Source organism: Leptopilina heterotoma, unplaced genomic scaffold (assembly GCF_015476425.1).
Source record: "Leptopilina heterotoma isolate Lh14 unplaced genomic scaffold, ASM1547642v1 Lhet_597, whole genome shotgun sequence".
NCBI classification, from domain to species: domain Eukaryota; kingdom Metazoa; phylum Arthropoda; class Insecta; order Hymenoptera; family Figitidae; genus Leptopilina; species Leptopilina heterotoma.
Genome location: NW_025111135.1, coordinates 83,195 through 155,283, shown reverse-complemented (window position 1 = coordinate 155,283; position 72,089 = coordinate 83,195). Strand labels below are relative to the sequence as shown.

The 72,089-nt window shown below is 29.8% G+C and overlaps 1 protein-coding gene across 1 annotated transcript; it reads right to left on the bottom strand.

Moving 5' to 3' along the window:
- Positions 1-36,594: 36,594 nt before the first annotated feature.
- LOC122509074 lies at positions 36,595-61,283 on the bottom strand. Its single transcript, XM_043622834.1, has 6 exons — positions 61,136-61,283; positions 57,464-60,952; positions 56,969-57,358; positions 37,877-37,966; positions 37,060-37,326; positions 36,595-36,827 (listed from the first exon to the last, which is right to left on the bottom strand). Exons 1-6 carry the CDS (start codon positions 61,281-61,283, stop codon positions 36,595-36,597), a joined length of 4,617 nt encoding a protein of 1,538 aa, XP_043478769.1.
- Between the last annotated feature and the right edge of the window lie 10,806 nt (positions 61,284-72,089).

Below are 72,089 nucleotides of genomic sequence, written 5' to 3'. Positions count from 1 at the left end.
GAAGTAAAAATTAAACTTTATAATTAAAAAAATTAAAAAGCAATTGAATCGTGAATTTTGAAAAGAACTTAACTAGGATTTTTTCAAATTTCACTTTTTTCATTTTTTGCATTAAAAAAATTTAATTCATTTTAAAATTAAATAAATAAATTGTTTTTCGTAGTAAGACGATATGTCTTACTACGTAGTATGTCTTACTACGAGAAACAATTTATTTATTTAATTTTAAAATGAATTAAATTTTTTTAATTAATATATTTTTTAGATAAAAAAAATTTATTTTATTTTGATTTTTATTGTTATTTAGTCATTTACCCAGAAGAAACTTAACGATATGACGGTTAAATGGATTGCAAGAAAATATTTAACCATCAATTTTTTCAACGATTCCATGACACAAGAATATTTTAAATATTTAAATAATAATGGCATACTTCCGAAACGTAACCAACTGCGTACAATGATAGAACTCAAATTTACGAATCTCCAAACTAAAGTAAAAGGACTGTTACAATAAAACTCCTCAAAAATATCATTTAGGCTGTTTTCGGCATTCGCCCGAGTTAACTCCGGGTTAACGGTGATTGGTTAGATCTAAAAGAATGTCAATGATAATTGGATAATTGTTAACTCTGAGTTAACCCGGGGCGAGTGCCGAAAACAGCCTATGTGTTGATGTATGGACTTCAATTGCCCAAAAGTCATTTTATGAAATACAAGGTTAAATATATTTAAATTTTAATTGTTTGATTAAAATATAGTATGTAAAAATTAAACTATCTAATTATTTTTGTATAGAATGAAATAAATGATATAATTATAATAATAATATAAATAAATATTTAATAAATTTTATTATAAGAAAATAAAATTTAATGTAACAGGGTTTCTACAAATTTCTCCTTCTAAAATTCCATAATTTTTCCATGGTTTCCAGGTGATAAATGATTAAATTTCCATCACACATTAAAACAAAATTTTTGTTAGTTAAGTCAGGAAAATTAAGAAAATTGAGACTTTTTCGAATTATTTTCAAAAATTCAAAATTTTCATAATGCAAGAAATAACTAATAATAATAATATAATAATAATAATAATTTATTGCTACATTTAGAAATTTACATTTCGTTGTAGGAGGGTTCCGCTTTTCACAAAAATAAATTAACAAATCAAAAGAAACAACAACAAACAAACAAAAAAATCTCTTACATTTATATAGACACTACTCATTTAACATAAAAGAACGCAAAAGTAAACAATTAATTATGTAGAAGCAAATATTTTTAATACTTGATTCATCCGACACGTTACAGAGTTCAGTCATTCTATCCAAACCTTTGAAATCTGACATTATTCTGGATAGATAGAACTTCCTGTTTCCAGTATAAATTGGACAGTCAAAAAGAAAATGGTTTAATGACTCTATTTCATTTAGATTGCACAAAGTGCATATTGAATTTTGATCCCATTTATATATGTTTCCCTTATATGTGAATCTAAAAGAGTACTTTGATGCCAATCTTAATTGAGAAAAAATTTTAGTTAAAAAAAATTTACGTTGTCCAAACAAGTACCAGGAAGCTCCATCCTCCAATGTTCTGGTTATTTTCTGCAGCCTCGACTCGGATCTATCATATTTCACCACATCGGAAAACTTTAAATATGTCTCAAAACGTTTTAATGCCAAATTTTTATTTTCCGACCACGTCTCGGGCGAAAGGGTTGACCATAATTCAGACATGTTTATCTTTTCGAGGAATACATTAAATTGTGCTACCCAGTTGTATTCGGGGGCAAAAACAGAGTCCTTCATCAATTTTATCTGTCGCATAAGACAAACTATAAGAAATAACTATAAACAAATCTTTTGAAAATTGTTATTGAATAGTTAAAATGTTGTAAAATTTAATTGAAAATATTTAATTTATTTCAAGCATTTTGTTACCATTTTTTAAAATAAACTTTTGAAGAATTTTAATTGTAAATTTTGAAAATAATTGAATTATCAAAAATCTTAATGAAAAATCTTTAAAGGTAAATTAAAAAATAAAAATAAGCTTCTAATTTTTTAAGACTCAATATTTTTAATTATATATTTTCAAAAATAATAACATTTTAGAACTATTTTTAACATTTTGGAGAAAACAATAATGTTCAAAATATTTAATTAAAATTCATCAAAAAATTCATTCATTTTTTTAAATTATACAAAAATTCTTTCAAGAAAAACAATTATTTTTAAAAAATTACATTAATAAAATATTTTAAAAAACTAATTATTGGAATTGTTTTTTATTAATTTTTTAAGATTCAAAATTTACTTTTTGGACTTACTAAAATTTTTGAGAAATCATGGCCCTGTTTATAATTAAAATTTTTTAAAATTTGATCATTTTTATTATACTTTTCAAAAATTCAATTATTTTAAAAAGATTTTACCAAATTTTAATTGTTTGGAAATTTTTCAAAATTAAAAAAATATTATTGTTTAAAAATTATTTTAAAATATTTTTAGAAAAATTAATTGTACACGGAGAGAAATCTGCTGCTAATATTACTCGAAAGAGCACATTACTTAAATTGCTTAACGTTTCTCTTATATTTTTAGCATGGATTCATATAATTATTGTAAAAATACTTTCAATGCAATAAGCATAAGAGACAGTAGCTAATTTTGCACGAAATCTTTATTATAAATACAAAGAGAACGTGCTATAAAAGTATTAGATTCTTCTTATAAGAATCGCTCGAACTCCGACTGATTTTCAGGCGGACTTTATACAACACAATCTTACCTGCGTATACGCACATATAACTCACACACATATATATTTCTCTGGACAGTTTTGTCGTCTGGTAAAACATTATATATTATATGTAGTATTTAATACTTGTTGCTGTTATAAAAAGATAATATTTATTTAATAGTAAGTATATTATTTAAAAATTATTGCATTTTTATTCGTATTTGAATATATAAGCAACATGTGAAAATTGTTAGGTTATGTTATTGCAAACGTCACCGCTTTGTACGCGTTCCGTTCCTCGAAACCATCCAGAGAAATATATGTGTGTGTGAGTTATATGTACGTACACGCAAGTAAGATTGTGTTGTATAAAGTCCGCCTGAAAATCAGTCGGAGTTCGAGCGATTCTTATAAGAAGAATCTAATACTTTTATAGCACGTTCTCTTTATATTTATAATAAAGATTTCGTGCAAAATTAGCAGCTGCTTTTTGTTTTTATTGCATCGAACTCTCCATTACATTAAATACATGATTTCGTATATAAATTATTATAACCTCAAGCTAAAATTCTATTCAGCAGTGATTAATAAAATTTGTAAAGATTCTGCAAGCAATAATAGCAACAGATTTCTCTCCATGTAAGAATTTCTTTATTATAATTACATTCTCATCAAAAATGAGAAAGTCTTGGATTTGTGCGATTTTGAGAAATTTCTAATTTTGATAAATCTTCACGTGTCATGACTCCCTGATTCCAAAAAATGGCTTTTAGAGAAGTGTCTGTCTGTCGATCTGTCTGTCTGTCTGTCTGTCTGTGAAAAATTTTGGCTCGACGATAACTCGAATAAATTTTAATAAATCGACTTGAAATTTAGGGTGCTTTTTTAGTCCATAAAAATGAAGCCTTACTTCGATGAACAGCTTATTTCGTCAAAAAACAACAAAAAAAACCGCTGCCAAGTTGTACATTTTTATAATTTTAATGTTCATTTCATGAACACTTTGCTTCCTCATAGAAATAATAACAAAAATCGCCGTAAACAAATGGCTGCCTTTATGCCCTTGTTGCTTAATATACTATTACTTACTGATGTATTGAAAGCATAAAAAGGTTTATATTCGGCAAATCAGGGTTTGAAGTCCGAGACTAAGATCCTCATGGAAGGCGCCTCGGATTTTGTTAAACGATTTTTCGGCTTCTTCCGTTTATTTCCATTTTCCCGCCTTTTTGCCTAGTAGTAAGTGGAGCGGATAACATAGAAAAATCGGGTACATATTCGCGTATCCAATCACAAATGCCGAGGAATTTTTGTAATTATTTTTTGTTAGTTGAACGAGCGGTTAGGATAATAGCCTGAACATGGTGTTCTTGGGGCTCGTTATTTGAGCCTGAAACTTGATTGCGAGTAAACGATAATATCCCCATCGCAAATCCAACACGGAAAATATTTCTGCTTTTCCAAGTTCTTTTACAGAGTCGGTGATCCTGGGAAAGGTATGATTCACGTCTTGTGTGATGGAGTTCAAGCGACGAAAATCTACGCAGAATCGTAATTCGTCCTAAAATTTTCATACTCGTTCCGGGCGCTGCCAAGTTTACCTTTGTCGAAACTTAGGAGCGGTGCGACCGTGCAGGCTGGCAGCTCGGGAGTAAGTGACGATGAAATAATAGAATTATGTTATATCTTCAGACGTACCAATTGTTTCAAATTTGTTGAATTTTTTGGTCCAAGTTTGACGGCCTGCATTTTCTAACAAAAAATTACACGTTATTGCCTATAAGTAATTCTTTTAGTGTAGCAAATGACCTTACATATAAGCCTAAGATCATTAAAAAGCGTTCATTATTTTAGAAGTTATTCAAATTTTTGTGATACATTTAAAATACCGATTTTTTTAAAAATATCTAAAGAAATTATTGGTTAAACGATTTCTGAAATGTCTTATTCTTTTCTAAATTTTATCATCTTTCAAAAAATGAACATAAAGAAATTTTAGCTGTTATAAATTTTATGTTTTAAAACGTTTTTGTTTAGATTCACTTAAAGAATATAAGAATTTGGTGAAGAGGAATCAAAGTTAAATATTTGTTAATTAATATTGTTTATAACAATTTAAATAAGTTACTTTTTAAACAAAAACGACATATATTCTTGTAACGAACTTAAATTGAAAAGAAAATGTTTAATAGAACCTTTTTTAGTGTGGAAGAATCAAAGTTATCTATTTGTTAATTAATATTGTTTACAAAAATTTAAATACATTATTTTTTGTTTTATTAATTTTCTGGTGGTCATATTCGATTAGTTTGAACTGATTAATAATTAGTTAACTTAGACTAAAATAAAAAATTACAAACAATTAAAATCTGAAAAATCGGACAAGAGGGATGTCTTAAGAATTTATTCCCCTGTAATTTAAAACAAACACTCAAATCAGGTAAAAATTATAGGCTGTAGACTGTTTTGAACATAAATTATAAAAAAACCCACTGTGTTGCTTACCACTTTTTTTAGGTTAAAAATTTTTTTGTCAATGTTGTAGCCCTGGACAATACTTTTTAGAAAGCATATAGAATTTTTCGCTAAATTTTGTTTGTCTAAAAATATTTTCTGTTAAAACATTGATAATTGTGCATTTGTTTATTTGTAGACTTTACAGGCGTTTTATTATATTCTGGATAAAAATAAACAGCAGCAGCTACATCAATATGTAAGACCTAAAATATTTTAATATTTTATAATAAAAATTCGAATTAAAAGAAATACATCATTTAATATTTTTAACTTTTACCTTTCTTGTTCTTATTAGTGGTTCGATTCTTGAAATTTCATCATTCCATGCAATTACTTAACATTTTATAGCATTTGAATTATTCAGTTCAAATGCAAATAATTTAAATAATTTTTTCCCTTTTAATATTTTTTTTCTTTTTCGTTGTTTCCCACATTGTTACGAACAATCGTATCATTTCGTCACAAATTGAAAAAAATTAGATACGTATTTTTTTATTTTTTTAAAATTAATATATAGTGGTGCCTGTAGGCTATTGAAATTTTGCATGTATTTTGCATGGAAAAAAAACTATTTTTCGTAGATTTCCTGTAAAATTGTTAAAAATTAATATTTTTTGACTGGACTACTCTGTTTCTCTTCATAAATGTTCGAAAAAATATATACAATTTTTAACAAATGAAATTTGTTAAGTTAACTATTTTTTACAGGACCCAAAAGTTGACCAAAAAAACCAAAATAGGTTATTATTAGTAAAAAATATTAATTCTAAAAAAACGAGAAATTTAAACTGCTAATCATGATTTCTACTGTTTTTGAGGTCGCTGATTACGAAACTGAAGTCATATTTCAAAAATTCAAAATGTCGGATCGAATATGGCGGACATGCAAATTTTAAAATTAATTAATTTTTATGAAACTTCGTATCAAGGTATTTTTAGGGTCCCTAGTTACAAATATGAAGTTAAAAATTTAAACAGGACCTCGCCGCTAATCAGAAATTAGAAGTTTAGTATTTATTAGCTAGATAAGGTTCATTCACAAATTAGATGATACGATTTTATATATATTTTGACTCCATCGTCTTTTGTTTCACTTTCTACATAGTAAAAATTGAAAAATTACATGTGCTGTTACACTTAGGAAAAAGGGTACATAAAAGTATGCTATATTAGTTCACTTCAACTAATCGATTTATTAGAAATATTACTATTTGAATCAGAGATCGACTTTTTGTTATCAAAATAGTTATTTCTAATTATCTTAAATTTAGATAGAACTTTCACAATTGTTGGCAAATGGGATAAGATATTTCATAATTAAGTTTCATAAAAAATTATTAATTTTTTAGACATTATGCCCGTCATATTGGATCCGGCACCTTAAATTTTTGAAATATGACTTCAGATTTGTAATCAGAGACCCCCAAAACCACTTGATACGAAGTTTCCTGGAAATTGATTAATTTAAATATTTTCATGCCCGACATATTTGATCCGCTATTTTGAATTTTTGAAATATTACTTCAGTTTTGTAATCAGCGACCTCAAAAACAGTAGAAACCATGATTAGCAGTTTAAACTTCTCGTTTTTTTCAGAATTAATATTTTTTTGCCAATAATAACCTATTTTGGTTTTTTTGGTCAACTTTTGGGTTCTGTAAAAAAAAGTTAACTTAACAAATTTCATATGTTAAAATGTGTATATTATTTTTTAAACATTTATGAAGAGAAACAGAGCAGTCCGGTCAAAAAATAAACCCATTAACGCCTACCAGGACGCAAAATGTACCATGATTTCACGACTCTTATTTTGTATGAAATAATTAGTTAAAAATTTTAGGAAATACCATTTTCGACGTAAAATTTATCGCTCTTTCGGAATATAAAACTAGAATTTGTTTATAATTATTTCAAAAAAATTTATATCAATTTTATTGCAAAAAACACACTTTTTTAAGGAAAAAATTTTTTTAATTATTATTTTGACATGGAAGACTAAAGAATATGGTCTCCAAAACACAAAATATAGCGTCCTCGAACTCTCAGCTATAAAAATCCATAATAACTTTTTTAAATTCAAGATGGTGGATACGAAAATGGCCATTTTTCCAAAATGCAAAAAGGCCGAAAAAAAATTTAGCGTAATTTTTTTTAAAAGTTATTAGATTTGCTTGAAAATGGTTACTCAGGGGTTTTTGAGGTCGCTGATTACGAATCTGATGTTACTTTTTTAAAATTCAAAATGGCGGATCCAATATGGCAAACATATTTTTTAAAAAGTAATTAAATTTGCTTGAAAATGGTTACTCTGAGGTTTTTGGGGTCGCTGATTACGAATCTGATGTTACTTTTTTTAAATTCAGGACGGCGGATTCAATATGGCGGACATTTTTTTTTTAAACTGATTGGATTTGCTTGAAAATAGTTACTCGTGGGATTTTGGGGTCGCTGATTACGAATCTGATGTTATCTTTTTAAAATTCAAAATGGGGGATCCAATATGGCGGTAATTTTTTAATAAAGTGATTGAATTTGCTTTAAATTGACCATTCGGGGGTTTTTGGGGATGCTGATTACGAATCTGATGTCACTTCTTTAAAATTCTAAATGGAGGATCGAATATGGCGGACAATTTTTTAAAATGTTATTGTATTTGCTTGAAAATGGTCATTCGGGGGTTTTTGAGGATGCTCATTACGAATCTAACATCAGAAAAATATTATGTTTATCGTTGCTCTTACAACAAGGAGGTCGACGTGCAAAAAGCCCCTTTTTTATTTTATTTAAAAATTTGTTTTTGGATTTTGCCTCTAAAAATTTTGCCACTATCATGCAAAGTGCAACAGAAAGACACAAAAATTGTGCATTTAATGTGGCATATATATGTGCGTCACTTGTTTTTAATCAAACTACATGTAGTGTTAGTCTCTTTTTTAACATTTTATAAAAAATGTAATAATTATAAAAGTGTCATAATTATCGTTGATTCAGATTTAGAAAGCAGAATTAAAATTTGATATTATTTATTTAAAAAAATATTAAAATATCAAAAAAAAAATTTTTAATTAACAAAAAAAAAATTTTTTTAAATAAAATAAAAAAGTAGCTTTTTTGCACGTCGACCTCCTTGTGGTAAGAGCTGGGCAAAGTCAATAAAATTTTGTTGACGGCTAACGGACGTGGAGGATAAACATAATATTGTTCTGAAGTCAGATTCGTAATTAACATCCACAAAAACCGCCGAATGACCATTTTGAAGCAAATACAATTACTTTTTAAAAAATTGTCCGCCATATTGGATCCACCATTTTTAATTTGGAAAAAGTGACATCAGATTCGTAATCAGCGACCCCAAAAACCCCCGAGTAACCATTTTGAAGCAAATTTAATCACTTTTAAAAAAATTGTCCGACATATTGGATCCGCCATTTTGAATTTTAAAAAAGTGATATCAGATTCGTAATCAGCGAATCCAAAAACCCCCGAGTAACCATTTTCAAGCAAATCTTATAACTTTTGAAAAACATTACCCGAAAATTTTTTTCGGCCTTTTGCATTTTGGAAAAATGGCCATTTTCATTTTTTAACTAATTATTTCATACAAAATAAGAGTCGTGAAATCATGGTACATTTTGCGTCCTGGTAGGCGTTAATAGGTTAATATTCAACGATTTTACAGGAAATCTACGAAAAAAAGTTTTTTTCCCATGCAAAATACATGGAAAATTTTAATAGCCTACAGGCACCACTAAATATTAATTTAAAAAAAATAAAAAAATACGTATCTAATTTTTTTCAATTTGTAACAAAATGAGACTCGGAAATAGACAAAATTCCAAAATGTCGTTTTTAATGGCCACTCTAATATATATGTACAAAGAATGATTTGGGGACGTATGTTTTTTCGCGCATGTATAGCTTCCTCATCACCTAAATATTAAAGCTAAAGGCAACAATTGTAATATACTCTAAAATTTCGAAGTTTAAATCGACGATAAACTAGACAACGCATACTTTAAGGACATAAAAATGTGTATATCGTAAATGTCCTCAAACCATACGTTATACTTGTACGTCTTGTATATGTACAAAGCATTATATGAGGACTAAGTTATTTATAGAACATATAATTTAAGGACAATTTTATATGTAAAACGCATACTTTGAGTACAATTTTGACAATTAATTTGTCCTTAAAAAATACTTTAAACATATAATAAAGGCAAAATAACATGCATAAAACCCCACAATATAGTCCCTAAAGTATGCGTTGTTTAATTATAGATAATTTAGGCGTTACATAAATGAGCTATTCCACGTCAAGTGATCAAGAGGTCTTGCGGTGCAATGTTTATTTTGATAATTTTTTACTCTTAAACAATTAAACATAAAGATTTGACCATTTTCATTTAGGAGTTGGGCAGTATGTCCAAAAAATCGCCTAAACTACGCTAAAAATATGGCCAATTGAGTGAATAACAAAGAAAAATAAAGTAGTCTTTCACAAATTCGTTGTAATCTTTCTTGTAAAAGAGAAAAACATTTTATTTATGTAGTTTTAACACTGTACCCTCAAAATAATAAAAACCACCCCTAAAAATTACCCCCTAAACATAGATTTAAAAAAGTTCCAATTTTTCTAATTGGTTAAAAAAATCATCTCCTGTACATTATTTGGTCAATTTTTTGTATTTTTTTACAGATTATATAAGTCATGGAATTTTCTCACAATATATATTATGTTTAAACTAAAAACTAATATTAGGTGGATTCCACGTCAGTTCAACACACTTATTTTCATGACTTGTTGGGATTTGGCTGTACTTTTGTAAATTTATTACTTTTATAGTGATAAAAAACTCCACCAAATATGTTTTCAAAATTTTGAAAATTACCAAAAATATGGCATTTTCAAAATTTTTATCATTTTTTTTGAAAGTGCTATAACTTTGGTTGTAATTAACCGATTTTAGATTTTAAAAAAAGGATTTCTTTAGTTTTAAGTATATATTAAGTTAAAATTAATATAAAAAATTCGAAAAATTTTTTTTTTTTGAAATTTTGAAAAATTAAAAATCCGTTTTTGAAAAAACATCATCTTCGATTTTTTTCAAAATTTTACTAAATGTTAGGGCAAATGTGCTTTACATGTTCTGTAAGTTTCATCTTGGGATCTCAAAGGGATTCGGAGTAAAAAAATAAAACGTAACCACATATTACGAACATATGGGGCAAAATTCCTCAACTGCCCAGGTAAAAAAATGAATTTTCTCTAAACTTTGCTATAATGTTACTATTATTAGTAGAAGTGTAAATATTAATTTTTTTTAAATTTGATAAAATATTTTTTGAGTTATGGAGTTTCAAAATTTTGATTTTTTTGAAAATATCTTTTTTTCGATTTAATATATTGATAAGTAAAATTAACTAAATTTAAAGTATGAATAGTAATTTTTAAAAGGGTTTTCACGGGCTATAAGCTGGTGACCTTTTTTCTATGAGCAATGTAAAAATCAGAGTGGGATCATGAGAATTTTTTAGGAAAATAATAATTTATCATTATTTTACATAGAAAATGATGATTTATAATTAATTTCTTCAAAAAGTTCCATGGTCCCACTCTGATTTTTACATGGCTCATATGAAAAAAGGTAAGCTTTTGATTGGGAAAGGTTACAAAAAGAATAAGAAACACCGATTTAGAGATACAGTAGAGCTTGGTTAATACGATTGTAGGAACCGCACTAAGAATGCGTCTTATGCGGGAAAATGTATTAGGTGGGATATAAAATGTATGTCTTTAATTGCAGGGACCACCATAAATGAGCGTCTTAAGCGGGAAATCGTATTAAACGGGATCGTATTAACCGAGTTCAACTGTATATTAAAATTAAGAATTTGACCTTGAATTTTAAGGTCAACTAGACAGAAAACAACTTTTTTTTCATCACCAGCTTATAGCCTGTGAAAACCCTTTTAAAAATCACTATTCATACTTTAAATTTCATAAATAATACTTATCAATATATTAAATCGAAAAAAAGATATTTTAAAAAAAAATCAAAATTTTGAAACTCCATAACTCAAAAAATATTTTATCAAATTCAAAAAAAGTTAATATTTACACTTCTACTAATAATAGTAACATTTTAGCAAAGTTTAGAGAAAATTCATTTTTTTACCTGGGCAGTTGAGGAATTTTGCCCCATATGTTCGTAATATGTGGTTACGTTTTATTTTTTTACTCCGAATCCCTTTGAGATCCCAAGATGAAACTTACAGGACATCTAAAGCACATTTACCCTAACATTTAGACAAATTTAAAAAAAAATCGAAGATGATGTTTTTTCAAAAACGGATTTTTAATTTTTCAAAATTTCAAAAAAAAAAATTTTTCGAATTTTTTTTTATATTAATTTCAACTTAAAATATACTTAAAACCAAAGAAATCCTTTTTTTTAAATCCAAAATCGGTTAATTATAACCAAAGTCATAGCACTTTGAAAAAAAGACAAGAATTTTAAAAATGCCATATTTTTGGAAATTTTAAAAATTTTGAAAAAATATTTGGTGGAATTGTTTATCATTATAAAAGTAATAAATTTACAAAAGTACAGCCAAATCCCAACAAGTCATAAAAACAAGTGTGTTTAACTAACGTGGAATCCACCATTAATGAAAACTACCCCTAAAATCATCCCCTAATCATAATTTTTACAAATTTCCAATTATTCCTGAATAAATTGTGTACAAAAAATTTTATTACGGTTTCTCAGGTCAAGAATTTGTTTTGAATATATTTCAATCAAATTCAACCCCATAAAAATTAATGACCAATGAACAAAAATCATCCCCTGTACTAATATCCCTGTACTATTATCCCCTGTAATAATTGGAAATTTGTGAAAATTATGATTAGGGGTTGTTTTTATTAATATTAGTTTTTAGATTAAACATAATATATTGTGAAAAAATTTCATAACTTATAGTATGTATAAAAAAATGTTATGTCTATGTTTATGAAAATTATTACCTAATTGGACAACTAATGTACAGGGGATGATTTTTGTTCATTGGGAATTATTTTTATGGGGGTGAATTTGATTGAAATATATTCAGAACAAATTCTGGACCTCAGAGACCGTATTTAAATTTTTTGTACACAATTTATTTAAGAATAATTAAACCGACAGATTAGCTCGGTCGGATAAGTGCCTGGCTCGGTGGGCGGACCAAGGGTACTTGGTTCGCGCCCATTAGCCTGGGATTTTTTCGGAACGTGAGATAATCTGAGCGGGAGGTTTGACGTCGAGGTATAATGATGTGCACTGTCGATTATTGTCCAGTACACACCGTTAAAACTCGGCTGTCGATAAACCGGTTGTACTCAGGAGAGGTTTTCTACAGTTTCCCTCTCTACCCGTTTAATAACGGGTGGTCCAGGCAAATGCGAGTACTCCTAACCTCAAAAAGTCGTTCTGTAGAAACGCAAAAGTAGTTGGTATATAAGAGTGTGTGTTCTGACAGTTGGCCTAGCTTCAAGTCATTTAAGAAGAAAAAAAAAATTTAAGAATAATTGGAAATTTGTAAAAATTATGATTAGGGGATGATTTTTAGGGGTACAGTGTTATAACTACATAAATAAAATGTTTTTCTCTTTTACAAGAAAGATTACAACGAATTTGTGAAAGATTACTTTAGTTTTCTTTGTTATTCACTCAATTAACCATATTTTTAGGGTGGTTTGGGCGATTTTTTGGACATACTGCCGAACCCCTAAACGGAAATAAAATTCGCCATGCGGCATCAAAAACTTAAATTTCTAACGAAAATTTTGAGTATACATACAACATGTTATCTTCAAAAATAAAGTGTGCAGGGGGGTGGCCGGATTCAGAAAGAATGCCACGTATATAAATTTTAAATATGATATTAATGTTTACAATTACTTTTTAGCTAAATTGCAATCAATAACATTTTTTATTTTATTTATTAGTTAGTTAATAACAGTGTTTAAATGTTTATCTAAGATATTTTTAGGATAAAAACTTTGATGACATATAGAAAATAAATTCTATTTTATCTGTTATAGAAAGTTTGGAATCCATCTTACCACCGAAAATGGGCATTTTCGAAAATGGCGTATTTCGCCGCCATTTTGAAATAAAAATGAAAATTTTTTTTTACAAATTCTTAAATAAATTATTTATTACATGAAAAAGAAATTTTTTAAATAATTGTCATAGATATTTTATTAATATATACTAAAAAAGCCTTCTTTTTGCCTGTTTTGAACTGGAATGTCTCCTTCAAAATTAATTTTTTTAAATTATAACAAAATACTTTAAAAAAATTAATTATTTTTCAATTAAATTTTAGAAAATATCAACTATATAGAAAGATTTTTATTATACATATATTTCAAAAATTTAATTATGTCTTAAAAAATAATTCAAAAATTTTTTACATTCTTATCATATGAGAAAGTATTAGTTTTGGTCGAAAATTGACTTTCGCTAATTTCATGATATCTCGACGTTTTGGGGTCCCCTGAACCCAAAAAACATGGTCCGGCGATGGTGTCTGTCTGTTCGTCTGTCTGTCTGTCTGTCTGTCTGTCTGTCTGTCTGTCTGTCTGTCTGTCTGTCTGTCTGTCTGTAGATCAAAAATTTTGTTCCCACGATAACTCTTGAAAAACTTATCCGATCGTATTTAAATTTAACACACTTAAAGTTGGTGCAAAAATGAAGGCCAAGTTTGTTAACCAGCTATTTTCGTTAAAAAATACAAAAACTACAGTACTTTCAAAATTTTGAAAAATCAATTTTTTCAAATTTTCAAATTTTTATTTGCATATTACGATAGCTTAGGAAAATACAAACAACTTTTCTCTACAACATTTTTTTCATAAAAAGTCAAATTTCGGAGTTATAGGATCTTAAATGGTCAAAAAAACTAATAAATCCCAAAATAACTCTAAAAATCAAAATATTTTTAAAGAATTAAAAGTAACTTTAACTATTTTTACATAATCTCACCCAAATACACCCAAAAACATATTTATAGACATAGAACTCTTAATTTCTCGAAAAACCACTGTATATATATATATATATATATATTGTAACGCTTTTTTCTACACTACTATTATAAGGAAATTAAATATGGAACATTAATAATAAACAATCATTTACAAATCCAAAATAGTTCTGAAACTATAATTTTAAAGTTACTGTAGCTGAATTCTAAGACAATTTTACATACTTAAAACCTGATTTTAACCGAACTTCAATATTTAACCAAAGAAAACGTTACTTGTGCAATCTAGTTCTTTATAATTTGTCTAGGCGGTCCCCGGTAGGGCGCCAGACAATTTTTGTATCGCCGGTATTGTCAACCGGACTAAAACATAATTAACCAAAAATCATTAAATCAAACATTACTCAATACTTAATTAAGACCGACTAAACAAACATTAATATTAACTAGATTTTTCGCACGTGCCGGTACTAGTCAGCTATGCTGGTCGTGGAGAGAGGGGTGAGTTTTGTATTCAAGAAAGAGAAGGTAGTTTAAAACACAGTGACGGAATTATAAATAAATTAACAATCGATTAGATAAAAATAATTAAGTATATTGTACCAACGAAATTCAATTGACAAGTTACAATAAATAGTGATGATCATTTTGTCGTTTATAATTAATAATTAAAATAATAAAAAACCATAAGCAGAATTACTTGAGTATTCTGAATTATAACAAAGAACCATAAATAATATAAATAACTTACAGATTTTGTATCGATGATAAGTTGACTCGTGATAGGGATCATGATTTCATTTTACACTTTTAATTTATTATTTATTAAAGAAAACATTAAACTAATAATTAATTGGAATATTAAACTCACTGTAACATATTATTTAACAATTCGAAACCATAAAAGAATTAAACTGTAACTAACTAGAACTAATCCTGAATAGACTACATTTTACTAAAAACTGGGGAAATTAACTAATGATGTTAACACGACAAGGGATCGATGACAAGAGAGAGATTCAACAGGTTTTGCAGAATTATTTTTAATTTGAAATTAGTACTGAATTTTGGCGTTAGGAGACTTATCGGTATTCTCGCTATTTTCTTACAAAAGGGGGTTTTCTCCTACCTTGCTTCTCCCAGAATTCTGAATTACTAATACTATGATACTTAAACTAAAACGACTTTTCCTATGGCAAGATTGCGACCTTCTTGACCATAGGAACCTGTCAATTAACCCAAAAGGAGAGCTTCTTTGCCAAACGAAGTCGCTTTCGTTTGACAAAGCCTGCCAACTCACTAAAACTAAACTAATTTATCAAAATTCCTTAATGTGGAGCGCCAATGTTTCAATTGGACTTGTGCTAAGTGTAGAATAATTACTTAAACAAATACTAAAACAGACACTGTAACAAATTTACTTTAACAAAGACAGTTAATATTACCAAAATTCAAATACTAGAAAAAATGTTCTCAGATTAGTGCTTTTGTGACGTAAATCGTAAAAATAACGTCACAACTCGCCTCTCAACGGAAAGATTGTGGAAGGGGAAAATGTACGTGAATGAATATCCTCTAAAATCGGGACACCAACTATTCTGAACTCTAAACTGTTATTGGCATAACAAGAAATATAAACGAAACTCTATTACGATAAAACTAAATTTCACAAGGTGCACTCCCGATACCGAGCTAACGCTCTGGAGGTTCGAAAGAAAGGGACTACTCTCAATTGACTACTAGGGTTCAAATAGCAATGAAAATTGGGGATTGGAAGTATCGGTTCAGATAAGACCACACAACTTTTAAATTCAACACCAAGTACTTTTTATCTCAGAGACTGAAATCTAATGGTACAAATAGTATGATAGCAATGGATGTTGTATTAACAATGGTCATAGGGACACTGGGCCGGATTATTAGTGAAGTAAGGGACAATAATATATTGAAAGTTATAGTGAATTAAGTGAATTAGGTGAAGTGGTGAAAATTATCTTATTTTAATATGAAGTTGGGGCTTAAAGTAGGTACGTCCAGAGGCAACAGAATCCAAGTCTGCGGAACAGAAAATTATGAATATGGAGGCGTTGCTTCAGATTGAGAAGGAAAATTCTTAAATTTGTTTAAAATGAGGGTAGTGAAAATTATGAAGAAAAAAAATTGCGAAAGCAAATTGCGTCCAGAAATGTTGCAACGATTTACTTTCAAATTAACTCACTTGTACTGTAACGCGTCGTTCCGACGCCTTGTCACCAAATTTTAAAAAATATAATAATAATAATAATAATTGTGTTAATCACAAAAGAGAAAGTTACCGTAGAAATCATGGGATTCTATCACGAGTCATTACAATGTAACAATATGGATTTAACTCAAGTTACAATTCTCTGAGTCAGGAAAAAATTTTGTAACACAGGGGTGTTCTCCCCCCCATCAAAATTAAATAATATGGTGAATGTACGGTAAATATGAAATGGGGTGAGAAATGAGTAAAATAATTCAAGTGAATTATAAGTGAAAAATTAGTGAAAAATTCAAGTGAATTTTAAGTGGACAATTAATAAACAATTCGAGTGAATTATGAGTGAAAAAAAATTCAAGTGAATTATGAGTGAAAAATTAGTGAATTATAAGTGAAAGATGAGTGAAAAATGAGTGAATTATAAGTGAACAATTAATAAACAATTCGAGTGAATTATGAGTGAAAAAAAATTCAAGTGAATTATGAGTGAAAAATTAGTGAATTATAAGTGAACATACATGAATTAAGTGAATAATTCAGGTGAAAAATAAGTGAAAAATGAGTGAATTATTATTAAATGAAAATTGGTGAGTAATATTCTTATTTTATGAAACCTGGACCATTCCTTATCGGTGTCGCCGGTATGGGTGGTGTTGGTCCCTGGGAATGTTCCTTCCGTATTTCGGAACATACGGTCCCATTGACGCCCATTTTTCTGCGTCTTTTGGACACGTCTTGGCCGTGTATCCCTGTCGGCCACACATTTGGCAAAAAATGGTCCGTTTAAAAGGGCAGGTGCCGTAGCGGTGGCCTCCTCGGTGGCAATTCCAGCACAGTTTCTGTGGACCTGGGGCCGGTGCTTGGTCTGGGACTGGAACTGGGCCTCGTTCTCGGCTTGGAGCAGGAACTGGTTCCGGACTTCGTTCTCGGGATGGGCCTGGAACTGGTGCTGCTTCCCGTGATGGGCCTGGAACTGGTGCTGGTGCTCGTTCTGGGCCTGTTACGGGTTCACCTTTGGCGTTCAGGAAGCAGGTGGGCTCATTCGGAAAACTGCGCCTGGCTGCTCCTGGCTTCCTCCAGTATTTGCGCCTCCTGGGTCGAATATACCTTTCCGATTGGTGACTTGAGGAGTCATTTTCGGTCCACCAATCGGGCTTTTCAGTGGGTTGCCTGGGCCTTTTAAAGGGATCAAACGGGCCCTCTTCCGAGTCCGAGGAAACCTCGTCCAGATCCATCCTTGCTTGGGAGGGTCCGGCAATAGGTTCCATCTGTCTAGGTGGTTCGAGCCCCGTCGTCTGTGTCCCACTTTCCTTCATAATGGGCCCCGATTGGTTGGCTTGGTCCATCGTTGACGGTCGAGCTAGCGGCCAATCCTGGACTTCGCTCGGTAGGGCAGTTCTCCCTGCCAGATTCGTCCTCCATCGGATAGGGCACTCCCTGTTGTCCTGGTGACTGCACCGCAACACCATTTCTTGTAGCGACTGGAACAATCCTGGTCTGTACTGTTCCAGCCATGCCAGGGCAGGTAAGAATGGCCGAATTGGATCCCAGAACGGATCTTCTTCCAATCTCACTTCTACCTCCTGTGGTGGTCCTGGGATGCCATCTGGTCCGTCGACGTCGGGTTCCGGTGGATTCCATTGTGGTGGGGTTGGAACTCGAGGGACTTCCTCATGGTCGTTTTCGGGTGCGGCGATCTGAGGCTCCTCCTCCATTGGCCAGTCACCGTTTTCCCCATCCTCTTCCCCTAAATTCCCATTATTTCCCGGTTCTCCCTCGTCTTCCAGGTCCCTCATCTCTATGATCTCGATACTCGAGGAGCTAGAGGAGCTTGGTGAGTCCGGTGGGTGTTCCCCGTCATCCACATTCAACAAATAGTCGTCGAGACTACCCACCGTGATGTCGCTGTCCCCGGAGTCAGAGATCTGAAGAATCTCCATCTCGTCTATCTGGCACGTGGAGTCAGGTGGGGGGTACTCCATTATGAGTCTGTAACGTTCTTTTATTGTAATATTCGAATAAAGTCTTATGATCCACCACCTGGACGGTAACAAGACGATTTTACTGTAACGTTTATTGAAAAACTGTAACTTTATTGAAAATACTGGAACACTAGATTATACTGTAACTTATTCTGGACATGAATGTTATACCAAAATACCACATTTGGAATTGGTGTACAGGAACACAAGAAACACAAATATAGACAAATACAAAGACAAACGTTGAAACTCGATGTTGAACATACTGAGTCGTGAGGAATACTGTAACGTTAATTATGTAAGACATTTTAAATTCTGTAACGATTTTTGTTAAGTACTGTAACTAATTTATTACTTTAGGTTAATCTGGATTATCTTGGAGTGGTGCATGGTAAGGTTTTAGGTCTTGTACCGAAAACTTTCCCATCGATTGCCCTTGTAGGTCCTCTAGAACATAAACTACATTTGATATTCGTTTGGTGACAATAAAGGGACCGTGAAATGCATCTGCTAGTTTCGCCATGAAGTGTCTATCTGCGGACGATAGCACGCGTTGCTTTTTCCATACTAAATCACCGACTTCGTATCGTTGGTCGCGTCGTTTGCGGTTATAATAGAGAGATTGTTTTTGGAAGGCACTGTCTAGAGCGTGAACAATACTACTTCGTAATTCGTTAAGCTGTTGCATTCTTTTAGACCAAGTTAGTGGGGGTTGGTGGACAATGTCCATCTCTCTTTCTAATTCTCGGCGTAGGGATATCGCGGCTGATGGTTCACGCCCGAAATTAAGAAACGCTGGGGTACTTTGGATTGAGGAATGGTACGCTGTGTTGTGTGCAAAACGAAATTCTGGGAGGTGTAAGTCCCATTCACGGTGACTTCTTTCTATAAATGCGATTATCATGGTGCGTACTACTCGATTTACTCGTTCGACAGGGTCGGCCTGAGGTCGATAAGGTGGAGTGGTCATGTGTCGAAATCCTATTTTAGTCGCTAAAGCTTTCATGTTATTATTTACAAATTCGGTACCGTTATCCGTAAGTAAAACTTTAGGTGACCCCCAACGATTAATAACTAAGTCCTGTAACGCTGCTGATATTGTTAGACCTGTAGCTTTTCTTAAAGGCTGTATCTCTATCCATTTGGTGTAAAGGTCTTGAATGACCAAAATGTACACGTTACCTCTGGAACTAGGGGTCAAAGGTCCCATTATATCTGTAGCTACCACTGTCCAGGGTTCTTCAACAGTTTTTTTTCCCATAAAACCAACAGGTCGGATTTGCTCGACCTTGGTGCGTTGACAAGTTTCACAGTGTCTGACAAAAGAAACAACATCCTTGAACATGCATGGCCAATAGTATTGAGTGGCGATTCTGCGATGTGTCTTCTCTACACCATAGTGTCCTGATTGTGGAGTTGAGTGGCTTTCTTGTAGAGCTTGTAGGCGACGTTCCCTGTTGAGCACTAACTTCCAAGCATTTAGATCTGTAACTTCAGTTTCTGGAAAATTGGCTGGTTTGTGGTAATAGAGCCGATCGTCTTCGATTTTCCAATTTGGAAACTTATCCGGATGTAGTTCGACTTCTTGTAGGCGCTTTAGGTACCATCGGTCTTCTGTCACTTCGATCTGGTTGACTTGATCTGGAGTATGTTCAGGTATGCGTGATAGAGCGTCTGGGACGTGATGGAGTGCTCCTTTTCTGTGGATAATTGTCAGGTCGTATTCTAGGAGTTCAAGAGCCCATCTAGCGAGTCGACCAGTTGGATTTTTAAGGTTGTGTAACCAACGTAAACTGCTATGGTCCGTTATCACTGTAAATGAGTATCCTTCTAGGTAACAGCGGAACTTTTTAACAGCCCAAACCACTGCAAGACATTCTAATTCTGTGACTGTGTAGTTTTTTTCGGCACTTGAAAGTGCGCGACTAGCATACGCAATCACACGTTCTTGTTCTTCTATAATTTGGGTCAGCACTGCTCCTAGTCCGACAGAACTTGCATCTGTCTGTAAGGTGAATGGTAACTTGAAGTTTGGACATGCCAATGTCGGAGTACTTGTTAACAATAATTTCAGTGTGTTAAAAGCACTCTCTTGTTCTTCCTTCCATTCCCATGGTTGATTTTTCCTCACTAGTTTGTAGAGTGGAGCAGCTTTTGTTGCATATTCAGGAATGAACCTTCTGTACCAAGATGCCATTCCAAGGAAACGGTGTAGTTGTTTCACTGTTCGTGGTTGTGGGTATTCCAGGACCGCCGAAGTTTTCTCAGGGTCTGTTTGTAATCCTTCGTAATTGACTCGGAATCCAAGATATCGTAATTCAGCACAGCAGAAATGACTCTTGTTTCTGTTGATTACCATGTTGGCCTTTTTGATGTTTGCAAGGACCTTGTCAAGCCAATGCAAATGCTCCTCGAAAGTCTCCGTTACGACTACGATGTCATCCAAATAACAAAACACGTGAGGGAACAATGCTGGACCAATAACGCGATCCATGAGCCTCTGGAATGTGGCTGGTGCGTTGCTCAGACCGAAGGACATCCTCTTGAATTGGAATAAACCTCTTCCTGGTACGATGAATGCAGTTATTGGTTTTGCTCTCTCTGTTAATGGAACGTGCAGGTAGGCTGATGTCAAATCCAAGGTTGTGATGAAGTTACATTGCTTTAGCTGATCCAGGATTCCGATCATGTTTGGAATTGGATATGCATCCTTTTTTGTGCAAGAGTTTACTTTGCGATAGTCTATGCAGGGTCGCCATTTTCCATCTGCCTTTTTTGTCAACACTGGAGGGCTTGCCCAATCTGCTTGCGAAGGTTCTATGATATCTTGTCTGAGCCATTCATCCGTTTCTTTCCACAATGCCTCGAGTTTTATTGGTGTCATCGCATAAGCCTTTTGTCGAATTGGTGGATGGTCTCCGACATCTATATCATGCACGGCAAGTGGTGTAATTGGTAATTTATCCGGTGGTGGTGATATCCTTTCATCAAGGAATTTTTTCAAGATTTCGGATTGTTCATCACTTAATATCTGTAACCCATTGCAAACTGTAACACGATCTGTAGAGCTTTCTGGAGTGAATGTGAATGTTGAATTCGGATCATCTCGAAAATACCAGCTTTTTGCAGCAAAATCAACTATTAAACCGGCTTGTATAAGAAAATCTAACCCTAGTATGCACTGATGTGATAGGACTGGCATTATTAAAAGATTAACTTGAAAATTTCGGTTTTTCAATTGTATTTCGGTGTCGATTGCATATTCGATACGGAGGTTATTACCATTCGCGACTGTAACTCTACGAGCAGGAATTGGTTTCGCGGTTAATCCCATATTTTTTATTAATTCAATCCCTGTTTGACCAAGGAATGATTTACTAGCCCCAGAATCAAGTAGGGCCCTAATCTCACGTCCTGCAAGGGTGAAGTCAACACAGAATGCTACTTGTCTTTTGTTTGAGACCGAATTTGCAAAATCGATTATTTCTACATTATTCTGTAACTTTAAACACTGGTCTGGAAATAGGCTTCCCATATTCTGTAGCTTTTTAGTTTCGGTAACATCTAATTCTAACTGTAACTGATCTTCCGACGTTATTTCTGGAAGCGATACACTTGTCGGGATAGTGTTCACTGTTGAGAGTTTCCCTTATTACAATGGGGACAATCTCGTTTAGTAACACCTGAGGCTCGACAGCGGTAACAAAATCTACGTTTAGGTGCTGGACATAATCTGTGGCCGTGACCAATTTTGTCACAATTCCAACATCTAAACTCAGTGTCACTTGTTTCATTCCTATTAGTATTCACCGCGGGTGACGCTTGATTCACTAAATTGGATGTTTTAGATTCACTAAATTTATCTTTGATACCGGATCTTGTTGTAGGTAACTTAGAATGATCACTTGTTTGTTGTTGATTATGTCGTTGTAATAACAAGGAGTCTAATATGTCACTGTAACCTTCGGCATTGTTCTGTAACGGTACGCTATGATCAACTGCCGCATGTAATTGATCAGTTTTCGAAAAGTGTTGTAGTGGTCGGGGTGGTTGGTAGTGTGCCTTCCGAGGCCCTGAGTACGCATACGCTGGACACATAGAGTTTTCTGGTAGTGGTGGGGGGCGATATTGGTTTACACTTTGAAGTGTTCTTTCTTGGCGTGACGCGTACGCTTCTAAATCGTCCATAGTAAGGTTTCTGTGCAATGGGATCACTAATTTGAATGCCGGTAACATATTTCTGTGAGCATAGCGGATGCATTCCCATTCTGACCATAATGGGTCTGTTCGGGCGAAAAGACCATTCATACATGCAAGATAATCACAAACTGGTTCGTTGTTTGCCTGCGTACGATTAGCAATTTCTTCACGCAAGGCTAATTGATAATCTGGATCTGCATATCTGGAGCGAAGAGCAATCTTAACGTCTTGCCATGTTCTAAAAGAATTGACGCGACCTCTGTACCATGTTAACGCTGCATCTTTTAACGTAAAAGGAATGGCTTTTAATAAATCTGATTCACGCATAACCAATAATTCACGACCCTCATCGATTCGATTTATATAATTCTCGACGTCTTCACCACGCGCACCACTGAATTGTAAATTCCAGCGATGTATTGTCTGTAACAGTGATTGTGGACTCATAGGTTGTTGATAGTTTGGTCTTCTTTCCGTGTTCCCATAATCGTCAAGTTGGTAGTCTTGGGGGTTTGGAAAGACTCGATGCCTATTAAAGTTACGTGATTCCCTAAAATTGTTGGAACGAGAGTAACGACCACGAGTGGTATTGACGTTATCAAAATTAAATTCCGCATTCGGACCAAGCTGAATGTTGGGTTCCCGTAACACTTGATTTTGACGCATTTGATCACCATCATTTCTCATATTATCATCATCGTGACCAAAATATAGGTCGTGTAGTAATGGTTGTAGTTGTGATGGTTCGGAGGTGTCTGATTTTATAGAGTGTCGGTCGTCCATTTTCTTTTTACTTTTTACTAAATTTCTGTAACTATATTTTTTCTTTGAAAATTATTTAAAAATCTAATTTCTGTAACTGTTTCTTTCGTGAAAATATCGAAAATTCAATATCTGTAACTATTTTACACAAAATTGTGCAGAGATGTAAATTTTGCAACTGATTTTTGTTCCTCAAAATAATTTTAGATTAATTTTGTAATTAATTTTGTTCCTCAAAATATTTTGAAATTAATTTTCGTGATTACTTTTCACGAACTACTTGGAACTCAAAGTTTTATATTTAATCTCACTTTACAAAATATTTTTAATCCAATTTGTGTAATTGATTTTCACGAAATGCTCAAAAATCAAAATTTTATAATTGATTTTACTTTATAAATTCAACTTCTGTAACCAATTTTCTCGAGATACTCGAAAATCGAAATTTTGCAATTAATTTCACTTTATAAATTCGATTCCTGTAACTAATTTTCTCGAGATGCTTGAAAATCGAAATTTTTATAATCAATTTCACTTTATAAATTCGATTCCTGTAACTAATTTTCTCGAGATGCTTGAAAATCGAAATTTTTATAATCAATTTCACTTTATAAATTCGATTTCTGTAGCTATTTCTCGCGAAATATTCGAAATTTTGATTTCTGTAACTTTCTATACCAAGGTACTGTATGAATAAAAGTAAGATAATACACTTCAATGGGTTAGACGGAGAAAGATATAGTGCATATGCACTGGTCTTGGCTGCTTGAGAGTACGAACGATCGCACAAAGCAGAGACTCGATAGGACGGAGAACGCACTATAGGAGTGAGCGAGAGCAAGTATATCACTGGCGCGAAAGGAACAGAGGGGAAGCACGTTTCTGTACTCGCACGCTTTACACACTACTACTAACCCGACACCATGAGTAACACTCACGCATACCAAATAGACGCCGGTAGGATGCTAACACATGGCGAGAAAAGGAAAATTTATACACAAAATTTTTCCTTTACACTGAATCGAATTGATTTTGTAGTTACTTACTCGGTGGATGACACGACAGGAACTATCCACACGGGGTTGAGGTGTGAGTGGATGGCACAATGCACCACACACAAGAGTTCTGGCTTTATAACCAACTCAAAAAGAAAACTGTAACTATTAAACAAAAGATCCAAAAAAACTAATTCTTAACAAAAACTGTAACTCTTAATAAGAACTATAACTGTTAACTGAGAAAACTCAACAAAACGCTTTATGAGTAACACTCAATTAATTGTTAAGGAACAACTAAAGTTGCAAAATATTTCGGGGAAAACTGTATGGTTTGCGAAAAACGCGACCGATTATGTCAGAATCCAGGAAACTAATGAGCATGGCGTCGACCACTTGTTGGGGACATGGTCTTCCCTCGGGTGAGGGGGGTGTCCCCACTTGCGAATTTCCCCCAAAATTTTCAATTTTCGGAGGTAGGGCAAGTCATGTGATCACTCAGTTTTTTCTATATTCGCCCTTACAGAGGACAAATTTAAATTAAAAATAAGAGATAATAATAACTTCGTAAATAAGCAGTTAATTAATTTCGTCGATTTGAAAGAGATAAAATATAATTAACAACAGAAGCTTACAAACTTGGTTCATTATTATTGACTTTCAATAATTATAAGCCAAGTAAAGGTGACTGTAACAATGGCTAAAATACTAAAATTCAAAAAATAAACAATTTTCCGAAACAAATCATCGAGACAAAATGAAATTGGACAATGAAGAATGTATAATACTTTACGTAAATTTGTTGTCAACAACAAAATAATCATCATTTCTTTCGAAATAAAATTTCCTAATTAAAAATTCTTTCAAAAAAGAAAACAGAGATTAAAGACCTTGAATTCTTCAAATTTTAATTTTCCGTTATGAAAATAATATTAATCAATTATAATATTCTCTTCATCTTTTTTTTTTTTTTGTAAATAAAAAAAATATGAGATTTATACATGAAAATAGATAAATTGGCCGATTCTTATGATAGTACATTTAAAAATTGAATCAGTTACTTTACCTATTTTAATTATCTGTAACACACTTTAACAACATGACTAAAAAATAAATTTCTTTTTTTTTTCTAAAAATTTTCTTTTCTCTATTACTCACTGAACTACCTTCTCAAAAATATTGACTTGTGCGCCCCACGTTGGGCGCCAAATTGTAACGCTTTTTTCTACACTACTATTATAAGGAAATTAAATATGGAACATTAATAATAAACAATCATTTACAAATCCAAAATAGTTCTGAAACTATAATTTTAAAGTTACTGTAGCTGAATTCTAAGACAATTTTACATACTTAAAACCTGATTTTAACCGAACTTCAATATTTAACCAAAGAAAACGTTACTTGTGCAATCTAGTTCTTTATAATTTGTCTAGGCGGTCCCCGGTAGGGCGCCAGACAATTTTTGTATCGCCGGTATTGTCAACCGGACTAAAACATAATTAACCAAAAATCATTAAATCAAACATTACTCAATACTTAATTAAGACCGACTAAACAAACATTAATATTAACTAGATTTTTCGCACGTGCCGGTACTAGTCAGCTATGCTGGTCGTGGAGAGAGGGGTGAGTTTTGTATTCAAGAAAGAGAAGGTAGTTTAAAACACAGTGACGGAATTATAAATAAATTAACAATCGATTAGATAAAAATAATTAAGTATATTGTACCAACGAAATTCAATTGACAAGTTACAATAAATAGTGATGATCATTTTGTCGTTTATAATTAATAATTAAAATAATAAAAAACCATAAGCAGAATTACTTGAGTATTCTGAATTATAACAAAGAACCATAAATAATATAAATAACTTACAGATTTTGTATCGATGATAAGTTGACTCGTGATAGGGATCATGATTTCATTTTACACTTTTAATTTATTATTTATTAAAGAAAACATTAAACTAATAATTAATTGGAATATTAAACTCACTGTAACATATTATTTAACAATTCGAAACCATAAAAGAATTAAACTGTAACTAACTAGAACTAATCCTGAATAGACTACATTTTACTAAAAACTGGGGAAATTAACTAATGATGTTAACACGACAAGGGATCGATGACAAGAGAGAGATTCAACAGGTTTTGCAGAATTATTTTTAATTTGAAATTAGTACTGAATTTTGGCGTTAGGAGACTTATCGGTATTCTCGCTATTTTCTTACAAAAGGGGGTTTTCTCCTACCTTGCTTCTCCCAGAATTCTGAATTACTAATACTATGATACTTAAACTAAAACGACTTTTCCTATGGCAAGATTGCGACCTTCTTGACCATAGGAACCTGTCAATTAACCCAAAAGGAGAGCTTCTTTGCCAAACGAAGTCGCTTTCGTTTGACAAAGCCTGCCAACTCACTAAAACTAAACTAATTTATCAAAATTCCTTAATGTGGAGCGCCAATGTTTCAATTGGACTTGTGCTAAGTGTAGAATAATTACTTAAACAAATACTAAAACAGACACTGTAACAAATTTACTTTAACAAAGACAGTTAATATTACCAAAATTCAAATACTAGAAAAAATGTTCTCAGATTAGTGCTTTTGTGACGTAAATCGTAAAAATAACGTCACAATATATATATATATATATATATATATATATATATATATATATATTTTATTATTTTTTTGGTAAAAAATCGATATTCCGACTCAATTATCTCCGAATCTATTCGATATGGAATCTTGCTACTAGAGACTTTTTTTCTCGTCTCATCCTCTGCTACAACTTTGCTGTAGACACCATTTCGCCAAACCCTATACTTTTCGAGTTATTTTCAAAAAAAGTAATTTTTATTACATTCTCATCATATGAGAAAGTATTAGTTTTGGTCGAAAATTGACTTTCGCTAATTTCATGAAATCTCGACGTTTTGGGGTCCCCTGAACCCAAAAAACATGGTCCGGCGATGGTGTCTGTCTGTTCGTCTGTCTGTCTGTCTGTAGATCAAAAATTTTGTTCCCACGATAACTCTTGAAAAACTTATTCGATCGTATTTAAATTTAACACACTTAAAGTTGGTGCAAAAATGAAGGCCAAGTTCGTAAACTAGCTATTTTCGTCAGACACTACTTTTTTTTAAGTTTTTGGTTCAGTCAGCTTAGGGAGCTTTCACAAATGATGTCACTTTTTTGGGGGCAGGGGAGGGGTCTCTTTTAAACGTGACGCAATGTATTTTTGCAAGTGATATTGCATGAAGTAGCGTGACAGTGTAGGGGGGGTCTAAAATCCTGAAAAATTGCGTGCAATCATTTGTGAAAGCTCCTTTAACTGTGTTAAAGAATTTGTTATTGATTTTGTAAAATGTTATAACTTGTATAAAAATCCGTTGTTATCAACAACTTGATAATAATACTTTAAAAATATTTTAGCTGCTTCTGCAAATCATGTTTCTGCTAAGAGAGTTAGTATAATTAAAAATAACTTCACAATTTTAATCATCAAGATCAAAAATTAGAGTTGTGCAAAAAGCTTGAAGCTTGATTAAACTTTTTCGAGCTTTTCATTTTTCGAGCCGAGCCGAGCTGTGTAAAAAGCTCGAATAGTTTCGAGTACTCGAATTCACTCTAGTGCTCAAATTTAATCGAGTCCTCGAATTTACCCGAGAACTCGAATTTTTCGATCTCTTGAAGTTACTCAAGTACTCGAAAATGTCGAGTACATGATACATCGAGCCGGCTTAGGCTTGGCTCGCATCGACGTTTCAAGCTTTTTGCACATCTCTACCAAAAATATACATTTTAATCCACTTAATCTTGCAATCATCAGCAAACAAAAACATGTGATGAGAATGTAATCCTTAAAGTCGTAGTAACTTTAAGAAAAGAAATGTACTATTAAACATATAATAGGAAATAATAACAAGAACATAAATAATGCACAACAATTGCAGTCCACCGCGAGCGAAGCAAGCCATTTGCGCGCCATAATCGTCGGAGCGCGAAGCGCGACGATCAATATTCGCGCGCTCCGAGGCGTGCTGAAACTTTTTGCATTATCAAAATCAAAATAACTTGCATTTTCTTGCTAAAAATTATGGTATTTCTATGTTTGAAGTTTGAAGGAAAAGACGAAAAAGTGGCAATTTGTTAAAGTAAGTCGAAAAAAGTCTCAATTTTCTTAATTTCCCTGAAAACTTTTTTTATTCCACATGCCCAAAAATGGAGCTTTTAGATAGCTGACGACAGGGAGTAAAGTCATTTATTTTTTCGACCGTATGAAAATAGCGATTTTTTTTTCAAGGACAAAAAAACAGCTGGTCCCATGCTTTTTTTGACCAAGGTAAAAAAGGCCGCCATTTTCATACAAGTCGAACAAGTGAAAGATATTTACTCCCTGTCGTCTGCTATCTGAAATCGACACTTTTGTGGATCAGGAATAAAAAATATCGTAAGTAATACAGGAATAAAGGCAGCCAATTTGTTCACAATGATTTTTGTGACACGAGTGGAGTTCTCGGGGCGCTCTCGACCTCGACTTGTGTCACAAAAATCACCGTAAACAAATGGCTGCCTTTATACCCTTGTTGCTTAATATAATATTTTTACAAGATTAATGATAAGGTACAATTTTATTGTGTTCATTTATTTTATATTTCGACTGACTCGATTATAAGATTGCAAACTTTTTTTTATATAAGGATACTAGTGCACCAATTGAACCTTCTGCGACAACGTCATCGAATTACGAAAAAAGTAGCCACGCTTCCTCGAAACGTCCAGAAAAGAAGAAAAAAAGTGCAAGAAAATTTGATATCTGCATTGCAAGTCTTAACTACCAAGACAGAAAATCTGGTAATCAACATTCTAATCAACAGTTTTGACAATCTCGCCATTTCTGAGATATTGACATCTGGCCTGAAATAAGAAAATTCTTTGCGCAAATTCAACCTATACTTTTATGAATAAAACGGATTATATTTTATACCGCAAGTATTTTTTTATAGGTACTGAGTGTGCTCTTTTCGATTCCGGTGTGAAAAAAAAGAATTTCGTTTAAAACAAAAATTAAATATAGCGGTTTTAATTTAAAAAACAGAAAAGAAATTTCATTTTTTCAAGTTTGGTTATCTTTTTACCCATTTACCCATCCAAATATTTGGATTCAGTAACCCCAAAAACATAAAATATAATGATATCTGGTATTAAAAAAAATAAAAAAATTTAGCACAGTTGTGACACGAAAACTTTATTTTGACTACACTGCTAAGGAGTTAATCGTGCGTGAATAATATTCAATTCTCATTCATAGAGGCACAAAAATTGTATACTTTTAAAAAAAGTAAATTAGAATGTAAAATTTAAAGATGGCGAACCAAATATGGCCTAAAATATGAAGGGAACTTTGAAAGGGATGGTCACTATTTTTCAAAATACCAAAATGTAATTAAATTCGCATAAGTTTTCCTACTCGAAGGCTTTTGGGGTCGCTGATTACTAATTTAATGTTATTTTTAAGTAATTCAAGATAGCGGATTTAATATATAGAACAAAATTTTTTAAAATTTATGCAATTGACCTTAACTTTGTCACTCGGGAATTTTTGTGGTTGCTGATTACGAATTCGATTTTAGTTTCCCATAAATCAAAATGGCGGATCTAATATGAAACAGAATGTTTACTTTATGCAATTAATCTAAATTTTGTCACTCGGTGGTTTTTAGGGTCGCTGATTACGAATACGATTATTGTTTTCAAAATTTCAAATGACTAATATAATATGGGAAATAGAAATTAAAAAAAAATTCTATACACGCTCGCTGGTCGTGAATCGACGCAAGTGCTAAAATAATTGTCAGTGAGCGCTCCTATGACATTTACAGCTAACTGACTGGTATTAGAACTCTCGAGTAACAAAATTAAGGTCAATTACATAAATCTTAAAGAAAATTCTGCCATATTGAATACACCATTTTAAATTTATGAAAACTTACATCAAATTCGTATTCAGCGTCCCTAAAAACCACCGAGTGACAAAATTAAGGTCAATTGCATAAAGTAAAAATTTGTGTTCCATATTGGATGGGGGGAGGGTCAAAAATTAATAAAAAATTGTCCTCGTGGTTTATGGACGGCTTATACCTCGACTTATATCATGACTATTAATAAATCTCGGTGTCAATGTTTTGACAAAGAAGGAAGAATACTTCAATAAAATAATTCTTCTAATGTATAATTAATATATATAAAGTTTTTCTATCGCTTGACTGAACTAATCAAAACAAAAACCATTATTTTGTAATTTGACTTGCTGGGTACTTTGAAACGTCTGGCAACACAGTGTTTCTTTAGTCGTGTTGCAAATGCTTGGTATGACTTGATTACATTTAGTTTTGAGTAGAAAATTGTGTGCAATGTTTCCAGATGTTTAAACAGCTGTTCAATATACTGTGTAAAACAAGATATTTTTTTACAAATTAATTTATTGCAACTCTCACAGGTACCTAATGACACTTTTTTAACAGATATTTAACCATTATATATCTGTCTCGTATTCAAAAATGTTTTATTAATTTCTTAATGTTAAGTATTTTGTGGTGAGTAAATATGTTTGAAAATATACTCAATTCCCACAAAACTCAATGTTAATAGTTAAAAACAAAGACGCTTATAACTTTTTTCACAAGTACCCACAGGTCTAAAAATTTAACTACATTTAACTACATTACAATTTATCTAACAGTGGTACAAATTTTAACAAATTGGTAATGTTAATTCTATTTGCGAAAAAACCTTTCTATTATCTTGAGAAAATCTGTAATTGCCTTAACGTTTTATAAACATTTTACAATATAGCTCAGTGTGTTAAATTTAATTTTTGGTTTTCGTGTTTTATGTTTTTTTAATTCTTCAAAAAAAATTGTAATCTTTTTCCAATATTTCAGAAGAAGAAAAAAACGGATCATAAGGTCACATTTTTATATACACACAATAAAATAAGGTCTTGAGTATCATAAGACAGAAACAGAAATATCGCGCGCGCGTAGCTCTGCTAGCTTAAGATTATTCATTGATATTCATATTTCATTTATTACAGAGATTTCTCTTTTAGATGCCACTATAGCGGTCATACACATTGGTGGCACGAATTATTTTTGCCTCTATAGACGTCATACACTGAGAAGGGGTTAAAGGATAAAAACATTATCAATCTTAAAAAGATTAATTTTTTTTGTGTTTTTGAAATTATAACCGCCATATTTAGTTTTTGGGTTGAAAGGAAATCTTTTTTTTACACTGGAATCGAAAAGAGCACACTTAATATAATAAAATATGATCCTTTTTGTTCAGAAAAGTATAGGTTGAAATTGCGCAAAAAATTTTTCTTTTTCAGGCGTTAATAGGTTAATCATTAACATAATAAATAAACACTATAATTTGATTAAAATCTTTATTTTTTTATAATTATTATAATATTATATTAACACTATAGTCAGGGAAATGTCAGGAAAATTTTTTTTCATGGAAATTAAGAAAATTGAGACAATCAATAAAAAAACCACAATATTTAGTGAAAAAGTGCAAGTTATTTTGATTTTGATAATGCAAAAAGTAACTATAAACGAATCATTCAAAAATTGTTTTTGAATAATTTTTTAAGACACAATTCAATTTTTGAAATATATCTATAATAAAAGTCTTTTTAAATAGTTGAAATTTTGTAAAATTTAATTGAAAAATAATTAATTTATTTGAAGTATTTTGTTACAATTTTTAAAAAGCAGTTTTTAAAGAATAAAAAATCTTTAAAGGCAAAATTAAAAATAAAAATTTATAAAAATTGGCTTTTAATTTTTTAAAATTCAATATTTTCAGTGTTTTCAATTACATATATTTTTAAAAATCTAAATACATACAACAATAATATTTCAGAACTATTTCTAAAATTAAAAAAAAACATTTATATTCAAGATTTTTAATTGAAATTCATCAAAAAATTAATTAGTTTTTTTAAATTATACAGAAACTCTCTTAAAGAATTTAATTATTTTCGAAAAATTACATTAAAATATTTTTAAAAACTAATTAGTATAATTGTTTTATAATGATTATTTAGGATTCAATTATCTTCAAAAAATTAAAATTTGATAAAATCTTTTTAAATAATATAACTAGTAAAAAATATTAATAAAAATGATCAAATTTTTTTATAATATAATAGGATTAAATTTAATAATAGATTTTTTGTATAATTTAAATAAACAGATTAATTATTTGATGAATTTTAATTAATAATTTTGAATATAAATGTTTTCTCCAAAATGTTAAAAATAATTCTAAAATATTATTTTTGTATGTATTTGGATTTTTGGAAATATGTAATTATAAATACTAAAAATAATGTTAACCCGTTGACTGTCGCTGACGCATATATGCGCAAAACTAAACTGGCCAAAAGTGGTTCATGACGCATATATGCGCAACTTAAAAAAGGTGATTAAAAACTTCTTAAATGTTTCTGAAACCGGTTACTCGGGAGTTTTCGAGGTCGCTGATTACGAATATGATTTTCGTTTTCCAAAATTCAAAATGGCGGAACCAATATGGCGGACAACAAAATAAAGAATTGATCAGATTGACTTGAAACGAAGTACTCGGGGGTTTTTAGGGTCGCTGATTACGAATCTGACATCAGTTTTTCGAAATTCAAAATGGCGGATCCAAAATGGCGGAAATTTTTTCAAAATTCGTCGAATTTGCTTAAAACTTGTTACTCGGGGGTTTTAAGGGTCGCTGATTACGAATCTAACATTAGTTTTCTAAAATTCAAAATGGCGGATCCAATATGGCGGACGACAAAATAAAAAATTAATTATAATGGCTTGAAACTGAATACTCGGGGGTTTTTAGGGTCGCTGATTACGAATCTGTCATTATTTTTTCAGGGTATTTATCGAAATTTGATTTTACCAAAAATTTTCATGCTGATGTCAGATTAACCAGTTTCAAACAAATTCAATAAATTTTTAAAAATCTTCCGCTATATTGACTAGATATTTTGAATTTTGAAAAACTGATTTCAGGTTCGTAATTAGCGACCCTGAAAATCCCCAAGTATATAGTTTCAAGCGAATCTGATCAATTTTTTATTTCGTTGTCCGCCATATTAGATCCGCCATTTTGAATTTTGGAAAACTAATGTTAGATTCGTAATCAGCGACCCTTAAATCCCCCGAGTAACAAGTTTCAAGCAAATTCGACGAATTTTGAAAAAATTCCGCCATCTTGGATCCGCCATTTTGAATTTTGAAAAACTGATGTCAGATTCGTAATCAGCGACCACAGAAACCTTAGGGTTCCAAGTTTCATAAAAATCCATTAAAATTTTTTTAACACACTTTTGGCCCAAACAGTGGAAATCCCGTTAACAGCCAAGGGGTTAATATAACAATATAATAATTAAAAAAATGAAGTGTTTAATTAAACTATAGTGTTTATTTATTATTTTAATCGTTAATAATTTTCGTAATTTCGTGCTTTGAAATATGTTAAAAAATGAGCTCTATTACTTTTTAAAATGCAGGTGTAACATAAAAGAAAATACTTACATATTTTTCAAATGTTCTATTGTCCACGTGGACAAGTGTAAAGGGGGAGGGGTTTTCCAAATGTTCACGATTGTCCACAACCGGAGGCGGGGGGTCAAAAATTGCTGAAAAATTGTCCATTTGGTTTATGGAATACCGATAGAATTTATACCCCTCACTCTTACCTCGTTCTCGATCTCCCTCTCTTTCACTCCTTAATCTATCTGTGAGTGAGAAAAGAAAAATAATTAGCCAATAAGGAAATAAGACGCCCTTTTCGTATTTTGGCTTGAAAGTGAAATTCCCCACTGTTCCTTCCCCTACCAATTTCTATTCCTCTCTTTCTACCTAACACGGAAAAAATCTTAACCAAATTGAAAATGAAATGCTCCCAGAAGATGTCAATCTTTTCTGTAATAGGGAAAATAGAGATGAGTTCTTGAATAGAAAAGGAAGTGTATTGGTTGACTGCATGGAGAAAAATGGATGTTTAGCCCTTAATGGAGGAACTTCTAAAGATTTCCCAGCAAATTACATATACACTAGTAACGATAGGAAAACTGTCATTGATTTAGCATGGGTTAATTGGTCTGGAATTAGTGAAATAAAAAATTTTAAAGTTCTTTATATAATTATAAAATCAGATCATTTTCCAATTTCTGTAACTTTTACTACTCTTGATAGAATAAATAAATTAACTAATAATAAAAGAAGAATAATTAAATGGAAAGACGAATTCTCAGAACAATTTATTGAAGTAATGGAATCAACTCCATGCAGTTTCCCTGACTCTCTCTCTCTATCGATCAAATATCTGATAAATTAACTTAAATTATAAGTAATAATGCTGAAAAAATAGGTATGATATCACTTTGCAATTCGAAAAATGAATTGACAAAACCGTGGTTCGATCGGGAATGCTTGGTAATTAAAAAAGATCTTAATTTATTTCTTAGGAATTGTAAATAGTGTAACTTTGAGGGAGATATGTCTTATAAATATAACGAAAAGAAAAAAACGTATTTTAGCATCTTAAAATTAAAGAAAGAGGCACATAGACTTTTCACGCTAGAAGTTCTCGCTTCAACTAAAGATACAGGAACATTTTGGAAAATTGTTAATAACTTTAGGCGAAAATATAATCATGTTGATAATATTAGTTTGCAAGAATGGTTTAAATATTTTCAAGATTTTTTTAAGCCGATAAATGGTACTGCTGAATTGAATATATACGAAATTACAAACAAAGTAATTAATCCTATATTGGATGCTCTAATCAGTTGTCATGAGATTATATCAGTAATAAAAAAATTAAAAAATAATAAAACTCCCGGATCTGACGGAATTTCATATGAATTTTTTAAGAGTTTACTGGCAAATTGGATTGTGTGTGTGCTCCTTTTTTAATAAAATAATGGATAAGGAAACTTTCCCTGATTCCTGGGCCACTATTTATCTTAGAATGATTTATAAGGGAGATGAAAAGCAAGAACCTGGTAACTATCGCCCTATAGCTTTAATTAATAATACTAGTCATTATTTTTGCGCGCTACGCACGCCCCTATTCTTTCTGATATTAAAAATGGAAATGTTTTTACACCGAAAAGTTTCTAATATTACTCTAAAGATACACACATAGTTATTAAAAACATTTTATCTTTAAAGGATTAAATTTTATTTTAAATTTTGTGTACCTATTCCCTTTTTGAATAATATGTTCTGGTAATGTAACATTATCATCTGCATCATTTAATTCACCATTGACAACTTTAAGTAAAAAAATCTACAAATTCCGTTTCTTGTGGTAAAGCTCTCATATTATCTGTTAATGTGTATTTTTGAAATATTTCTATAGTTTACTATTTTTTATTGAGAAATTTACTATTTCTGATTTAGTACCCCGTTCTTTAACTGGTAAAGTTTGTCGAAAATCTCCGCCTAGAATTACAATTTTACCACCAAAAGGTTTGTTGAAATAGATAATCCATTATTTCTAAATCATATTTTGGAGCCAATGGTGCTTTATCCCAAATAAAAACATCTATATTTTTTAAAAAGAGGCCTTTTAAAGATTGAACTTTAATGTTTGAAGATGAATCACTGTATAATGGAACGGGTAAGCCTAAAACTTTATGAACAGTTTTTCCATTAGGAAGCAGAGTTGCAGTTATACCTGTAAATGCCATGTTGCAAAAGTTTATTCCTTTACTTCTTAACAATTGCCATAGAACAATCAAAAGAAGAATCCTTTAGGGCATCAAGTACATAATCAACTACAAGTTTTTGTTTTACATTTAATTTAGCATAATTCTGTTCTCCTATGTTAATATGTTCTGCAATATTTATATCATTAACTTGTTCAGTAAAAATTTCATCTTGTATATCTAATAACCCCTTAAAGTCAGTTAAATTATATCCTTCGTTAAATAACATTGTTTTAATATTTCTACAAGCCCTTTGTTCAGCTTTAATGTCGTTTATTTTTTAATAATCTTCTGACATTTGACCCTTAAATTGTTCCCATATATAGTTTAACCGGATGTACAGGATGACATTGAATTAAAATTCTTGTGAATAATTGTCGAAGTGAATGAAGCATCATCCATAATGCAGCTTCTTCGATTGTCCTAATCCACTCACTATCATCTTCTACAAGTCCAAATGCCAAACAAGCAGTTGTAAAAGATTCATGAACAACTCCATTAACTGTTCTCAAACTTTCAAAAAAAGTTGCTCCTTTTACTGTAAGCAACAATAATAATCTAAGATAAAATAACTCCAATTGATGTGGATTAACTGAATACATTCTTCCCTATACTTTTACTTTACGAATTCTTTGTTTCCATTCAAGAGATTTTGTTACCCATGTATCTGGTATATCTGAATAATAATATTTTTTAACATTACTTCTCTCGTTGGTTAAGTTTAAAATAATCCAAAAGTTTTGTATTTAAATCGAAAGAAATGCCGTTACGATCTTTTTCTTCTCGAATAATAACATTCTGTTCATTTGGCAAATGTATGGGTAAGCGATTAACGCTATGACTCTTTTTCTCTAAAGGTTTACTTAGAATTCTCCAAACTGCCTCAACTGGACCAACATATCTATTTTCTTCATAATGATGTATTTCATTATGATTAACAGTTACCTCACCATTCGCATTTGTGATAACAATAGATGCATCATCATGCCCGTTAAGAATATATTTATATAAATATTTAACAGACTTGATACTCGAAACTATTTGTACATTAATATGTCAATTAAATATTTCTGAAAGTTTACGGCAATACGGAACAACATTAGAATTATCAACAATAAATTCATTTGGTCGTTCATACGCTTTATTATTATTTCTTCGACGACAATGAACATAGCAATTTTCTTCAATTGTAGTTTCTTCTTGGTAACTTTTTTGAACATTTCTTATCAATTAAACACCAATCTCCACAAGGTCCGTGAATATTATTTTGCATTATTATTTTATGTAAAATAGGATTAATATTTTCATCAGGAATTTCTGCAGAAATATAACGATCAACACTTTCAACTGTTAATATTTTAGAATTTTCTTTCAATATAACTAACAAATGAATGTGTGGCAATCCTCGTTTTTAAAATTTAATAACATAAACATAAGATTTGACTTCTCCAAATAATTTATTATTAACAATAGGTTTAAGTAGATGTTTAACTTTTAATGCGAAAACCCTAGTTACTATATAAGGTCTATTAGCAGCAGGTTGATAGGGGAATAAATTTTCCTGTATCTCTTTCCAGTTTGGATTACACGTCATTGCGATAAATAAATCTGGTCTTCCATGACCAGCAACAATAGCCATCGAATCCTGATATTGTTGCATCATATTTCGAGGTGATCCTAAAAAAGTAGAAGGCAATATAAGCGTTTTTCACACGTGTACATCATCTTCCAACACATGATTGTGTAAATAATCCATCAGTCCATTATATCTTTCACTTCTCACTTGAGCTTGATTATTCCATTAACGCCTGAAACCTTTGAAATTTTGTGTTTAATTTAAGATATAATTTTATATATTAAACATGCTCCCTAAAAATAACTGAAGCGTTTCTTTATGTTTTCGGGGTCGCTCTACAAGATTCCATGCTCAGATTTTAAATTTATCGCATAGAAAATTAAATATGGCGAATTTTGTGCACCAAATTGCGAAAAAAATGAAATTTTTTTTTTAAATAATTATTTCTTACTGAAAACATTTTTTTCAAATGAATACAAGTGTCACAAATTGGCACAAACTTATTAAACTTTCAAAATATGCAATAGCGGAAACAAAAAAACAAAATGGCGGCTTCAAAATGGCGCTAATTTGAGAAAAAATTAATTAATTTTTTTTATAGTGCACCGATTCAAGCAATAGCTATGAAATGTAATAGAACTTAGTGTTTATATGTTTTTGAGGTCTCTCATCACGAATATGTACTCGGATTTTCAAAATTCAAAATGGCGGATCCAATATGGCCGACGAAAATATTAAAAATTTACTCGATTCGCTTGAATTTTGTTACTCAGGGGTTTTTGAGGTCGCTGATTGTGAATCTGCAATCGGATTTTCAAAATTCAAAATGGCGGATCCAATGTGGCCGACGAACATTGTAAAAATTCACTCTATTTGCTTGAACTTTGTTACTCAGGGGTTTTTGGGGTCGCTGATTATGAATCTGCTATTGGATTTTCATAATACAAAATGGCGGATCCAATATGTCCGACGAACATTGTAAAAATTCACTCTGTTCGCTTGAACTTTGTTACTCAGGGGTTTTTGGGGTCGCTGATTATGAATCTGCTATTGGATTTTCATAATACAAAATGGCGGATCCAATATGGCCGACAAAAATTATTTAAATTTACTAGATTCGCTTGAAACTTGTTACTCAGGGGTTTTTGGGGTCGCTGATTATGAATCTGCTATTGGATTTTCAAAATACAAAATGGCGGATCCAATATAGCCGATAAAAATTGTTTAAATCAATTCTAGTCGCTTGGAATTTGTAAAATGATGACCATCTATTTGCCGTCAGAATAAGGCAAAATACAAATCAAATCCCTCAGAAGTACACAACGAAAAAATTGTAGGTCTAAATCTAATTGGCTTAGATAAATTGTTTCAACACTATCTTAGCATAAGACTTAATATTGCAAAACTTATAACCTGACATTGTTAATGAAACAATTTGAGATGACAGATAAGGAGTAGTTGACCAATATTATCGAATTTTAGCTTTAATATCATTAGAATAATTTAGAGAGTTGGTAAACGTCTTATTCTGACGGCAAATAGATAGTCATCATTTTACAAATTCCAAGCGACTAGAATTGATTTAAACAATTTTTATCGGCCATATTGGATCCGCCATTTTGTATTTTGAAAATCCAATAGCAGATTCATAATCAGCGACCCCAAAAACCCCTGAGTAACAAAGTTCAAGCGAATAGAGTGAATTTTTACAATGTTCGTCGGCCATATTGGATCCGCCATTTTGAATTTTGAAAATCCGATTGCAGATTCACAATCAGCGACCTCAAAAACCTCTGAGTAACAAAATTCAAGCGAATCGAGTAAATTTTTAAAATTTTCGTCGGCCATATTGGATCCGCCATTTTGAATTTTGAAAATCCGAGTACATATTCGTGATGAGAGATCTCAAAAACATATAAACACTAAGTTTTATTACATTTCATAGCTATTGCCTGAATCGGTGCACTATAAAAAAAATTAATTAATTTTTTCTCAAATTAGCGCCATTTTGAAGCCGCCATTTTGTTTTTTTGTTTCCGCTATTGCATATTTTGAAAGTTTAATAAGTTTGTGCCAATTTGTGACACTTGTATTCATTTGAAAAAAATGTTTTCAGTAAGAAATAATTATTTAAAAAAAAATTTAATTTTTTTCGCAATTTGGTGCACAAAATTCGCCATATTTAATTTTCTATGCAATAAATTTAAAATCTGAGCATGGAATCTTGTAGAACGACCCCGAAAACATAAAGAAACGCTTCAGTTATTTTTGGGGAGCATGATTAATATATAAAATTATATCTTAAATTAAACACAAAATTTCAAAGGTTTCAGGCGTTAATGGGTTATTTGCACAAAATCTTTATTTATCTTTTTCTAATTTTACATCATTTTCAACCACCCATTGTTGAAACAATCTACCTCCATATAAAAATTGATTAAATTCTTTATCTCTTACAGCAATTTCGTATTTAATGTAGGCAGACCTAGAAATAGTATGATTTCTAATTCTGTAATCACTATCACTACGAATCATATTAATATTATAACCCTTATTTCCAAGTGGATAAAAGATGGGATAAATCCATGGTTCAACATTCGGATCTAAATTACCAACAAATTTTAATTCCTTTGTAGATTTATTATAAACTGTTTCATAAGATTCTGGTATTTCTCCTTCAAAGTTTGTATTAAAAATTGCAGCAACTTCATTAAAACTTTGATAATTGTATCTATTTAACCGACAGATTGGCTCGGTCGGATAAATGCCTGGCTCGGTGAGCGGACCAAGGGTACTTGGTTTGCGCCCATTAGCCTGGGATTTTTCCGGCACGTGAGATAATCTGAGCGGGAGGTTTGACGTCGAAGTATAATGATGTCCACCGTCGATTATTGTCCGGTACACACCATTAGAATTCGACTGTCGATAAACCGGTTGTACTCGGAGAGGTTTTCTACAGTTTCCCTCTCTACCCGTTTAATAACGGGTGGTCCAGGCAAATGCGAGTACTCCTAATTTTTAAGTCGCTCTGTAGGCGCAAAAATTTATTATTAAGAAATGTTTGTAAGGAATGTTCTACGGTTGTAAAAACACTTGTATAGCCAAGATTGTAGGCTTAAGACGGGTGTATAAACAAAATAAATAAATAATTGTATCTATTTTTATCTAATCCTTTTTTCAACGTGAACAATAATTGTAACTCAGGAATTTCTTCACTATTTGTCTTGCTAATTCAGCTTCTATTTGAATTACCTCTGACATCATCATGTGAGATTTTGTGTATGCATTAGAATTTCTCATAATATTTTCTATAGATTTTAAACTGTCTTCATCCAAATTTTCGTTACTTTTTAATCTGTATCTGATTGATTCCTCTGGGTCATAAATAAATAATTGACCAAAACATGGATCCTCACCTTTATCCGGATATAAAGCACTATTAACTTGATAGTAAATTTGACCTTGAATTTTGTAACAGAATGGTCCTCTTCTTCTGCCATTAAAATTAATTACATTAGCATTTAAAGATGCAAAAAAAAGAATTATTATACAGCCTTATATTTTTTTAAAAGGACCTAATTTTTTACGAAACCCTTCTAACAAAAGCCGTAAGGCACTTTTCCTATGTTACGGTTTGAAAAAATCGATTTTTTTGCATGTTTCGAAAGTACGATATCGTAGAAATATCGTGTAAAAGTTTTAGACAGATATTTGAAAAACTAACAAAGTTACAGCGCGTAGAATTAAACAGTGCACGAGCGCAAGCTACAGCTACCAAAACTTTCACCGCGTTTTTCTCAAAACCACTTTTTTCGAGACGCATGCTTATTCCCGAAATCTTTTTTGACCAAATAGCTATTTGATATAAAACTACTTAACTTAAAATTCACAATATATGCACATTATTTGACATAAATTTCATTGCACACAAAAACCATTTAACATAAATATCATTTGTCATAGAATTCATTAAACAGAAATATTATGTTACATAAAACTCAGATAACATAATTCCCATTTGACATAAAAATTATGTAACATAAATTTCTATTGACATAAAAATCATTTAACATAAATTTCTTTTGACATAAAACTCATTTAACGTAAATTTTATTTATTATAAAATTCATTTGACATTAATTTCATTTGGCATAAATGTCATTTAACGTAATTCTCATTTGACATAAATATCATTAGACATAAAATTAGCTTGACATAAATTTTATTTGACGTGAATATCATTTAACATAATTATTATTTAAGGTAAAATTAAATTTATATAAATTTAATTTAGCATAAATTACATTTAACATAATTCGCATTTGGCATAAAATTTACTTGACATAAATTTCATTTGGTATAAATCCCATTTAACATAATTTTTATTTGACATAAAGTTCATTTGACATAAAAGACATTTTACACAATTCTCATTTGTCATAAAAGTCATTCAACAAAATTCTCATTTGACATAAAAATCATTTTACACAAATTACATTTTACATAACAATATCGGCGCGAATTTTAAAAGTAACCAATTAGATATTATCAACAACATTGTGATTCGCCAATTTTGAAATTCGCGCCTATATTTCCATGTCAAATGATCTTTATGTAAAATAAAATCTACGACAACTGAATTTTATGTCAAATGAGAATTATGTGTAATGAGTTATCCGTCAAATGAAATTTATATCAAGTACATTTTATGCTGAATGACAATTATTTTAAATGGAATTTATGCTAAATGAAATTTATATAAATTTAATTTTACGTTAAGGGGTAACACTACCCTAGAGTCAGAAAAAGAGACCTATATCTTTGATAATTTGTTTTGAGAAAATGGAAACTAGAATAGGATTTCTTTTTGGAGGGTTTATTAAATACATATTAAAGTGTAGAAAAAAAATTTTTATTACAAATTTTGTAACAAAATGGCGGCGGTAAATTGCATAGGAAAAATCGAGTATTTTTTTCTTTACCAAAACGGCCGGAAAGGTTTCTTGAAAAGTTTAAGTCCTGGAACAGAAAACAAAGAAATTTTATAATCTATATAATATAAACTTGAAAAGTACATAGGAGTTTTTTTTATATCAATTTTTGTAGAAAGGGTGCTCTTTTTTAGTAAAATAATCAATTTTTCGACAAAAAATAAAAAGTAAATTGTTTATAAAAATTAAAGTTTACATCGAATTAAAAAAATCCTATGTACTTTTCAAGTTTATATTATATAGATTATAAAATTTCTTTGTTTTGTGTTTCAGGACTTAAACTGTTCAAGAAACCTTCCCGGCCGTAAAAAAATAGTCGATTTTTACTATGAAATTTACCGCCGCCATTTTGTTATAAAATTTTTAATAAAAATTTTTTTTCTACTCTTCAATATGTATTTAATAAACCCTCCAAAAAGAAATCCCATTCTAGTTTCCATTTTCTCAAAACAAATCATCAAAGATATAGGTCTCTTTTTCTGACTCTAGGGTAGTGTTACCCTTTAAATAATAATTATGTTAAATGATATTCACGTCAAATGAAATTTATGTCAAGCTAATTTTATGTCTAATGATATTTATGTCAAATGAGAATTACGTTAAATGACATTTATGCCAAATGAAATTGATGTCAAATGAATTTTATAACAAATAAAATTTACGTTAATTGAGTTTTATGTCAAAAGAAATTTATGTTAAATTATTTTTATGTCAATAGAAATTTATGTTACATAATTTTTATGTCAAATTGGAATTAAGTTATCTGAGTTTTATGTAACATAATATTTCTGTTTAATTAATTCTATGGCAAATGATATTTATATTAAATGGTTTTTGTGTGCAATGAAATTTATGTCAAATAATGTGCATATTATGTGAATTTTAAGTTAAGTAGTTTTATAGCAAATAACTATTTCGTTAAAAAAGATTTCGGGAATAAGCATGCGTCTCCTTTTTTCTAACTGGTAACAAGGATTACTCAAAATCTCTTTAACCGATCGGTCTGCAATGTAGAGGCATTATTCTACACATGAGTGGCTATCGTATGAACCTCGGTCATGATTTTACACAAACATTTTCCTATATTTTTAAAACAATTATTTACGAAAAAACAAGCGATTTTTGAAATTTTTTTTAACAGTCCGCCATTCTGTTATTTATTAAGATAAATTGTTTAATGAGGTTCACACGATAACTGTAAGCCTACTGAGTAAAACTACGTTTGATTTTTTTATTTTAGACAATACTGAAGAAAGATATCGTTGCGACCGTTCACCCGTGCATTTTCAGAGGAGTCACCTTTGACTCATAAAAATAATTATTAAATGATTTGAAAAATCACTAAAAAAAAATTTTTGTATATTTTTAGACACCAATTATAACATGTAGAATAAGTTATAAAATTATATTTTATTTTCTGTGAAAAAAAAGTTTCTGAAAAAAGCCTGAAATTTCGGCCGTCACATAGGAAAAGTGCCTTAATTCATATGGATATTGTATTAAAGTTAACACAACACCTCCATGACTATAGCACTCATTAAAACTAACTTTTTTACCAGTAACTTTTTCATCTTCACAATAATTTCTTTGACATCGAGTATTCTTTGTTTTTGAGAAAGAACTTGTATCACTATTTTTATTTTTTAATTTAAGTTTCTCAGCATATTCTATTTTGGATTCGACTTGAAGTTTTTTCTTAGTTGAAGTGTGTTTTTCACTTAATAATTTACGTTATCAATTGTACGTTTTAATTTTTGCCTCTCACGATAACTTTTTTGAATCTCAGCCCTACTTTGTTTAAGTGTTGTTGATGCAATATTTCCTTCATTTATTTTATTTATTATTCTCGGGAAAGAAATTTCTTTCTTAATAGAGTTTTTAGAATAGTTTGATTCTCCATACTGAAGTTAAATATCTTTTTCATTTAAAAGGCACTTTCAGTCATACACAACTATGCAAGATCTACTATTAGAAAGTTGTACAGAGGGAAATTTACATAAACTATTGTTTTCGAACATTAACATTAAATGATTTCTAATATTACAATAATAGTAATTGACAGAGTGGGGCAGAATATTAAAAAACAACGATGTTGCAAATGCTATTGCATATACTCCATAAGAAAGACTGTATTCTGGTTGTTGATCAACAGTTGTGAAAACTACTGGTGATTCAAAAGGATATAATCTAATTAAATAATCTCTTTGATAATGATTTAAACATTTTTTATTAAGACTATCAGAAATGTAAAGGCTTATTCCATCATAATAAGTACAAATCCAATGACCAGATTTATAAGATCCACTAAAAAGTATTTGAATGTGCTGCTTACTTTTCTCGATTGGAACTATCAAATCAATTGTTTGCAAACACAAAGTATTTTGCATATTATAAAAAAAATTTGATTGTCTTCCCAATAGCTTTTAAAATTGATACATATGATCATTATTTAGCATTGCTCCTTCAGTGACAACAATACTTAAATCATGAGTAGTCGAATTAAGAGTTTAACTAATTTCCAATTTTGTCTCTTATCCAATATTAAACCAATTTACAACTTTTCCTTTTCTCCAATTTAACCAACTTCCAGTTTTGTTTTTGTCCAATACACTCGACTCTCCGATCTTTTGCACTTATGGGACCAAATCCTCTCATATCTTTTACCAAAACAAATGCCATGGTAACGCAAAACAATACAATATGTATAACCAAATATATAAATTAATGACAGTATTTATGTTTTAGTTTTAATATTTACATTTATAGTAATTAAAATTTTAATGTTATTTTAATCACATAATGGAGGAGCTGCTATAATTCACTTTAGATAACCTAAGTTATCGTGATATAAATATTTTGATACTGTGATAGTCATTTATTTATTTAATGTAAAAGGTAAAAGGTGCGAGAGAAAAATTGCAAAAGAATCGATAGTGTAATAGATCTGAATGCAAAAAATCCGAGAGTCGAGTGTATAAATAATTTACAATTTTTCCTTTTATCCAATTTAACCAATTTCCAGCTTTGTTTTTATCCAATATAACCAATTACCAATTTTGCCTTTTATCCAATTTAACCAATTTCCAGCTTTGTTTTTATCCAATATAACCAATTTATAATTTTTCCTTTTATCCAATTTAACTAATTTTCAGCTTTGTTTTTATTCAATAGAACCAATTTCCAATTTTGCCTTTTATCCAATATAACCACCCTACTAAAAAAAATGACAAAACATCAGAAGAATAATCAGAATTTCTGGTGTTTTTGAGCAGTTTTTCTTACAATTGCAGTTCAAAAACATGAAAAAGAAATAGAGCCCTTCAAAATACTGCCAAGAATCATGAAAACTTTTATGACTGCCACCGAATTTTTTTATAGCATAGCAAAAAATCTTTTTTGGGGATGTATTCTTGTTCCTTTATGTAAAAGGTCGTCATGCCTATTATAACTTGGGTATAAAATTGAAAAACCATTATTCATTTTTTAATGTTTAATATCATTTTTGTTTATTTCAACATTATATTTAATGTTTATAAACTCAGATTATTTTGAAGACTGTTTTACGTATACCTCATACTCTCTTGGATTAAAATTCAAAAATGATATCAGTTTTTACATATCAGTTGTAGTTCACGAGATAGCTTATAATTTCTTCAAAATGAAGATTTTGAGAATAAATTTTAGATATTTGGAAACATGAAATATCACAGATTCTAAATTTTTAAATTATAAACTTCCATTAGTTAAATTGATCAAGTTTCAAGTAATAAAATTTTTGTTTAAACAATCATAAACCTTCAGAACAATGCCTTTTTTTGCCCACTCGACTCAACTCAGTCACAATGACTAATTCGCTACGCACCTTTCTTTAACAATAGATTTCCGAGTCTTTTGTCATGATTTTAAAACAAGAATTTTATAACTTAAAACTTCTGCATTTTAACTAATGCAACTTTGTAACATAAAAATTTAGAATCTATGGTATTTTACGATTCTAAATATCAAAAATTTATTTTAAAAATTATTTTTTTAATTATCATCCAAACCTTATAATTTATTTTAATAAATGTTTTTTAAAATAAATTTTAGATATTTGGAATCGTAAAATACCATAGATTCTAAATTTTTATGTTACAAAGTTGAATTAGTTAAAATGCAGAATTTTAAAGTTATAAAATTCTTGTTTTTAAATCATCACAATAGATTCGGAAAATCTATTGTTAAAGAAAGGTGCATATCAAATTGGTCATTCTGACTGAGTTGAGTCAAGTTGGCAAAAAAAGGCATTGTTCTGAAGGTTTATGATTTTTTAATCAAAAATTTTATGACTTGAAATTTGTTTAATATAACTAATTGAAGTTTATAATTTAAAAATTCAAAATCTGTGATATTTCATGATTCCAAATATTTAAAATTTATTCTAAGAAACTTCATTTTGAAGAAATTAAAAGATACGCTTCAAGTATGGTCAGCCTGGTTTGTGAAGTGAAGTGAGAAGCTGATAGAGTTCTCACAAAACATCAAATAAATTCAAAAAATTCTGTCAGAAATAATCTGAAAAATGACAAATCATCAGAGTCGAGAAGAAGCATCAGAAAATCTGACGAATAATTAGAACTCTGATGTTTTGTCATGATTCCTCATTATTTTTTTAGTAGGGCAACTTCTAATTTTGCCTTCTTACCAATATAACCAATTTCTAATTTTGCCTTTTATCCAATTTAACCAATTTCCAGCTTTGTTTTTATCCAATATAAATAATTTCCAATTTTTCCTTTTATCCAATTTAACCAATTTAACCAATTTCCAGCTTTCTTTTTATCCAATTTGGGACCATTCAAGTATCACGTAAGCATTTAAGGGGGAGGGGGTCTAGCTATTGCTTATTTTCATTAGAAAAATGGTGCTAATGCATATAAAAAATCTTACATGGGGGAGGGGGGGTCTAAAAACCTGAAAAATATGCTTACGTAATACTTGAATGGCCCCTTTAAACAATTTCCAATTTTGCATTTTATCCAATTTAACCAATTTCCAGCTTTGTTTTTATCCAATATAACCAATTTCTAATTTTGCCTTTTATCCAATTTAACCAATTTCCAGCTTTGTTTTTATCCAATATAACCAACTTCCAATTTTTCCAATAATTTTTCCGATTTGTTTTTATCCAATAGAACTAAGTTAACCAATTTCTAATTTTGCCTTTTATGCAATTTAACCAATTTCCAGCTTTTTTATCCAATATAACCAATTTTCAATTTTGCCTTTTATCCAATTTAACCAATTTCCATCTTTGTTTTTATCCAATATAACCAATTTCCAACTTTTCCTTTCATCCAATTTAAACAATTTCCAGCTTTGTTTTTATCAAATAGAACCAATTTCCAATTTTGTCTTTTATCCAATTACAGACGATTTCCAAATTATAACAAAATTTTGAATTTATTAAGGGGGTATTCTGGTCTAGAGGCCTCAATTTTAAGGCGTTTTTCCGAGTAGGATAAAAAAGAAAGTTTAACATTTTTAATATTTACTTTTTTTGCAAGTTGTTTATTAATGTTGAAAGAATACAGAAAAAAATTAGGAAAAACAATAATCAAAAATTTTAAAAGTTATGAACTGGTGAAGTGGGAATTGAAAAAAATTCTTGTTGACACGATAACTCAAAATCTACTCAACCGATTGACTTCAAATTTTGCAGAAATGTTCTTTGTATATCTCTTTATGGTCGGAACCTTGGATTTTAAAAAATATTTTTTTTACTATTTTTAAAAAATTCAAAAAAGTTAAAAAACAGAATCAAAAAACACCATTTTTTTAAATCATCGCCATTTTGCTAAAAAATTTTATTTTTTCTTTTCCAAGGTACCGACCACAGCGAAGCCTTTAAGAATCAAGAATTTCTTTGAGTTTTTTGTTTTAGAACATTACAAAAGTCTCCACACTGTCAACCAGTACGCACTTCCTTTTTTTCAGTCCTCACTTCATCAGTTTATAACTTTTAAATTTTTTAATTATTTTGTTTCCTAATTTTTTTCTGTACTCTTTAAACATTAATAAACAACTTGTAAGAAAAGTAAATACTAAGAATGTTAAACTTTCTTTTTTATTCTACTCGGAAAAACGCCTGAAATTGAGGCCTATAGACCAGAATACTCCCTTAATAAACATCAAAAAAATTATAACAAATTTTTTAACTTTATTAATAATTAACATCAAAAACAAAACACAACTCAATTAATTATTTAATGATTAAAAAAATTTAGAAAACAGTATCTTAATGTAATTTTATTATTATTTACTATTCACTTATTATTACTAATTATATTTACTAATACTTTCTATTTACTAATTCACGAAGTATTCACTAATAATTGACTTATTTAACTTTATATTCACTCACATATAGTGAGTGAATTCACCAGTGAATAATAAAGATTTTTTAATTTAATTTTTGTTGAAGACACGTAGAACGTGTCCCAAGGAAAATAATCTACGATATGATTTTTAAATTTAAAAAAAAATATTCGTTCTTATATTTAGGTGCTAGGCCCTAAGCATGAGTGTCCTTTTCGCACTCGTAGTTTGATTCTGAGGCCAATATATATATTAATTATATATATATATATATATATATATAAAAATAAATAAATATTCGTTCTTATATTTAGGTGCTAGGCCCTAAGCATGAGTGTCCTTTTCGCACTCGTAGTTTGATTCTGAGGCCAATATATATATTAATTATATATATATATATATATATATATATATATATATATATATATATATATATATATATATATATATATATATATATATATATTATATATATTATATTATTATTATTATATTAACATGATTTTTTCTAGAAAATTATTGCAAATTGTTAACTTTGAGTAAAAAAAATTGTAAAATATTTAAAATTCAAAAATTGGTTTAGAGGGAACTCTTAGAAATTTTATCCCCTTTAATTGACATTTTATAAACAAATAATATAAAAAATTATAAAAAATAAAAAAACAAAATATGTATATATTCGAATAGTGCAATTCAAGACGAAAAAAACCCATATTTTAAATTTTAAATCCGTCAACTGGAACTCGAGAAAAAAATTTGTTAATTTAGCAGTATTAAAAAATTCAATTGTTAAGAACTTTTACAAAAAAAAATTTTGGCTTAATATTTTCAGGGATTCTTGTTAACCATATTAAGAGTAAAAAAGAATATTTTCGTTCAATAAGAAAATTTTTTAGTTTTAGGTGATCCGTTTGAGAAATTCTGACACAAATATTTTTTTAAGACAAGAAAAAAAGTTGAAAAAGTCACATTTTTTAGAAAAAGTCGAAAAAAGTCGCATTTTTCAAGATATCCGAGGCCTGTAAGTGTGATCGTATAGGAAGAATAACTCACCGAGCGCGCGGTCATAAGGGATAATATCAGTCAGGTAGCAGTGAGAGCCTATAGTACGCTCACTCCTACCTGACTGATGTTATCCCTTCCAACCGCGCACTCGGTGAGTTCTTCTTCCCATCCGCTCATACATAGTGATGCCTCAATTATCCAAACCTACATTATCCAACCCTTTGTCAAATATCACAACATTCGGCATTATATGAAATAAATGTTACTTACCTCCAAATAATAAAATCCTTGACAGTTCTTTTGTTTTCTTTCTGTTAGAGTCCACCCACTCCAATGTTAGTTCATCATTCACTTTTTTTTATTGCTGGGCCTTGGAAGACGTGAGGTTTCCATAATAGTCGTCATCTTGCTTATCACCCACCACACAAGTACAAAATTCTTTTTTTTAACATTGTAAATTCACAAATTTTGTTGAAATCAAATTTTATTCTGCACTTTAGAGAAATAAGTACTAACTTCGTCGTAGTTGACGAAAAACTGACTGGAAAAAGGGGGTGTGGGGTATGCGATAGTTGTGTTTTTACTATAACAAATTTTCGGGTGAAAAATTTGGAAATTCCAAAACTATATTTTGTGTAAAATTCATATACCTCTTCAGTTCCGCCAAGCGAAACATCTGTTAAGACTTAGTCTTGAATATCTCGCACTTTTTGGTCCCATTTTTATGATTGCCTTCATTTTTATGGTTTTTCTCCGGGTACGAAAAAGGAAATATTATTTTTTTATTTTTTTTTTAATTACATTTTCTAGACTCAAAAATCTAAAAAAGAATAGTAATGCCCCACCCTACCCTAACTTCAAAAAATTATTATTAACTTGAAGAGCATTAAAAAACGCTTCGATTAACCTATTTTTGAACCTGATTCGGGCAGAAATTATTAAATTATTGGTATTTGAAAAATCAAAAATTGTGGAAAATATCATTTTTCAACATTCTTGTTTATTAATTTATGTGTAATTATTAAACTATTATTACCATCTTATAGAATATATAAAAACACATTTTTTAGACCAAGATTTAATGGTTTTTAACCCTTTTATAAAAAGTAATTCTTATATTTCAATTATTATTATTTCTATGAGGAAGCAAAGTGTTCATGAAATGAACACCAAAATTATAAAAATGTACAACTTGGCAGCGGTTTTTCATTTATTTGCAGTGGTGGATGGCTGTGGAGACAGGCGTTTTTGTACTATGTCTTTTCTAATGTTTTTTAAACCATTTTTTTTGTTTTTTGTCTTTGTATAATTCCTACGTTACACTTTTACGGTCTTTTTCGTGATGAGAAACACAAAAAAAAATTAAAACATAAATACCCTGGGGGAACGGGTTGATGCTTTCTTGACGCGAAAACGTCAAGAATCCGTCAAAAGTTGACGTTAACAAAAAAAGTGTTTTAAATGCAAAAATATGATAAAGTAAGTATTGGGTTTTGTATAAAAAGTGTTTATTAATCGTTTATGACCATATTTGTTACAAATTAATGTAAATTAAGTGAAATAAAAGATAAAATATGTGGAAATGTCAAGTGAATGTGAATTGATAAATTAGTGTGTATTTATTGAGAAAGTGTTATTGTCATGATTTTTTAATGTCAGATAAATAGTTAAAAAGTGTAATTTTATTATTATAATGTGTTATAATTAATAAAAGTTAATGTTTTAATAGTATGAATAATGCATATATATAGCAGCTATGAAAATAGTGAAGGACGGTTACCTACAATAACTGTTGATATGTCGCCGCGCGTTTTGCACGACAGATCGCGGGAGTGGCATTTGTCCATGTGTTTTATCACATGAAAATTAAACAAAAATACTATTTTTACATTGCAAGATACTTATAACCTTTCTTTGAATTATTTAAATTCAAAGAAATTAATGATAAATAATGTATAACTACTTAATTTATAAATAATTACTATTAAATAAAACAGAAAAAAATCTCCTTTCTTAAAAAAGACTATACTATTAATAAATTTTAATATAGGTGTGAGTAGATATTAATAAAAAGATTATTTTTGTCGAACCGGAGTAATTCTTTTTTTTGTATGATAAAGTGAATGAATACAATATAATATAATGCTACAATCGCTATAATGCTAATATAATTAATATCTACTCACACATTTCCTATATTACAATTTATTAATATTATTTAATAGTGTAATATATATTGTCAACAATAAAACATAACCACACTTTCTAACTCACACGTCAAAATAATGATCTCTCTCATCGTTCTTTCAAGAGTGACGAAGATAGTTGCAGACTGCGCATGCGCGTTATTTATTAAAAGTCATTATGTCATTATTTTAAAAGTCATATGTAAAACATTTTCCAAAAGCACAAAAATAAAGAAGCTAAATCCCATAAAAGAGGAGAAAAAATGTTGAATTTAAAAAAAATCGGATTTTTGAATCTTTGATAATTTTCTGTAATTTTAGATTTTTTACCAAAGAGTCGAGACTACAATTTATAAACATTTAAATTGGTTTAAAAAATAGAACTAAAATATTAAAAACAAACACCGTATATTAATAAATAAATAAAAAAAAAACTAATTTTTCAGAATTTTAAATAAAAGTTATCGAAACTTCAATTTTTAAAGAAAATTTCAAATTTACATCTTTTGAAAATAAAATGATTTTTCCTGATTTCCCTGACCTGAAACAAAAAAAAATAAATATGAATACATATTTGAAAAATTAAACTAAACATCGAATTTTTCCTTCTTTGAAATTAGAAAAATAAAAAAAAGTGTAAAATCTTTTTTGTATATTTTTTATCAAAATCGTTCAACTCTAATCAAAAAGAAAGAAATTCTCTTTTAAATGAGAATAACATAATTAAAATTTAAAAAAAAGTATAGGTACTTTAATCGTAATTAATAAAACTTAATATAATTTACCTAATTATTAAATTTAATTTATAACATTGATAAAGACAATCATGGCAACACCATGAATTTTTGAAGCTACAGCGCAAACTCTATTATTAAGGTTTAATTATCGCACAAGTGGGCATTCAAAACATGTTCTCTAACTTTCTTTCTTTTACTTAATTTTACAATCAAAATTCCCTCTTAATTCGTCGATAAACTGTCATTAATAATAAACAACTTTCCTTAATACAACAAAAAAAAAAATTTTATCAGAAATTCTTGATGACTTTTTCCATTTTGGGAAAAAAAAGGAATTTAAAAATCATTTCATATTCGACTGTCTGTATACAAAAACTGTAGTAAAAACTTTGCAATATAATTTATATATAAAATCAGATGAAAACATAATTAAAAAAATTTGTTTTCATTTTTTTTTCTTTTGTATAAAATAAAAATGATTGTAATTAAAAATTTTCTTTTATTTTTTAAATATTAAGAATTTATTGATGATCACGTAAGATTACTAAAACGATAGATTTTTCGCATTTAAATTATGATCCCATATATTTTACTTATTATATTCCAATGCTCATCGAATATATTATTTATATATACTGTGTGTGTGGATAAATTTTCCATGCCAAAGTTCATTTTTATAAATATTATTACTAGAGTTGTGCAAAAAGCTCGATCAAGTATTTTCAAGCTTTTCGTTTTTCTAGCAGAGCTGAGCAGAATCAATCCGAACTTGAACCAAATTCCATTTGACACGTGCAGTATAAAAGCTAAAATAATTTTCAGCACTTGAATTTTTCGAGCACTCAAATATTTTTGAGTAACTAAAAAATTTATAATGCTCGAGTATCAAGCCCGGCTCGAGCTCGACCATGCTATTCGAGCTTTTTGCACACCTCTAATTATTACGTATAGTTGACTAATTCTTTTTATTTTTTTTCTCTCTCTTCTTTGAGCCTATTTTATCCAATATCATTTGATCATATTTTCTTTATAGATAATGTACAATTGATTTTATTTTTCATCTTATTAATCCTTTCGTATGTACACAGGATGTGTGTATCTCCTCTTAAACATTTTCTTTTTAAATTCTATATTCTGTGATATGCAATAAGTTTTATTATTCTTCTCTTCTACATTGTTCCATTCGACGGAAACAATGAAACTCTTAAATTGTATTCGAAGATTACATAGAAATGGAAAAAAAAAAATTAAAAAGAAATTGTATGCGGTTAATTAAAAAATGTAATAAAACTAAATCTTTAGTTCGAAACTATTTGAAAATTAGAATATTTTTCCTCTCAGGTAAAAATTGACTTAAGAGCATAATTTTCGAATTATTTACAATATCTAAAAGTGAAAATTTGTTCTTCGGGCGAACTTCTCTCAATTATTTTTTATAAATTTCAATACAATTCTAAAAATTCAATTATTCTTCATAGAATTCTATAAAATAATAAATTAAAATTTTAATAAAATTCTTAAAAATTCAATTTTTTTTTCTATAATTTTAGTAAATTTCAAAAATATTCAATTTCTTAAAATAGAATTTTGTGAAATTTCAAGTATTAATAAAATATTTAAATTATTAATTAAAATTAATAATTAAATCAATAAATTTTCAACAAAATTTTGTAAAAAATCAATAAAACTCTTTAAAAAATTCAATTACTTTTAATAGTATTTATCAAAATTTCAATTATTAATAAATTTTGTAAAAATTGCATTTATTTTTTATAAAATTTCGAAAATTTTAATAAAATTTGTTAAAAATTTTTACTAGAATTTTATAAAAATCCAATTATTTTTCGAAATTCTGAAAAGAAAAAAATCTCTCACATTGTATTCGACGATTGAGAAGTTGAAAAAGAAGTAAAAAATTATATATCTACAATTAATTAAATGTTGTTAAACTTAATTATTTCTAACTTAATCAATTAATTAATAATCAGGTAATTAAAAATTTATTTAAATTTCAATTCTTAGTTCGAAATTAATAAAAAATTAAAATTTTTTCCTCTTAAGTAAAAATTTACTTGAGAGTGAATTCGCGAATTATTTACTCGAAAGTAAAAGTAAAATAACAAGTAATATTTGAAATCATTCAAATAAAATTTGACGAGTTCTTCAATTACTAGCTTTCTTAATTATTTCCTAGCATTAAGATAAATCTTCTTCCCCTCATAAATTTCGAAAAGAAACAAAACAAAAATATCCATAGTTTTTTTTATAAAAAATATTTACTACATGCTTTAGTAAAATAATTTTTACCTTTTTTTTAACTATGTAAATAGAAAGCTTCCTCGTCAAGAAGCAAAAAAAATTCATTCGAAACAATTTCGCCGTCTTTAAAAGTTAAAACAGAAAAAACAAATTAATCTTATTAACTATGAGTCACATTGAAAAGTTTGAAACAATCACAGAAGAGTTCGACTACTTTCAAAATGCGGATTTACATAATACTTATCGTAGAGTAAAATGAACAATTTTATCAATACGTAGAATTAATGTTTCGCTTCTATTTTTTTCTCTAAATAGATTTTTTCCATCTTTCTCTGAGAATTTGTCGAAAATGAAAAATTTTTCGCCTTGAAAATGTGTGTTAACAATAGAATAAGAATATTGTACACATATATTTATAAAAGCGTTGAGAAATATCTGGAGATCCAAATTTAAGGTACATGTTAGAATTATAAAGGCACTACACGTCTGCTAGAAATTAAATTTTTAGTTTCGATTTACAATGTAATTTCAAATTTAACATCGAAGTTTCAGTAATTTCAGTTTAATTTCAATTTAATTAAATTTAATTATATTTAAAAATTTTGTAATAACAAAATCTGAGAAAAAGACATCGAAATTTTTTTATTTTAATTCGAATGAGCTGACGTGATAGTTTTAATTATTATCGATTTTGGATCGCCATTTTTCAATTATGAAGCTTATTAATTTACAAGGTTTTTTTTATTCATGCCTTAAAAAGTCTTATTTCCTAGAGTTGAAAGTGAAAAAAGTTATGTTGAGAAGATATAAGACTCATTATGCGTGTTTAATTGAAAAATAATTATAAAATAAAAGATGACGGAATGATAAATTTGAAACTTGTTTATTCGAACGTTCATTTACAGAGACAGTCTTAATATTACAATTAATTGTCGTTTTAATATCGGAGAAATCCTTTTTCAGGTAGTGGTGGTATCCCCAAAAGTGACCATCTTCATTGTTGTAAATCATCGGTATTGTCTGTAACAAATAAAAGAAAAGCTTCCCCTTTCTCAGAGGGCGTGTCGCTGTAGAAGGAATAGCATTGGTTGGACCAAATAATTATTGGCAACCATTCATATAAACAAAGATAGATAAATATTTATAACAATGGAAGAGGTCGACCTTGTGTAGTTAAATCACTACTGAAGTGAATTACCTGCCAGTAACAGGAGTTCAAAAACAAAAATTAGATACATAGAATAATTTCAAGCAATGGTTTAAACAAACCGCCCGCCTCATTCCAATTATTGGAATGATGATAGAAGTAAGATGTATTCCTTTTTCAATTTGAAATTAAAAAAATTAAGATGTAGATGTAACTTTGAATTAATCATAACAATACAAGTAATAACAAATGTAGAAGTAGAATGTAACAATTTAATGTCAGATGTAACTTTGAATCATTCATAACAATAGAAATAATAAAAAAATGCCGCCCGCCTTGAGACTTCAGTTCGTTGATTATAGATTTGTTTCTGTTTGGGTAGGTAAGACACATAATTGTGCAATGGATCTTTGAATAATACCCTTTTTAGTTTTGACTGTAACAACACGTACTAACCCGTCCTTTCCTGGGTGAATTTTAAGAACGCGACCCATTTGCCAATTTGATTTTGGAAGATTAATGTCTCTTATCAGAACTAAGTCACCAATTTTGATGTTTGGATTTGACTTCGTCCATTTATAACGCTTTTGAAGATCTTGTTGGTACTCTAAACTCCATTGTTTCCAAAATTGCTCAGTCTTTTGTTGAACTAATTGCCAACGTGTTAAAAGACTGTGTTGACTGGAAGGTAAAGATTTTTCAGGCATAGCTAGTAAGGGTTTTCCTATCAAAAAATGCCCTGGAGATAAATACGAATAATCGTCAACTTCGTTTGAAAATGCAGCAATAGGTCGTGAGTTTAGACAGGATTCTATTTGACATAGTAATGTGGTTAATTCTTCAAAAGTTAATGTGTGTGGTCCCATTATGCGATTAAGGTGTTTCTTTGTGCTTTTAATACCTGCTTTTCAAATACCCCCAAAATGTGGCGAGTATGGAGGAATAAAGTCCCAGTTGATATTAAATGCAGACATGTCTTTCGAAACTTTAGGATCACATTTTAAGGTCTTAAAAATTCGACGTAATTCTTTATCAGCTCCAACGAAATTTCTACCGTTATCACTATATAGATTTGAAGGAATTCCACGGCGAGACACAAATCTTTTTAAAGCTGATAGAAATGTTGAAGAAGAATAGTCGCTCACTAATTCTAAATGAATAGCTCGCGTTACCATACAGACGAATAGAACTATGTACCCTTTCGTCGATTTGTAACCGCGACCTTTATTTAATTTAACTGAGATTGGTCCTGCATAATCCAAACCGCAATGAGTAAAAGGGTTTGATGGAGTTACTCTACAAGATGGTAAATTCGCCATTAACTGTGATTGAAGTGTAGCTTGATGACGGGCACAAGTCAAGCATTTATGTACAATACTACGAACTAAATTTCGACCTTTTATTATCCAAAAGTTTTGCCTAAGTAGAAACAAAGTCATTTGTGGACCTCCATGTAAGGACCTCAAATGAGTTTGCTGGGCAATAAGTAAACTTATCCGATGATTAGGTAGTATGATAGGATGCTTGGTTTCCCAAGCGATAGGAGCATTACTTAAACGACCAGAAACTCGCAATAGTCCATCTTTGTCTATAAAGGGATTAAGGGCTTTTAATGGACTAGATTTTTTTAGATTCAATTTATTCAAAGTCGCTCTTCTTTCACTTGCAAAAAACTGTGATTGAAGATTTTTAAACAAAAATAATTTAGCACTATGCATTTCAGCCTTGTTATTTACTTCTGAATTAGTGGACTGTAGTTTTGTTTTGCATTTATTGATAAACTTGAAAACGAGGGCAGTAATTCTCAAAAGTTTAGGCCAACTGCTATATCTATTTGAAAGTTTATTCACAAAATCGTAAGATTGATCAGTTGTAGCCATGTGAATTTTGGTAGCAGTAGTTTTAACATCGCAGTTATAATTTAAATCAGGTAGAGTAGGCCACGTCGTAGGAGAGTCACTTAACCACTTAGGACCGGACCACCATAATTCGTGATTTAATAATTTCAATGGGTAGATACCCCTGGTAGCACAATCTGCCGGATTATCAGCAGTCGGGACATGTTTCCAAGATGCAGTTGGGATAAGAGATTGTATTGTTTCAACTCTATTGGCAATAAAAGTACGCCATGTTGAAGGATGTTTGGATAGCCATGCCAGAACAATGGTAGAATCTGACCACCCATATACAGGAACGTCGTCTAATTGTAAATCATTTACGATCTTTTTTAATAATTTAGCTAATAGGACTGCCGCACATAATTCTAATCGGGGGATAGTTAATGTTTTTAAAGGAGCTACTTTTGTTTTTCCTAGTAATAGTGACACATTTATCTTTTTTGATACGTTTTGTATACGCAAATATACTACGGCGGCATAAGCTCGCGAAGATGCGTCAGCAAAACCGTGTATCTCTATTACATCATGAGAAGTTAATCCTGTCCATCGTGGGATGGTTATTTTTTGAACGTTATTAAGTTCATTGCAATAGGATTTCCATCTTACACTTAAATCATCAGGGAGAGTTTCGTCCCAATCTAAATGTCTTATCCAAAGGTCTTGAATTATAATTTTAGCTATTATCAAAATTGGAGAAATCCAACCTAAAGGATCAAACTGTTTAGCGATAACAGAAAGAACATTTCTCTTAGTAAAATTGACGTTAACTACTGGGGACATAGAAATTCTAAATACATCATATTCTGGATCCCAATAGAGTCCTAGAACTGCTTTTGAATTAGTATCATTTAGTATCAATCGTTCGCTATATTTAGAAAGCTTAGAATCACTCAAGAGGGGCGAATTAGATGAAATTTTGTGAACCGGGAAGCCACCTTTGGCAAGAAGTTGAATAAATTCGTTTTTAATTTGCAAGGCAGTTTCTAAATCATCTGCTCCGAAAAGCCCATCGTCAACGTAGATATCATTTAATAATATTTGTTTTGCTTTTGGAAAATTATCTCCTTCGTCATTAGCTAATTGTTTTATTACTCTATTTGCTAAGAAAGGAGATGACGAGACACCATAAGTGAGTGTTAACAATTGAAAATGTTTAATTTCTTCTGTTTCGTTAAGTCTACAAATAATTCGTTGGAAATTAACATCTCTTTTATCAATTTGAATTCGACGAAACATTTTACTAATATCCGCAGTCATAACAAAACGATAATTTCGCCAGCGTATTATTATAGATGGGATGTCGGCGTGTAACTTGGGACCAGGAAGTAGTAAATCATTTAAAGATACTCCTGTTAATGTTGGAAAGGAAGCATTAAATACTATGCGTAGTGGAGTGGAGGAACTACTCACACGTATGACTATATGATATGGTAAATAATTTTCTATTTCAAAATTAGAATTTTGTTCGTCATTATAATCAATTTCAATCATATGTTTTAAATCTTTATATTCATTGAGAAAATCATAGTAATCTTGTTTTAACTCGGGATTGTTTTGTACACGGCGTTCTGTTTGTAAAAGTAAACGTTTGGCATTTTGAAGAGAATCTCCTAAACGTTCAGGAGGATCATTTTTAAAAGGGTAACGAACAACATAATTTCCTTCTTCATTTCGAGAATGTGTATTAACAAAATGCTCTTCACATTTTGTTTCATCGTCTGTAAGATTACTTTTTTGTGGAAATTCTTCAATTTCCCAAAATTTCTGCAGATCATTATGAATATCTGAAAGCCCTACACAATGATGAACGACTTTACTAGTTGGGGATACATTATTGAGTGAGTTTAAGGGACCCGAAATAATCCAACCAAATACCGTAGCTTGTGCTGTTGGTGATCGAACAGGACCTTTAATAAGACCTGGTAATAATAATGAACCGTAATAATCCGCTCCAATTATCATATCGAATTCTTTATTATCAAATGGTGTTGGGTCAGCTAAATCTAGGTCGCGAAGATGTTCCCAATCACTAAGATAATCTGCTTTTGATACAATATGATTATTGAGTTTAGGGAGTACTAACGCAGATATGGGAATTTTCTTTTCGAAATTTTGTGTTGGTGTGATAATAACGTTAACGAGTGATTTTGCAGTTCCGAGAAAAGCATTATCGATTCCAGTTACACGGATCATAGCTGGTTCTTTTTTAACCCGAAGCATTTGAACAACTCTTTCAGTTATAAATGTTACCTCGGATCCTTGATCTAATAGAGCTCTAATCTCTATTCTTTCACCGTTTTTACCAACAACACAGATTTTTGCAGTTGCTAAAAGTACTGTTTTACCGCGTATATGGTTCAAAGAAACAGTGTCGTTTTTTGGGGTACTATTAGATTCTTTTTGATTTAATACTCTTTGATCTTGTGAAACTTTTTCTACTTTTTTGGGTATTTCAAGTTTCTTATCGGCTTCGTTTTTAGATGCTTGATTAAATTTTTGATTACTTTCTGAATGGATCAAAGAGTGATGTCTCTTGTTACAATGGAAACAATTTTTTTTATTACGACAGTTTTTTGAACTGTGACCCGATTTTAAACAATTAAAACAAAGATGTTTTTCTTTAACAATTTCTTTTCTATGAACTACAGAAAGTTGTTTAAAAGAATCACAACTAAATAAATAATGTTTACCATTACACAGAATACATTTTCCCATTTTTCGCGAAACGACAAAGACTAATAGATCACTATCAATATTTCGACCCAAAGATTTTAGTGCTTGTACAGCTTCAGACGTTTTATCTCGTAGATTTTTTAAGTCTTTAACTGTTTCGTTCATTATAGCAGGGAGTGACATAAAATTATTCAAATATGAATTTATAATTGCTCTGGAATTTTCATACCGTTTTGTAAGAATACTCCAAGCGCTTTGATAATTTTCAGGAGTAGTACCTAAATGTTTTATTAGTTGTGCTGGTTCGCTTAATAAGCTTGATTTCAAATAGTGCATTTTTTGCACATCAGGTAAGTTGGGGTCTGATGCAACAATAGACTGAAATAAGTCTTTGAAATTTTGCCATTCTAAATAGTCGTCAGAAAATTTGGGTAATTCTATTCGCGGTAATTTAGCAATTTTTGAAGAATCAAGGCTGCTATTGGAACTTGTACTATTTCTATATAAAATCAATTGTTCTTTTTTAAGCTTTCCAATTAACTCATTAAAAGTATCTAATGTATTCAAATAAACTTCCTCTGCTTGAACAAAAATATTATTAAAAAAAGTAAGGAATTAACGACTTATCTGAACCATGGGCTGCTTTGATGATCTTCAAATCCACTCGCTGACAAGCATTCCATGCCGTCAACAGATATTGGCGTCGACCTTCTACTAGTTCCAAAGTAATTTGATCTTCAGAACGTTTTCGGAAGTTGACTAACGCTCTTTCAACGGCGCTGATGTTCACTTCTTGTTCAAGTATTAATTCATCCATGACGAATCACTTTTGTTTAATAATCACTCACTCGCGAAATTACACAAAAAATAAATTTAACTTTTTTAACATTTTATTTTAATTCGATTAATTAATCCGGCTCGAAGGACCTTTTTGTTTAATTGAAAAATAATTATAAAATAAAAGATGACGGAATGATAAATTTGAAACTTGTTTATTCGAACGTTCATTTACAGAGACAGTCTTAATATTACAATTTATTGTCGTTTTAATATCGAAGAAATCCTTTTTCAGGTAGTGGTGGTATCCCCAAAAGTGACCATCTTCATTGTTGTAAATCATCGGTATTGTCTGTAACAAATAAAAGAAAAGCTTCCCCTTTCTCAGAGGGCGTGTCGCTGTAGAAGGAATAGCATTGGTTGGACCAAATAATTATTGGCAACCATTCATATAAACAAAGATAGATAAATATTTATAACAATGGAAGAGGTCGACCTTGTGTAGTTAAATCACTACTGAAGTGAATTACCTGCCAGTAACAGGAGTTCAAAAACAAAAATTAGATACATAGAATAATTTCAAGCAATGGTTTAAACAATGCGTCTTTTTTTTTCATTTTGTCACGATGTACTTTGGCATTGAAATTTTATCAAACAAATCTAGGATCTTACTATCCGCACCTTTTTTTTGCATACTTGATATTCAAAGCAGAATAGCTTAGAATGTTTCCATTAAAAATATATTAAAATTATAATATATTGGTAGAAGAATGCAAGTATTTACAAATATTTTTAAAGAGCGTTTCGAAAATTGTTTTGAGAAAAAAAAATCGGCACTCTTCTAGATACGTGAAGGGCGCATGCTTCTCCAACCAATTCTTTTTCTTATTTTCAATTTATCCGAATTGCAAAAAAAAGTTGATAAAGGTAAATACATTTTAACAATTTTTTTTGTCAGAAACTTTTTCAGTATTTTTTATATAATTCAATTACTAGGCCTCGTATATTATGATTTTTTTTTACTTTTTCGACTATTTTCAAATAATGCGACATTTATCGACTTCTATTAAAAAATTGCGACTTTTTCGCCTTTTTTTTATAAATTTGCGACAAAATACCACATTTTCAGAATAAAATGCAACTTATTTCGTTTTTTATTAGTGTAAAAGGTATAATAGACAAATCTTTGAAAAGTTATTTTTGAATAATTTTTCTAATTAAATTTTCAAAATATACAATTAAAAAGCTTTTGAATATGTATTAAATAAGTAAAGTAATTTCCAAAAGCACAAAAATAAAGAAGCTAAATCCTATAAAAGAGAGGAAAACATGTTGAATTTTAAAAAAATCGGTTTTTCGAATTTTTAATAATTGTAATAATTAAAAAAAAAAAAAAATCTAAAATTATCAAAAATTCAAAAAAATTCAAAAATCAAAATTTCTTAAAGTTGAACATTTTTTCCTCTCATTTATCGGATTTAGCTTCATTATTTTTGTGCTTTTGGAAAATACTTTACTTATTTAATAGTCTCGACTCTTTGGTGAAAATCTAAAATTATCAAAAATTCAAAAAATTCAAAATAAAGCTTTTTAATTGTATATTTTGAAAATTTAATTAGAAAAATTATTCAAAAATAACTTTTCAAAGATTTGTCTATTATACTTTTTACACTAATAAAAAACGAAATAAGTTGCATTTTATTCTGAAAATGTGGTATTTTGTCGCAAATTTATAAAAAAAAGGCGAAAAAGTCGCAATTTTTTAATAGAAGTCGATAAATGTCGCATTATTTGAAAATAGTCGAAAAAGTAAAAAAAAATCATAATATACGAGGCCTAGTAATTGAATTATATAAAAAATACTGAAAAAGTTTCTGACAAAAAAAATTGTTAAAATGTATTTACCTTTATCAACTTTTTTTTGCAATTCGGATAAATTGAAAATAAGAAAAAGAATTGGTTGGAGAAGCATGCGCCCTTCACGTATCTAGAAGAGTGCCGATTTTTTTTTCTCAAAACAATTTTCGAAACGCTCTTTCAAAATATTTGTAAATACTTGCATTCTTCTACCAATATATTATAATTTTAATATATTTTTAATGGAAACATTCTAAGCTATTCTGCTTTGAATATCAAGTATGCAAAAAAAAAGGTGCGGATAGTAAGATCCTAGATTTGTTTAATAAAATTTCAATGCCAAAGTACATCGTGACAAAATGAAAAAAAAGACGCATAATGAGTCTTATATCTTCTCAACATAACTTTTTTCACTTTCAACTCTAGGAAATAAGACTTTTTAAGGCCTGAATAAAAAAAACCTTGTAAATTAATAAGCTTCATAATTGAAAAATGGCGATCCAAAATCGATAATAATTAAAACTATCACGTCAGCTCATTCGAATTAAAATAAAAAAAATTCGATGTCTTTTTCTCAGATTTTGTTATTACAAAATTTTTAAATATAATTAAATTGAAATTAAACTGAAATTACTGAAACTTCGATGTTAAATTTGAAATTACATTGTAAATCGAAACTAAAAATTTAATTTCTAGCAGACGTGTAGTGCCTTTATAATTCTAACATGTACCTTAAATTTGGATCTCCAGATATTTCTCAACGCTTTTATAAATATATGTGTACAATATTCTTATTCTATTGTTAACACACATTTTCAAGGAGAAAAATTTTTCATTTTCGACAAATTCTCAGAGAAAGATGGAAAAAATCTATTTGGAGAAAAAAATAGAAGCGAAACATTAATTCTACGTATTGATAAAATTGTTCATTTTACTCTACGATAAGTATTATGTAAATCCGCATTTTGAAAGTAGTCGAACTCTTCTGTGATTGTTTCAAACTTTTCAATGTGACTTATAGTTAATAAGATTAATTTGTTTTTTCTGTTTTAACTTTTAAAGACGGCGAAATTGTTTCGAATGAATTTTTTTTGCTTCTTGACGAGGAAGCTTTCTATTTACATAGTTAAAAAAAAGGTAAAAATTATTTTACTAAAGCATGTAGTAAATATTTTTTATAAAAAAAACTATGGATATTTTTGTTTTGTTTCTTTTCGAAATTTATGAGGGGAAGAAGATTTATCTTAATGCTAGGAAATAATTAAGAAAGCTAGTAATTGAAGAACTCGTCAAATTTTATTTGAATGATTTCAAATATTACTTGTTATTTTACTTTTACTTTCGAGTAAATAATTCGCGAATTCACTCTCAAGTAAATTTTTACTTAAGAGGAAAAAATTTTAATTTTTTATTAATTTCGAACTAAGAATTGAAATTTAAATAAATTTTTAATTACCTGATTATTAATTAATTGATTAAGTTAGAAATAATTAAGTTTAACAACATTTAATTAATTGTAGATATATAATTTTTTACTTCTTTTTCAACTTCTCAATCGTCGAATACAATGTGAGAGATTTTTTTCTTTTCAGAATTTTGAAAAATAATTGGATTTTTATAAAATTCTAGTAAAAATTTTTAACAAATTTTATTAAAATTTTCGAAATTCTTTAAAAAATAAATGCAATTTTTACAAAATTTATTAATAATTGAAATTTTGATAAATACTATTAAAAGTAATTGAATTTTTTAAAGAGTTTTATTGATTTTTTACAAAATTTTGTTGAAAATTTATTGATTTAATTATTAATTTTAATTAATAATTTAAATATTTTATTAATACTTGAAATTTCACAAAATTCTATTTTAAGAAATTGAATATTTTTGAAATTTACTAAAATTATAGAAAAAAGAATTGAATTTTTAAGAATTTTATTAAAATTTTAATTTATTACTTTATAGAATTCTATGAAGAATAATTGAATTTTTAGAATTGTATTCAAATTTATAAAAAATAATTGAGAGAAGTTCGCCCGAAGAACAAATTTTCACTTTTAGATATTGTAAATAATTCGAAAATTATGCTCTTAAGTCAATTTTTACCTGAGAGGAAAAATATTCTAATTTTCAAATAGTTTCGAACTAAAGATTTAGTTTTATTACATTTTTTAATTAACCGCATACAATTTCTTTTTAATTTTTTTTTTTCCATTTCTATGTAATCTTCGAATACAATTTAAGAGTTTCATTGTTTCCGTCGAATGGAACAATGTAGAAGAGAAGAATAATAAAACTTATTGCATATCACAGAATATAGAATTTAAAAAGAAAATGTTTAAGAGGAGATACACACATCCTGTGTACATACGAAAGGATTAATAAGATGAAAAATAAAATCAATTGTACATTATCTATAAAGAAAATATGATCAAATGATATTGGATAAAATAGGCTCAAAGAAGAGAGAGAAAAAAAATAAAAAGAATTAGTCAACTATACGTAATAATATTTATAAAAATGAACTTTGGCATGGAAAATTTATCCACACACACAGTATATATAAATAATATATTCGATGAGCATTGGAATATAATAAGTAAAATATATGGGATCATAATTTAAATGCGAAAAATCTATCGTTTTAGTAATCTTACGTGATCATCAATAAATTCTTAATATTTAAAAAATAAAAGAAAATTTTTAATTAAAATCATTTTTATTTTATACAAAAGAAAAAAAAATTAAAACAAATTTTTTTAATTATGTTTTCATCTGATTTTATATATAAATTATATTGCAAAGTTTTTACTACAGTTTTTGTATACAGACAGTCGAATATGAAATGATTTTTGAATTCCTTTTTTTTCCCAAAATGGAAAAAGTCATCAAGAATTTCTGATAAAATTTTTTTTTTTGTTGTATTAAGGAAAGTTGTTTATTATTAATGACAGTTTATCGACGAATTAAGAGGGAATTTTGATTGTAAAATTAAGTAAAAGAAAGAAAGTTAGAAAACATGTTTTGAATGCCCACTTGTGCGATAATTAAACCTTAATAATAGAGTTTGCGCTGTAGCTTCAAAAATTCATGGTGTTGCCATGATTGTCTTTATCAATGTTATAAGTTACAATAATAACTAAGCGATGTGTACTAGTCCATAAAAAGAAACAATAACCTGTAATTTTAAACTCACTTCATGATTATATTATTGTATATAGTAATATTAATTTTTTTCTGAATCGCAATTTTTGTGATGTGTTAAAAATATCAAAGAATGTAATCACAATTATTTATATAATCCATAATTATAATTTTCAAACAAAAAAAATTATGAATATAAATTCATGATTTCTTTTTTGTTTGAAAATTCTAATTTGAGAATTGATAATTTAATTTAAGAATTTTATTTAATTTAATCTAGTTAATTATAAATTAAATTTAATAATTAGGTACATTATATTAAATTTTATTAATTACGATTAAAGTACCTATACTTTTTTTTAAATTTTAATTATGTTATTCTCATTTAAAAGAGAATTTCTTTCTTTTTGATTAGAGTTGAACGATTTTGATAAAAAATATACAAAAAAGATTTTACACTTTTTTTTATTTTTCTAATTTCAAAGAAGGAAAAATTCGATGTTTAGTTTAATTTTTCAAATATGTATTCATATTTATTTTTTTTTTGTTTCAGGTCAGGGAAATCAGGAAAAATCATTTTATTTTCAAAAGATGTAAATTTGAAATTTTCTTTAAAAATTGAAGTTTCGATAACTTTTATTTAAAATTCTGAAAAATTAGTTTTTTTTTATTTATTTATTAATATACGGTGTTTGTTTTTAATATTTTAGTTCTATTTTTTAAACCAATTATACATTATTTATCATTAATTTCTTTGAATTTAAATAATTCAAAGAAAGGTTATAAGTATCTTGCAATGTAAAAATAGTATTTTTGTTTAATTTTCATGTGATAAAACACATGGACAAATGCCACTCCCGCGATCTGTCGTGCAAAACGCGCGGCGACATATCAACAGTTATTGTAGGTAACCGTCCTTCACTATTTTCATAGCTGCTATATATATATACATTATTCATACTATTAAAACATTAACTTTTATTAATTATAACACATTATAATAATAAAATTACACTTTTTAACTATTTATCTGACATTAAAAAATCATGACAATAACACTTTCTCAATAAATACACACTAATTTATCAATACACATTCACTTGACATTTCCACATATTTTATCTTTTATTTCACTTAATTTACATTAATTTGTAACAAATATGGTCATAAACGATTAATAAACACTTTTTATACAAAACCCAATACTTACTTTATCATATTTTTGCATTTAAAACACTTTTTTTGTTAACGTCAACTTTTGACGGATTCTTGACGTTTTCGCGTCAAGAAAGCATCAACCCGTTCCCCCAGGGTAAAAACAAACAAAAACAATAGGTGGCCAACTTAGGACCACTCTAGATTTTTACAAGTTTCAAATTGTTACGGTAATAAAAAAAATTTAATAAAAAAATCAACAGAACCTCTTATTACAACATTAAATAAAGGAACTAGCGCACACACTCATTTAGACATTTTTAATTATTTATCTCTTGTAGCTGCTCTCGAAAAAACAAGAAAAATTAAATTTTTTGGTTGTAAACAATATTATTGTCCTCACAATGCGTAGAAGAATCTTAGATTATAATTAGGTCCATAAATTATATCATGGTTTATCAATATATCATATCACAAAACTATAGATTCGTCCAGTATACCATCTCTGAAAAATGCAGGGTGGCCAACTTAGGACCACGCTCCCCTATAACAATTTATTTAATACAAATAAAGTAGTTAATAAAAACAAATAAAAAAAAGATAAAATAAGTCAGTTCCGTTGACGATGTAGTTTGTTTTTCCTATTTCGTTAGTACGGCAGAGTTAGGGTTTTCGGTTATAGGTCTTAGGCTAGATAAGTGTGACTGGGTTTTGATCCCCGTAGGTTTCAAATTTTAATTTAATTGTAAGAATTTAATGTTCATATTTTCAAGCATATGAGTCCTACGAAATATTTAGGCTAAATAATTAACTATTTTATTAAATTTGACTATAATTAGTCTAGTTACTCCAGAGTTTTTACTCTGGAGTAACTGGACTAATTGGTTAGTACACTGAAACCTTGGTTATACGGAAATTGGTTATACGGAATGTGATGGCGCTGAAACGGGATGAGGGGAAAGGGAAGGATCGTGCTTGACTCTATGATGTCAGTAGCGTACCTATTACTGGATCCTTTTTTCCTCTTGATATAACCTAACCTCAAAATTGTTAGTGAGCTATCAGACAATATTAATTAATTTATTTGTCTACAAATGTAATTTAATAAATTTAAATGATCAATTTTACACTATATTAATAAATTCTAAAGATATAAAAAAAATTAGCAGGCGACTCTATTTCAACCGAGGGCAAAAAGAACCTTCGTACTGTCCTGCATATTTATACTTTTTCGTCAAGGTGACCTACACTACCGTCCGTAAGTGTCAGGACGCCCCTTCTTTCATGAGTGGAAAAATGCATAAAACGTAGTGTTGGGCTGAGGTTGTGAAAAGATTAAAGACAGTTAGTTAATTAATATAAGAATTTATTATAATAAGTAAATTTAGTTAGGTGTTCGTTGAAAGGGCACATTTAATACTGAACTCGTGAACAAAAGAAATGTGATAAACACAATATATATAGACAGGGTCGTAGCGTGTAACTGGTATATTCAACACCCCGCCTCAAGCAAGACCATATTAATTTGTAATAAGAGTTTTAACAATATTTAAACTTGCACATTTTTTTTAAATAAGGAACAAACCAAAAAACAATATTAATGCCTTATAAAAATATGAACTGTCAAACTCTTTTTGAACACCTTTTTTAAATTTAAACAACACATACCAAAAAGTTTTAAACTCTTTTGATGCTTTGGACCTGTTAATAGCTTTGGAAAAATATCGGCCATCATATAATTTGTTGGGACATAATGAACTGAAATTTTTCCTTTTTTTAAAGATTCCCGGATGAAATGATGTCGCACATCAATGTGTTTGCTTCGAGAATGGAAAGTAGGGTTTTGAGCAAGTTTTTGAGCCCCCTGATTGTCATTATAAATGGCAACACACTTTTGATGATCCAGTCCGATTTCCTGAAGAATACTCATCAAATATGTTGCTTCCTTTGTAGCCTCTGACAGGCCCATATACTCTGCTTCCGTACTGGAAAGCGCAACTGTGCGCTGCTTCTTGGCCTCCCAGGTTACAGCACAATCACTGAGCACAAAAACAAAACCTGTGTATGATCTCCTATCCTCCAAAGATCCTGCCCAATCAGAATCAACGAATCCCTGCAACTCCTTCGAATTCTTTTGATATTTTAATCCGAGTTTTGATGTCCCACGAAGATAGCGGAGGATCCTTTTGGCAGCTGTCCAATGTTCTTCTCCATTTGAATTATTAAATTGACTAAGATAATTCACGGCAAAAGAAATATCCGGCCTTGTAGCGACAGCCAAATACATTAAACTGCCATTTAATTCCCTGAATGGGTACGTTTGTTGTTCAGATGCTTCCACTACGTCGGACTTCTTGAGCTTCATCCCTGGATCCAACGGTGTCACAACGCTTTTTGCATTTTCCATCCCAAATTTCTTGAGAACTGCCTCTACGTATCCACTTTGTGAAATTTCGATGAATCCTTCTCCAACTGTTAATTCCATGCCTAAACAATTCTTGACTATTCCGAGATCTTTAATTTCGAATTTTTCATTGAACGATTGCTTGAATTTATTTAGCCATTTGACATCATTCGACATGAGTAATCATCCACGTAAACAGCTACTACCAAGATTTTTCCTTCACATTTTTGGATATAAACTCAACAAACTTTGGATCACAACTTAATGGTTTCAGTCCAAATTCACACAATTCTTCATTCAATTTCTTGAACCACTGTCTTCCGGCTTGTTTTAGGCCGTAAAGTGCCTTTTTAAAACACAAAACTGATTTCCCTTTTTAATTTTCTGTAACATTTTCGTTGCCATATCTCCAGAGTTGACCAATCCTGGATTAGATTTTTCGTTGATTGACATTTTTGTTAACACTTCCTCGAGAAAATCTGGTAATTCCAAATAAATGGTTTCTTCGATGTCTCCATTCAAAAAGGCGGTGGTAAAATCCAATTGATGAACAATCAAATTATATTTTACTGAAAGAGCAATTAACAACCTAATTGTTCCAAGTCTGACTACGGGAGCAAATGTTTCGTTGAAATCAATCCCTGGTTTCTGAGAATATCCTTTGGCTACTAATCTGGCCTTTTTTCTCTCGTGCTTTCCTTCCGCGTTAATTTTATTTATTAACACTAATCGACATCCGACGATACTTTTATCCTTCGGACAATCCACGAGTTCCCAGGTTTTATTTTTTATTATAGCCTCAAGCTCTTGTTCGATGGCGCACATCCACTCCTTTGCTTCCTCACCACTAAAAGCTTCTTTCATCGAAACTTCCTCTGCAAGACTAGAATATTCTTGGAATTTTTCTTCTCTCGCACAGATAAGAGAATTGTAATATTTTTTAGGTCTCCCTCGAACTCCCGTTTTAATCTTCCTAGGTCAGCCTGGCTTCCTTTTTACATGATCAGCTGATTCAACTTGGGTGATGATTTCTTCCTGCGCGTCCTCGAAACCATAAAAATCATCATCGCTGGTAACAGAATCTTCAGCTTCCTCGACTGGATATTCTCGACAATTTATTTTCTTCTTCGTTTTGTTTCAGTGGAGTTAATTCGACCTCGACCCAATTTTTCTCATCCTAACGATTAATTTCCATTTTCTTATTTAAAACATGATCTGAAATAAAATCTTTGAATTCTTGCTTTGGAAGAAATTCATTTATTAATTCAATATCTCTCGTTACCTGAACTTTTCTCTCATCAACTAACCAGACTCTGAATCACTTTGACTCATGTGAGTAACCCAAAAATATACATTTGTGTGCTCGATCTTCCATCTTTCCTTTTCCTTTAAAAAAAGGCGTTTTATTTAGACAAAAACCTTTTGATCCAAATGTTTTTAAATAAGAAAGATTCAACGTTTTACCGGTCCATTTATTGAGAGGTATTTCACCGTCGAGACTCCTCGAAGGACATCTGTTGCGAATATGATTCGATGTTGAAATAGCTTCAGCCCAGAAGCATGAGGATAAATTCGATTTGAGTAAAAGGCACCTTGCCATCTCCACCAAGGTTCTATTTTTCCTCTCTGCCACCCCA

What these genes read in the sequence shown, in the direction of transcription:
- LOC122509074 (XM_043622834.1), bottom strand. Translation starts at nt 61,283, where the DNA reads ATGAACGAAACAGTTAAAGACTTAAAAAATCTACGAGATAAAACGTCT. An exon ending in ATACTCGCCACATTTTGGGG is followed by an intron (nt 57,359 to 57,463) that starts GTATTTGAAAAG and finishes TATGTCAAATAG; the next exon opens with AATCCTGTCTAAACTCACGA. An exon ending in TTTATTTATCGCAATGACGT is followed by an intron (nt 37,327 to 37,876) that starts GTAATCCAAACT and finishes ATGTACAAATAG; the next exon opens with TTTCGAGTATCAAGTCTGTT.